We start from the raw sequence: 72,089 nt of genomic DNA on the forward strand, positions 1-72,089 counted from the left end.
GGGGCTATGCAGGTGCCATTGGGCCTACCAAATACTGAAACCCCTGCCAGATTCAACAAACCCCCTCGGAGAAGAAGTACGGGCTATGCAGGTGCCATTGGGCTAACCAAATACTGAAACCCCTGCCAGATTCAACAACCCCCCTCGGAGAAGATGTAGCTTGAAACCGGCTACCCCATAAAAACATGTTTTTTGGGCGAGGCTCCGCCCATAATGGGCGTAGCATGCCCATTCTCCGGAAAACACAACTCGATCATGATGCAAACCTCACACCCTAATTTTATCAAGATCGGATCAAAACCCACGGAGCTATGCTTGGGACAGACAGACAGACAGACAGACAGCCACATACCCATAACGAATATAGTGGTCACTTACTGACTCGTGAACCAATACACTCACAACAACCCTCGGGTCGGACTTGGTTGGTGCACCAAATTTGGTGGTTGTCGGCCCAGCGGTCTTTGCAAAAAAAAAAGTTAACACAGACAGACAGACAGACATCTGATGAATATTATTTATTCGACAGCAAGTTGAGGCTATGCCGATTTTGCTTTATTTAAGGGTCTTTCGTGTATTGCGGATCTTCAAAAGTCTTCAGGTTCTTTGGGGTCTTAAGGGTCGCGGGATCTGAATGGTCTTTGAGGTGTTCTGGCTCTAAAGTATCTTTGGGGTATGCAAATGACTTCAGGGTCTTAAAGTATCTTTGGGATCTTGATGAACTAAACGGTCTTTGGGGTAATCGGGCTTTAAAGGGTCTTAATGGTGTTTGGGGAATTCAATGGTCTTGAGGGTCTTATGGGTCTTTGGGGCCTTCAGGATCTTCAGCAGTCTTAACGCCCAAACATGTAAAAATTCTTTTCTCAAGCATGAAATCGAATCACTGAAGCATGTAAAAAGCATTTTTGGGGCAATCTTATGGGTCTTTGAAGGCTGAGGTTGTGGATAAAAAATAGCCTTTCGACAATCACTCGGTCGGACTTGGTCGGGATGCGAAAATTGGTGGTTGTCGGTAGAGCGGTTCTTGCAAAAAATGCGAACTTACAGACAGACAAACATCGGACCAGGCGTAGTGGCGTGCGCCTGTAATCCGGCTACTCGGAAGCTTGGGTTGGAGGATCGCTTGAGGATGTGAGCTCTGCGCTGGGCCGCGATATGAGAGGGTATAGGGCAGCTCGGAATCATGGCGAAACCCAATCCTTATGTGTCGTAAGAGGCGACTCGGGTTGCATCAGGAAGGGCATCCGGCGTAAAACCTGTGCCAAATCAGTATGCGGATCATAACGGATGATCCGCTGTGGCGACCCCGAATGGGAGCAGCCGAAAGAAGAGCAACACAGACAGACAAACATCGGCTGAATCTTATTTATTATATTACTGATGTTTAAAGTGTTACTACATTTCAATAACTTTTAATAATACACCACTTTATATGGTAATATATGAAACGATAAGCACTTTACCTGATACACATGTCCATTACATCACACCTCAATCTCACCATATTCAAACTGTCATTCAAATTTTCAAACTGTCATCAATAACCAATTTTAACATGCTGCACTGCATCTTCTCGCAACGACCAACAATTTATTTTAATGCTTATTTATAACTAGCAAATACCAACCATTGCTTCACTTATGGGAATACAAAGAGAGGGGACAGAAAGATGGGGGCCGGGGAGGGGGAGAGAGGGACGGAGGGAGAGGTGGGTGGCACAGAGAGAGTGGGGAGGTGGAGAGGTGGTGGGTGGGAGGAAAGAGAAAGAGAGAGATGGGGAGAGTTGGGGTGGGTGGGAGAGAAGTGGGCAGGAGGAAAGAGAAAGAGAGAGACAGGTGGGAGACAGCAAATAAAACCAAGGCTTACCTTGCCGTGTTTAACCCCCCAGGGATCTTTGACTGGTCGAGGGTTAAACATGACCATCACCGCCGCGCCTCAACACAAAGCGCCATTTCCTGTGTGTTTTGTATTTTACGGCGATGGCCCCACTTCACACAGGGGCGACAAAGGTATCACAGGCTTGAACTGTGTCCTCCTCAGCCAGATAGTATGGACAACCGAATGAAGGACAATACAATTACTGTGAGATCGCAGGAACGATGGGGGCAGAATGCAGTCATTTTTGCTGTGTTTGCTTCTCGTCTTGCTTTTTGCTGCTGAGAAGTTTCATTTGCTCTGGAAGTATTCATTACTGCTGTGTTGCTTCTTGTACATTTCCTTCTTTTGGAAGGAGCCATCTTTCTGCAAAATAAAGCAGGGAGACAGGGGGAGGGGAAAGCGAGGAAGGGGGGAGGAGGGCAACGCCATACCACACCTTACCTTACCTTATCACACGGGCTTTCCTGCTTCTGGATTACTTTTTTTCTGGCTGCTGATGTAGATCCATAGAATCTAGCTCATCGCTGAACATTCCATGTTGTACCATCCTCAGTTGCATAAGTATTCAAACCTAGTTGAGCACTCACTTGAGAATGGCCGAAGAATTGGCTTTCACCTTACGGAACGTATCCTGGTTGTTTTTTTACAATTACAACCTCACCTTGCTTGAATGCAGTGCATTTCACACCTACACGCTTATCTTCAAAAGCTTTGCTGGAATTTCTTTCTTGTGGATTCTATTTCACACAATTTTCTCTCCAGAAAAAGGAGTTTTCGTTGTTCTCGTAATATCTAACTTGGTCTTCACATGACACCAGTGAAGCACTACAGAGGGTACAATGCCAGTTATACGATGTGGAGTGCATTTGTGCACAGAAAAGGAATTGCATTCAGAATGAGTCAATGGATGGTGTGTATTTTAGCAGTTTGCAGAGACTCATTCAATACTTAGTTAAATCCTTTGATTTCACCATTCCCTTCAGGCTGGTCGGTGTCAGAATGTGAATGTTTAATATCTCTTTCAGCAAGAAAGGTAGAAATCTCATAAGATTCAAATTGTGGTCCGTGATCAGAAATGATCTTGCCTGGAAAAACAGAGGTGAGTAACTCTCTGACACTTTCCGTCATGGTAGGATGAATAAATGTAACTTCCAACCATTTTCCACAATTGTCAAGAAGAGTGATAGCAAATCTGTTGTCATGGGAAACAAAAGGTCTGACAACATCTACTCCGAACTAACTCCACGCAATGGAAGGAAGTAGAATTGTTTGCATCGGACAATAACAACAAGCAGCAGTCTTCTCTTTTGTCTGACAAAGAAAATTTTGAATAGCACAGTGAACCTGGGTGTCTATTTTTGGCCACCAATACAACAGTCTCAATCTTACTTCGTGTGACCAATGCCTTGATGTTCAGCAAGTCCAATGTCAATCAGTCGATTGTGCTATCAATCTGGTAGCCAGGTGCTGAATCTTCTCGATGGCAGCTACGTCCTTCCGAAGTTATGGTGACTAAAATTGCACACAATATTCAATATTTATCCTGGTGTTGGTTGAGCAGTTTGGGTGGCTTGGGTCCAAAGTTCTAGCCCCATTGGCCGCTGAATTACCACCAGGGGGTTGGCTCAGCCTGTCTTCCTTCCGAGGTCGGCGAAATAAGTGCCAGTGTAGTCGCCAAAAGGCTGCACACGAAGAGAAGGGGTATCAACGGATTGATTAAATCTGGTATTGGTGGAGCCCAGTCATGATGGGCCGAATGGGCTCCTCCTGTGCCTTAATTCCTTGAAAATTCCTTGAAAGATGTGGCCTCAATAAATTCCTGTGCAATGTCAAAACCACCTCTTTTGATTTGGAATTGATGCCCATACAAATATAACTGAAAACCCCATTTGCTTTTCCTATAGCTGCCTGTCACGGTGTTGTCTGCTTTCCTCCCACTTCTACAAAGACAAGGTAGTGCCACCATTTTCATGAATGTCAGTCTCTGTGAGATCAGCCAGATTTCAAAAGGATTTCGGTCTGACAACTCTGTTGGGATGTTGAAAAGATCTAAGTTGTTGACTTAAGCCTGAGCAGGCATTTCCCCTTGTTATAGAGCACAATCACAGGCATTGCAGATCCAGATTTTCCTCTTCACACTGACATGCATAAGCCTGGGAAGAAAGACTTCATAAGATTCTTTGCAATACTTTCTGATGTAAAATTGCTGTACCGTTCCTCGATACATTTGACGATGACAGCAAGGACGTATGCCGTCAGGACCTTGTTTGGTCGCAGCAATAAAAACCTCAGACACACATGTTATACTTTATGGGCCAGAGTGTCTCCTCAACTATGATTTGTGGGACACCGACAGCTACTTGTCTGTGTGGTCCTGGACATCTCGCTGTATCTACGCCTGTTTTTCCTGGTGAGACTTCGTAAATTGGTCTTCATTATATAGTTTCATCAAAATTCCCTGGAATGAATACCATCCCAACTACATGAATGATCATCATCAACAAACATTTTTTCTTCAAACGCATATCACACAAACAATATCACCTCGAATCATTGATGGCAAATCAGATCCCTTCAACCTTTTTCTTCTCACGCTTGTTCCCAAGATTGACTGGAATACTTGATGGAATTTCCATTTTTCTTGTTAAAGTCAGCATCTGGGTCCTGAATGCCATGAAAACAGAATCACAAGATTGCATCAACACGCACAGAAACACACACACACACACACACACACACACACACACACACACACACACACACACACACACACACACACACACACACACACACTCCATATTTATCTATGTCACCAAAGGTGGACAGAGGTTGTGCTTTCACCCCTGTCTGTTTGTATGTTTATCTGTGAGCAAGACATCTCAAAAAGATGGACAGATTTGAACAGTAGTTCAGAAATTGGGGATAACAACTTGTTCACCACAGAACATAACGTCATTGTGAGTTCACAACTGGTCAATAATGGGGATGTACGGTTTCACAGAGTCGTTGACATTTTAGACTGGGACGGCCAACCATTTTCAATATACTGTTACGGTTGTGGAAATTCGCATTACACCATAAAGAGTCCTCAGGTGAGATATATCGGTCGGTCAATGTGTCGTTAGCCCAAACCCGTTGTATAGAGGGAATATGTGTGATTCATCCAGGCTGCGACGCTTTAAGTTAGCCATTTTTCTTTCTCTATTGTTATTTTTGACCATTAAGCCACCATCAACAATGCCCCCGAACAACTCCACCAAACCCCCACGACCTTCACCTCCACAACCCAACCCCGTAAGCATCGCCTCAACCGCCATTCTCAAACGACGCCCGCCAACCACCAAACAACCATTTCCAACCTTCACCACAACGACCACCACCATCTTCGCCACTACCCGCACTTATGAACGCCGTCCACCGCGACCACGCGGCGATGATTTCCGCGGTGGAAACCGTCCAGGAACGCACGCAGGATTGCCAGAACAACAGCCTTCTTCTCTTCCTCGTGAATCTCACTCCCTATTCTCTCGTCCTGGTCCTGGCTTCACGTTCCTTCTTCCTCGCTGGCTCTTCCTCTTCCTCTGCACTCGTCTACTCTGGCAGCTGTGGAGGCTGGGTCTTGGCTCGTTCTGGTCCTGTGCTCGCGGTTTGGCGGGTGGCCTGTCCACGGAAGCACGGACGGGAGGCGCAGCACGAGCTCGCAAACCGCGAGAGGAGTCGGGGCCAGGCACGACCACGCCGACGGTCGTGGGAGGAGGGGACGACGCGCCCAGGGAAGTCGCGACTTCCTTTTCTTTTGGGGTTTTGTGTAAATGTCTTTGAGTGGCGCCAGTCAGTGAAGTAGAAACTGTGTAAGTGTTGTCGTGTGTAAATAATTCCCTTTTATTCGGTTTTAACTCTTTCCTTGCTTTTGTTGCATTTTGACTGTATGGCTGTATATACGTGCTCGTGTGTGTGTGTGTGTGTGTGTGTGTGTGTGTGTGTGTGTGTGTGTGTGTGTGTGTGTGTGTGTGTGTGTGTGTGTGTGTGTGTGTGTGTGTGTGTGTGTGTGTGTGTGTGTGTGTGTGTGTGTGTGTGTGTGTGTGTGTGTGTGTGTGTAAATAAAGTGCATTATGTGAACTGTTTTCCCGCTTTGCTTCGTCTCCTTCCTTTTATTGAATCTCCATCTTGCATCACGGAAGGGATTGATAGTGGGTTCAATACGCCCGGTAATTAATCGGAACCATCAAGGCCGACGATAACTCCCTCGGTTATCCTTGTAATACGGAATGGTTCGTGTCCGGAGTCGGCCTGTGGCGTGGTACGATCGCCCGGTCGTCCACTCGCACAGGTACTTCGGTAGGTCGAATTTGGCGAGCAGCCCGATCCTGTGCGGGTGGGCAATTGGCACGATCGTGGTGAGGTTAAACCCCCACCCTTGACTGGCTCCGTGACTGGCGGTAGTTCCCGGAGGGTCGTGACTTAATTGTACGTCCGGTGGGCGACGTGTCGCGATTCGAGTTACGTGGCCGTTCGCATGCCGGCGGGCGCGAATTCGCAACAATACCATTTTACTTTTACTTGAGCATCATCAGTGCTAATTGCTTCAACTAACATGTCATGAGAAATACAAGCATCTTGTAGCAAGATTTCAGACACCGTCAACATCATTATCCACGTCAGCACTGTCGTCAACAATATTGTCAGGTAAATTAAATAAGGCGGCAACTTTATTTTGAAAGCACAGCTTATGCTGCACTTGGTGGTCATATTACAGTAATCGTGCATTGCGGAGTGCTATACGCATAGGTCTGTAACTTGAACCCAAAGTCTAAAGTCAGGCAACTCATTCCTGATGGAAAGTGCATAGTGTAAGTTTTGTGCCAAAGAGATAGGCATGCCAGTGTCCCACAGTGCAAATGCATGCGACAGCTTCGCGTTCTCCAACAGAGTAACATTTCTCAATATCAGTCAATTTCCTTGACACACAAGCAGTGGTACACTCAATACCATCCATCCATCGGGACCATACTCTGTACAGAGTGTTGGTGCTGCCTAAGCAGTCTCCATTGCTGTTGAGCACAATCCTGGATGGGTCACCACTCTGACACAGGATACCAGCAAGCTTGCACTCCTTTTGCCAAACTCGGAACGATGACAGGCAGTCAACATCACCTGATATAAATTCAACAGCCGCGTGGCATTTGAACACAGGATCATCATATCCCAAGCCCCCCACCCAAACTATGAAGCCAACACTTCCTCTTAAACGTAAAACCTTCCTCCCAACACTGTTCTTAAGCCACTGGTTGACATCTATCATTCTGTTCATCATTTCTATTCCATTTCCGAATCTTGGAAGAATCCCAAAGGTGATTTCATTCAATACCGGAGAAGATGAACAATTTTTATTCTCATCCAAATAATAAAATAAACAAGCAGTCATGGACTGGTACTTACGAAATTGTCAACTTGACCTCTGACCTTGTCTAATAAAAGCTGTCTCGAGAGAAGGTAGCGACGCAAACCAGAAGTTTCTACGATGATTCTTGACCAAACCATCAAAAAACGTAACGTCGACCGAAGGAAAAAATCTCCATTTCTCCACGCAATTATTTAATATTACTTTATCAAAGTCAGAAAACCGCAATATTCGGCCATCCACCAACAATCTTTACATAATCCGACGGCTTCAAGAGTCAGGCATGCGACGATAACCTTTATTGTGATAAAAATGACTTCTAAACACCATCTTTATCGAAAACACCGTCAGCGCTCACACGGAAAACCTTTACGTGATCAACGATCCCTCTGCTCAAGCGCGCTGCACCACGTGACGAGCTGTGACGCGGCGAGTGAAATATTTTTTATACAATCTTAAACCGTCTCCAAAACATCCGATTTTTACCAGAATTTTGACAGCTGAGATTTAAGCGTCCTAAGCAATCGCAAAAACCGAAGACAAAATTAAAATCTAAGTAAAAACGAACTCGTAACATCGACCGAAGCAAAAATACTCCATTTCTCCACATGAATTTACGGAATTATGTTTGATCTCACTGCGACCTTGACCTTTGACCGATTTTGACCAAAATCTAATCAGCGCTCGCCATCACCCTCCTGAATCACGTGGTGTAATTTGACATTGGTAGCTTCTTCCGTTCTCGAGTTATCCTGCCTATAAACAAACACACAAACAAACACACAAACAAACACACAAACAAACACACAAACAAACAAACAAACAGAGGATGGAAGTCTTCAATATACTTAGGAAATCTTTAGACTTCGTAAGTAATAAAAATCAATGTTAAGATGTGAAACTGTTGAAAAGCTTGACATTAGCCATTGAACAAAGTTGCGAAGTAACACAAAGGTCACTCTTTACCCATCTGAATAAAAGGATACACTCTCACACCACGAACAAAACCATAATTTTTGTGGATTTGCGTTCATTTCAATATTTACCTTTTTACAGCAAAATAAGTGGAAATCCACCAATTGACAAAAGAGTAGCTATTTTAAGTGGAGGTGCTTCAGGCAAAATGGGAAGATGAATTGGAGACCAAAGGTGTAACATTGCAGCTGATTATATTTGGTTGCAAAAATGTAAGTTTAATATTTATGACGACGTAATCAGGGTTGTTTGAAGCGAGAGGTGAAGCGTAAATTCCATGCATTAACTACTCTGAGTGAAAGACCCTCTCCTTAATACTGTCCTCACTCTGTCCTTTCAGCTCGACACCATGGAAACCAAGATCTGTCTTCTACCACCCTCCTTTCTGGTCTCTTATGCCCTCCTGCAGGATGCATGTGGTCCACCAAAACCCTCTTCTGTTTAAACTCTCAAAATCCAGAATCACTGCTCACCTCTGATTTTTTTTCCCTCCTCTTTTTGGCACCTGTGGAAGCACTTCTGCATTTTTTCAGTCTCATTATTCGCTCCAAGTCTTCAAAACTGCTGTTCACCACCATCTCGGACCATCCCCAATTCTTTTCCTTGGTGAGCGTACCATACATTCACAAGGACACAAATTCAACAAAATGCCACAAGAAGATCAGGTTAAACACAGAAAAAATTGTCCAAAAACACAAATAACACAAGGAAAAAAAGATAAGAGAGAGACGCAACGGATATGGTCCGAAAACTTCGCTTTGATAAACTGGAAAGAGGCACCGCAATATCCAAGTCGAATGCACTTAGACCCAGAACCAGAAATTCATGTTTATTTTGTCCAATGGCTACCCAGCTGCCCTATTATCAGTTCATGTTCTCTATCACCTTGCTCTTCCATGAGGCTCCATATTATTCAGATACTATGAAAGAATGGAAGAAAGAAAAAAAAAAGAATGACGACAAAAGGAGGGCTGCTTACCTTCAAAATTACATCTGGTGATGTACTTCGAAAAATGGGTGGTTCACAATCTCCTGCAAAACAATGGATGTGTTGGAATCAAATATAAACAGGATCAGGAAACACCTCCACGCGTGAGCAATTGCATTTTCATCCACAATAACAGGAGGTCTGCAACCTCAACATTTTTGTTCATGGAAATAAAATAGTTGTAGACATGATCAAATCCTCACCTGCATGGTGAGTCGCTCCAGAGGATCCTTCCGAAGCATCCCAGTCAGAAGGGAAACCAATGTCTTACTCGCAAAAGGTGGTGGGCTGAATACCACATTGTAATCAGTCTTGTCAAGTGACATCTGCAAAGAATCCAAACAAATGTATTTGTGTCAGAATCCGAAACCATCTTCACAATCGAAAACTGACATTTACGTGACGAGAAGGGCACTCGGTGGAGCACATACCTCTGCCAAATAATGCCTGATCAAGTGGAACACATAAGGCCCAATAAGTTTTTGAAATATCATGCTGTATATTGTTTTATCCCCATCGCTCAATGAGGAAGAATCACTTTTAAAATGAAAATAAAAAATTCGTATCTTCAACCAAATCGAATCCTTGTCGCATACCCAACCTGTCCACCAAGTGTCGCCTGAATCCATCTCTAACTTTTTGAAATGCAATAAATGATATCGGTTTTTGCCCCCTCTCTCAATGGTTAAGAATCACTTGAAAATTTCTCGTAGCCATGTCACAGACAGGGTTGAAAACATAACCTCCTTCCACCTTTGGTGGTGAAGGTAAGAAGCATATTCAAAACAAGCACTCACTGATGAAATAACCATGACCTGACTCGAAACCAATAAAATACATTTCATTCCTCAAATAAGTGATAGTGTACAACACAAAAGTTTGTCAGAAGCTGAAAAACAAACCTTCTCAACTCAATGAATGGATGTTAAGTCTTTGTCGGTTTGTTGACCGAAGGTCGAGGAAAGGGAGGTCGAGGCCATTTATTCCTGACACATGAAACACCCTGTCGCCCATGCCATCAGGAAACGGACTTTTTGGAATGCCGGTCGAATTTTCCATCCAATTATCATGTCACTTTGTATGAAGTTAGCTTTTACCATTGCACCCACAATATCCGATTTCGTTAACTTGGTTATGGGATAACTTTGAAGGCCATAAAATACAACCCGATGAGTCTTTCCTTCGTGTTGGGAAAGGAGGTGCACAGAGCACATTGCACAAGTGCGAGCACACCACACTTACCACCTAGAGATGGTTTGAAGCCACAGATTGAGCCTGGAATGAAGAAAACCAGGAAAAGGCCAGAATCCCAAATTAATTCCCCTCAATTTCCATGAATTCATGTGAAATGATTTACCAGGAAGAAACACAAGCTTGGGTTGTATTTGTTTGAGAGTTTTTCTCAGCCCAAGCTCGAGAAAATGAGGCTTGCACCATTTCTAATCTCTGTCACATGCGACGTTTAAGCAGTGTGGTATGATTGCTGCCAGTGTGGCCATGGGCGTCCGCAGAAAAAAATGCAGGGGAGGGGCAATGTTATCCTGAGATCGCCGTGTGAAGTGTGAAGACATCTTGTTGCTCAGATTACTGTAAATAACAGAACAAAATGTTCACAACTCTTCAGGTAGAAGACACACGATTGATTGAATGTCATGATATTTGGTGTGGAAGATAGTGTTTTTTCGTTCATTCCTTCTGTGTTGCGGCTATTTATTTTATTTCAGAAACAAAACTCATGCTAATTTTCTTCGTTGGATTTTATACAAAATAATCCAACGAAATTCTCTTGATTTGATTGTTATAGTCTGGGGAAGACCATTGTATTAAATTTGTGTTGTTATGTTAACCTCATTTTTCTTATTTTTCAGGAATGTGAAATGGATATCAGGAGGTTCTTTAAAAAACGTAAGTCTGATGACTCTGACAACAATCAAGACACCCCGGGTGCATCGGAGACGCATGTTGAACCAGCAGAGCAGCGCAGAGGGGGACATCACGAGCAGTTACTCACAGCAACCAATCAGATGCCACCCCAAACACCACTTGCGAAAGTGGCCAATGACTTGCCTCATCATCTGGACATTGGATCATACGTCAAAACCACAGAACATTTGACCAATAATCGAAGATATGACCTCCTGATGAACACATAAGTCACACCAACTGATTACAGCTATCAGAACGATTCACAGGGCTCCTGCTGTTTCCGCCACACGTGGATAAACCAATATTCTCCATGGCTGGCCTACTCAAGTCACTTGAAAGGTGCTCTGTGCAAATACTGTGTGCTGTTCCCTCAACCAGTGCACCGAGGTCAAATGGGTGCGTTCATCGTGACTCCTTTTGTAAAATAAAAAGACTTCAATGAGTGCGAGAGGAAGCACATGCTTTCCTCCTGGCATAAAGGCGCACTGCAAGATACCAACAATTTCCTCAGCACCGTTTGGCCATTTCCTCAGCAAAGGCCAGAGTTGACCATCGTGAGCCAGATGGACTGAGCAGTCAACAAAGCAGTCACTCAAAACCGAGAGAAACTGTTCCCCATACTATCCAGCATTCTGTTCTGCTGCAGCCATGACATTGCATTGAGGGGGAAGGAGAGTACATCGGGGAACCTCTGTGACCTACTGCGATTCAGGATAGAAGCAGGGCACACGGTCCTGAAGGATCACATGGAGGGTGCAAGCAAAAATGCGAGATACACATCAGTTTGTGTACAGAACGAGCTGATAGTTCTCTCCGAAGACGTCGTAAGAGACAATATTGTGAAAGCTGCAAATGAATCAAATGGATTCTCTATCATTGCAGATGAAACTGCTGACATATCAGGCACCGAGCAACTGTCCATTGGAGTACGATTTGTTGTGCTGCAGGAACAACGGAATGACTCAGCCACCATACGTGAGGAATTCCTTGGATTCATTCCACTGGAGAGGGTGGACGCTGCAACAATTGCAGATACTATCAGCGACCAAGCAAAAAAAATTGGTCTTAACGTTGACAAGCTCCACGGCCAAGGCTTCGATGGATGCTCAACCATGGCAGGAAAAGACAATGGTGTACAGGCCCGTATCAGGAACACCTATCCCAAAGCTGTTTTCGTGCACTGCTCTTCACATCGACTGAATTTGGTGGTTCATGATCTGAATTCTGTCGCAGATGTGAGGAATACGACTGGAACTGTGAAATCTATCATTAAATTCTTCCGTGACAGTCCCAAGCGCAGGAGACTGGTTCCAAATATACCTTTGTTGTGTGAAACCAGATGGAGCGCAAAGTACAAAAGCATCCGCATCTTTTCAGACAACTTTTGTGATATCTATGCACAACTGGAGCAACTGGAGGCAAACCAGCATGAGTCACAGAGTACGCGTCAGACGGCGTATCAGCTGAGGTGTGCTGCAGGAACCACAGTGTTCCTCATCTCTCTGAAGATCATTGTGAAGTACTCAGCGATGTTGGAGCCAGTGACCCAACAGCTGCAGGCAGTCGACATGGACATGATGGGAGTCCGAGATCACATTGACCTGTTGATGAAGGCTTTCCGAGCTCACCGGGATGGTGCAGACCGTGTGTTCTCAGAAGATGTCATCCCTGAGGTGAAAACCTTGGCAGAAGCACTTGGCATAGACTTGACTATGCCTCGGCGATGCGCACGCCAGGTCCACCGGCCAAATGTAGGAAGATCCATTGAGGAGTACTATCGCTGCACCATCTATGTCCCGTACATGGATTCCTTGATCCAGTCTCTGGAAAGTCGCTTTGATGAAAGTAACACACCATATTTTCACATTTTCGCACTACATCCGAGAGAAATGCAGCAAACAGAAAGAGATGAATTCAAGCACATCGTTTCATCTGTCAAGGAAATGTATGGCATTGACAACCTTGCAGAAGAAGCTCTAGCGTGGTATGACGTGCAGAAGCATAAGCCACTGGATGACAACTCTCTGGGTATGATCGAGCTGGTGAAGAGACCACTCTGTTCCATCCTGTGTGCAAGGCTATCCTCATCGCACTGACTCTGCCTGCAACATCATGTACAGTGGAAAGGTCCTTCAGCACACTGCGCAGGGTGAAGACCAGGTTAAGATCAACGATGAGTGAAAACGTCTGTCCGGCCTCTGCATGCTAAGTGTCCACCGCGACAAAGTGAACAGCCAAAAGACCGAGCTAATGAACAGGGTCATTGACAATTTCGGAAGAGATCTCCGATGGCTCCAATTCCTGTTCCAAGAGTATTAACCTGCTCTAACTGAATGAAGTGTTGAGAAATGTTTATGTTATTTTATTCATTTTGTATTTTCCATGTAATTTTTTCAAATTTTTGATTTTCCAGGGGAAAGGCAAATGCCCCCCCCCCTTGTGCCTCCTTGCCGACGCCCATGGGTGTGGCACAATCGACAAAATTGAAGAAAATGAGAATGAAAATATTATCCTGAACTTTGTGTTGACTGAAACTATCAGTAAATTCTGTTTTCATGTCATCCGCACAAGGGCCTCGGCTGACGTTCCACAGCATGGTCAAGAATAGTGGTGGACACCTACTACTAGTTAAATGGATTTATGAAAGCTCAAATAATTGGCAGACAAAATGAAACATAGCCAAAATATTGTCCAAATTTCCAGTGCGTTATGGTGAAATTAAACATTAAAAAAAGAAAATTAGTTCAAACAATAATTACAAAAGAGAATATAACTGAAGGATGAACCAATCATTTGTTTCATTCCACAGTGTGGAAGAAAACATATCATGCCTCCAAGCAGGAATATCCAGCAGAACCTCGACTCATCAAACTAACAGATCTTAACATCAAAAGCATCTCCATGACCGACGCATCCATAATGGCATGTGCTGAACAAGCCAACCAACAACAACCCAACATCAAACCATCAGATATTTTACAACAAAACATATCCTTCAACTAAATACACACTCAACACAACTATCACTCAATAAACCCTCAACACTCCCTTCATTCAATACTTAACACACCTCAGCATCAGCATCACATTCACACCACATTCATGATCATGACACCATTATAAGCAAAACTCACTTTCACGATATTCCGTCCATCAAATTTATGTCCAACGAATAATGTCATAAACAGGACACCAAGAGCCCACACATCGATCGGGGGACCTTCGAAGCCATTCTCTGAGATCTCTGGCGCCATATAGCGAGATGTGCCAGAGCGGCCATAAATCTTTTCACCGTGAATGAAACATTGAGAAATGCCAAAGTCGATGACCTTCACAAGCCCACTGCTGTAAAGCACGTTTGAAAGCTGGAGAATAAACAGAAATCAACATGTTAAAAAAACATCAAACCTTTCATGATAAAATGTGTTCAAATAAAGATGCAAATTTGAATGTAAAAGACAGGCAGGAAAAAAACAAATTCCATTCAAAGAAAAGTTTAAAATAAATAAATAAAAAGTTCTTCAACAATGTCCAGAGTTTATTTAATGTGAAGGAGGGAATTAATGTAGAGGGTTATGTGTGGATAGAGATTTGGGATGGAAGAGTAGCTACCCCACACACACAAAGTGAAGAGCAGGGTTGAGCAATTGGTTCATGTCTGTCTGTCCATCCATCCATCTTATCCACTTATCTTCGAGGGACAGCTGATGTAAATCAAGTGATATATTTTAGACATGAATTGGAACATGAATCGAGAGACAAGTCTGCTGTTTTACCATATTTTTGCTCAGAATTCATTCCAAATCGCACATGCGCAGAGAGGAGTGAGATAATATTTTTACTCTGTCGAACTGCCTCCGAATGTCACTGTGCCCCACTGTTTTTTCCTTCCCACTCCTGCCCCTCTTGTCTCATGCCCCCTTTGCTGTATGTTGTGTGTTCGCTCTCATACGAGCCTCGACAAGGTATACAAAAAACCCCCCAAAAACAAGGTGTGTGCAAGTGTATTCTGTAAGAGGAGATTGATATTGTAGAATGAGACGTCAGGAGGCAAATTTTGAGAGTACGAGGAGAGAAGTTCCATAGATTGGGATAAACCAACAGAGCCATGAGTATCGGAGAAACGGGCAGCCTTCAAGGAGAAAATGTGCAACAACATCTTCACAATGTCGACATGAATAGAGATATAAAAAATTGAACACATACCAACAATGGGTGGTTCAGTTTTCCACAGACTGCAACCGAGCTGGAATGGATATTTAATTTTATCTTCCTTTCGAGTTATGGTGTGGGTTTCATTAATTGTGCAACAAACACAAAAAGGATCGGTGCGTAATCGGCACCTCCCCCCACACCCCCATCCACCGCCACCTTTGTGAATCATTACCCAACAATATGAATTTTGTACTTTCTTGGCCACCACCCCCCTCCCCCCCTTCCACCCCCCATTCCTTCCTTGCTGTGCTGCATAAAAATGGTTTTCACTGCAGTGTTATTAACAGAAGGATTCATGTTCTGTGCAAGTGTAGTTGGTTACCTTTATGTCCCTGTGCACAATGTTCTTGCTATGCATATACGCAAAAGCAGAAGCCAGCTGGAAGGAAGAGATAAAACATTAAAACATGGAGACAGATTGTAATTGTTTAGATTTTACAATTTTGAGTTCAATTATATTTGTTCAAGTCATTTCAAAACACGTCATAAACATGAGACTGATGCTGAGAGCTCTTTCAGCTCACCTGCTCCATGATCTGCCACGCCTGTCTTTCTGTGAACGTTTTCCACAAAGCAACTTGATTTTCGAGTGTAGCTGGACACATCAAACAGTAACACACAAGAGCAAGGCAATGAGATTTTTTAACTTATCAGAAAACACAACCAGAGGAAAAGTTATTTTGTTTTTGAAGATTTGGATGTTTTATTGTTCAATAAGCACAAAAGGGTAAAGATAAAATTTGTTTGCAAAATTGAAGGTCATAGAAGAGCAAGGGGAAAGAAAAATTCTGGAGGAAGTTATCGAGGATGATGTGAGATGGTGGCACACCGCATGCTTGAAGTTTTTGGGTGGTGGGGGGGGGGGAGAGAATGTGATTGATGGTACAGTAGATTAAGTCAACATTTCACCAGAATCGTTCAAAATGTGAAAAAGTGTGAAAACTGGTACACATGACTACTTTTATATGCTCTGTCATATAAGAGCAGGACACACATGTTCAGATGAGAATTACAGCCGCCATTTTGAATTTCAAAATGGTCGCCACCGAAAACTATTTTTACAATATCTTGGTCTCCAAGAGGCCTCAACACTTGAATAAAGACTCTAATCCAATGTTTCCACACAAAAGGAATCCAATAAACACACTTATAATGCTCCATTTTCAGTCTTTCTGCTTTAAAATCGAAATGAGACCCTTTCATAAACAACTAAATACTTAAAAGTGTTTGCTCGACGTTTGATATCCAAATGCTATGAGCGTGTAGAAATGGCTTTATCCAATTTAATTTTCAATATAAAGTTTTGAAAGGTGTTATAATTCTAAGAGTCTGTCTGTCATTCGCTCTGAAACTATGGTCCATGGTCGTTCCAGCTGTCAGTCGATCCATGCATTCCAGAGAACGTCCCTGTGTGTGGGTCAATCACTATCACTCTTTGCATGCTTGAATATGATCTGTATTGCAATTGATGTCCTAAAAATCAGTTGCTGTCTGAAAATAATGAGATGTATGCATGTATAGATGTGTATAAGCAGAAATATATGTTGTAAATTGTAATGGTGGTGGACTAATATTTTTTCCCCCTTTTTTCAGGACATTTGATACAGTGATACCATTGCACTGACATGAGAATGTGTGTCAACTGGAAAGGTTCGTCATACATCTTTGTGATAGAACCAGTGAATGCACCGAGGTGAATCAGGCAAGGAAGCTTCTGTTCGCGAAAGGAAGACAAATAGATCGCATACCCCCCACAAAGGCAGCCCTCACGGAACATATCAAGAGGTTGACATACCAGGCAGGACACATCTGGGGCCAAGCGCTGATATATAAGCAGCAGTTACCAAGCCCATGCGACTGGGGATGGACGAAGAATGTCATCGAACAGTAGATACCTTTCTGGACAGCACTTGCCAATAAAGGCGGCAAAATCCTGCACAGAGCTGATCAAATGCTGCCGCAAAAAGGCATGCACACCACCATGCAAATGTTTCTGTGCATCACTCCTGTGCACTGAACTTTGCCATTGTGCAGGAACATGTTATCAGACAGATTGAAGTCAGAACTGTTTCTCGACCAGATGAACTATACTTGGGACAGTGTATATGTCATTTTAAAGCAGAAAGACTGACAATAGAGCATTTTAAGTGTGTTTATTGGATTCGGTGTGTGTGTGTGAAAACATTGGATTAGACTCTTTATTCATTTTGCTCGGTCTCTTGGTGACCGAGATATTGTAAAATATTATTTTTGGTGGTGGCCATTTTGAAATTCAAGATGGCGGCCGTAAATGTATTCTGAAAAGGTGTGCCCTGCTCTTGCATGAAAGAACAGATAAAAATGGACATGTATGCCAATTTTCACACTTTTTTCACAATCTGAATGATTTTTCTTGAAGCTACTTTGAACAGTTTCTGGAGGGAAGTTTGACAAATGGAAGAAAAGAGGAACAAAGGAGTGCAAGTGTGTGGAAAGAGCAGACTTTGAGTTTAACCAGGAGGGTGTCACTTGAACTGTCTGTAATGAGGAAAGGGAGATGGGCAGAGCAGTGCTGGATTAACCATTAGGCAGACAAGGCATGTGCCTCAGGGCCATCCAAAAATTCGGGCCAAAAATTCTTTTCACATGAAATATTTGTCTTCTTTTGTATTAAATATTTTGTTCTTGAATCGGTTAATCTTTTGTCTGGGGTCCATTTCCATGAGCCTGAGATCTAATTAAAATTTTTCAGGCCATTCTCTAAAATTTCAAAATGTGCCTGAGGGCCAGCCGAGGATTAATCCGGCACTGGGGCAGAGGGGTGAGGGGACAGGAGGAGCTCAACTGCAAGGCAGCAAATATGGAACGTTTGACATGTTGCTCCATGTGTGCAGAACAACATCCCGTCCTCTGCTGTTTTTTCTCTTCCTGTTCAGTCATTTTCTTGTTTATGTCCACCTATGGTCCCACTGTAAATACGGTGTTATCCTCACTCTTCCAAGACTCTGCGTTCCCTTGACAGGCCACATAAATTGAAGGAATCAACTCATATCCGATGTGAGAGGAGCTGGCCTTTGTTTCAGCCAGATCACGTGATATGCTGATAATGTTGAGCTTTATATTCCACAGAATCCAGATCAGTTTGTGGTGCTGCCATCTCATCACCTCGGAGAGAGGTTGCAGAATCAAAAACGGATCTCCTGGATTCTGTGGAACATAAAGCTCTCAATACGTTTGCATTGAACGATACAGAAACACCTTATAGACGATGAGTTTAAGGAATTATTTCGAATGATGAAGTCTGCAGCTCAGTTTGGAAGACAGCTTTGATATACGATCCACATTATGGCTGTCAGTGAGGCCTATAAAGACAAGAGACTGAACCACTTCCTGTTTCTGACCATGGAAATCGTTCAGTGGGTTGTTGTTAACAATCCTGCCAGAGTGACAGGATGAGACTGAGATTTGTCAGAACTGAAAGATGTTACATTTATCAGAGCAACAAGCCTCGACTTCAAAACATACATTATTTACTTTCTGATTTGGATCAACATTCATGGTTGAGCTCAATACAGCGTACTGCTGACAGGGACATCAGACGGTGAACATGACAATGTAAAACCAAAGCTGTTAATGCCATCTTTTCTGCTCTTTTAATTCTTGAAAGAAATATACACAGTCAAGCATGAGCCTGACACTGAGTATAAAAGGTCCCCACAATTAGGACACCATAATTCATGTTAACTAATGACTACATTATTTAGCTGCTCAAGTAAAAGTCGACTTGATGGATAAAAACAACAGATTTTCAGCAAACTGATGTCAGAAAACTCACCTCCATCCACATACTCCAGAATGAGGACCACTCGGCGAACTTCCGGATTTATATGGACGCGAATCAACTTCACTGTAGGGAAACAAGATAGTGGAGCACAAGTTAAGATGATGTTCGAAACTCACCCAAAGTGATACACCTTTAAAAAACATTGATGAATATGCAAATTTTGTATGATCCTTCAAATGACAAGTCAACAGGTGAGGGTCAATATACCACAACAGGTGAGGGTCAATGTGGTCCTTTCACCATTCTTGATCATGTCTGTAAATATTTGGGCAACACCCACCAATCATAAGTAAATCGATAAAATCAGCATGGGTGTTAGTTACATGGGCAGTGTATGTATGAATCCCAGTTGTATGGAGTAGACTTAGGTTCAGGCAAACTGATGAGAATTATTGCGATAAGACGACTACATTCTGTGAACACACTGCTCCGATGGAGTTGGCTGAGTACATTTGATTGACAGTGTGTAGTGGTCTCATTATTGATTATTGTACACAAAAGCAATTGAAAGTGAAACACAAAGAGCCGATAATCAACAACGGAACTCCTGGATTCTGTGGAATATTATGAGTGGTGGGTGTTACCGAAATATTTGCAGACATGATAATGAATGGTGAAAGGAACACATTGACCATCACCTGTTGTGTTATATTGACCCTCACCTGTCGACTACTTGTCATTTGAAGGGTCACACAAAATTTGCATGTTCATCATGTTGATAAGAGGATCCGGTTTCGGGCAGCAGCTTTTCTTCTCCATTTCAAGTGGTTCGCTTCCAAAGCTACGTGAACTGTTCCACATTTGTTTGTTGCTATCGCTTGTTGAACACTTTTGTTGTGTTCATTACCACGCGTTCATATCATGGGTTCACTATCCTGCGTTTTGTGTTCCAGTTTGGTGATTTTAATACCCTGCACTCAGGGTCAGCTGATTCGGCCTCCCCATTTAACCTCTTCCTCTCACACCAGCTTCTCGTCCCTTTATCAGAAGGTCAATCATCATCCCTATTCCCATGGAGCCTGGTGTTGGTTTAACGGTGAAGATGTCTGGCTTAAGTTCTTCGGTTCTTGACTTTGAAATCGCACCAGGTGGGTTGACTCAGCCTGTCATCCTTCCGAGGGTGGCAAGATGAGTACCACCAGCTTACTGGTAACAGGAACACTGCATCAGTGGCACAGCCACGCTTCGAGAAAATGATGCAGCCAGCAGCCACATGCTGGATACAAAACAACAACGACTCTTTCCATCCTCACTAAAACCTTTCTTCTCAGCTTATTCAACCTCTGTGTCCTCTTCCCCCTTCCCTCCACTCAATCTTCCTTCAAGTGTCCTCCTCTTGCATCCATTAACCTCCTATCATTGAAGAACCAGTCTGACAATAGGAACTGCACCTGGACTCAACAGCTCAAATGGGCTTCCTCTGCAACATCCGACTGAACCCCAAAGACCAACAATGAGGTAAATATAATTACATTTCAATCTCAAAATGTACTGTTACGGCTGTGGAAATTCGCAGAGCACCATAAAGGATATCCCCAAGATCAGTTCTATTGCTTAGTGTGTGTTCAAATAGATTTCCCCACCGTGGTCTGAATGGAATTTTTTGTGTGGACAGGGCTGTGATCTGTGAGTTTGCCGTTATTCTTTGCTATCGTTATTTTGGACCAACCACACCACCAACCACCTTTTTTTACAAGCGCCCAACCACACCACCCTCACGACCACCACACAACGCCAACCACACCACCATTACAACAACCACGACCACCTCAACCACCAACCATACCACCAATCACCTTCTCCACAACAACGCTACAACCCTCCCTGCATCAAAAACCATCTCTGCCATGGGGAAAGAAGAAGGGGTTCCAGCACGCATGGGGTTTTCCCTCCTGCTTTCCCACGCTTCGCGATGGGGGAAGGGCGGATTGAACCAGGGGTCAAAGGTGATGTAGGGTGGGGGCCTGTTTTTTGGCGATAAATGTCCCTGGGCCACATTCCCATTGAAGGCCACCGCAACGATTTCTTCTGCCCTTTGCGCCCCGTGAAGGGAGGAGCCAGGGTGTTGGAGGTAAAACGCGCCCTCCTTCTGGAGGCTTCCCATGGGAGCTGGAAGAAGGGCGGGGCGAGAAGGCAGGGGGAATAAAAAGGGTGCACGGAGCATTCACAGTCTCTCTCTGGAGTTGGTTGTTGGTCGGTCGGTGGAGGTCTCGGTCTGGGTGGAGCAGTCAGTCGGTGGAGGTCTCGGAGCGTGGAGTTGTGGACAGCCGCGTTCGAGCCTGGAGTCCCTGTAGTCGGTGAGGAGCTTGAGAGGGTCCATCGAGGGTCGCCCAACCAAGTCACCACGAACGTGGAGGTAACCTGCGGTGGCCTCTGGGAGTCCCTTCGGTCAACTCCCTTGGACAACTTCGTCTCCTTGGACATAAAGGACTACGGGTCCAGTCTGACTCCCTTGCCTTTGAGGGGGTCTTTCTTTGCTTTTATTTGTGTGAATGTTGTGACGCCATGTCCAGCAAGTAGAACTGTGTAAGTGCTTGTGAATAATAACCATAGACGGTTGTCGTGCTTTTACCTTGCTTGTGTCTTGTCCCCTTCCCCCATTCATTGCATGACTGCTTATCCCTGTTTACGTGTGCATTGTAAATAAATGTCCTTGTGTGAATGTTAACTCGTTCGTCGTGTCTTTTCCCCAATTGAACTGCTATCTTGCTCTCAGAATAATAGTGGGCTTTTTAATAGCCGATAAAAGAATTGGATCCAGCGAGGTCTCGCGATAATAAACCGCTCGGTTATCCCAGAACGGAACGAACCGCTTAAGCGGTTCGTGTCCGAGCAGGCCTCGCTGAGGTAAGGTCTCTCGGTAGGCTGCCCGCGCGAATACTTAGGTATATCGATTAATTCGGCGATTGACCCTGTCGCGCGCGGGTAGCACATTGACATGGCCGTGGTGTGCGCATTGGAGCACACCCGTGACTGGTTTTCGGCGTTGTTCCGGAAAGTCGCGACTGAATTGTCCATCCGGTGGGCGAGACGGCCGTCATTGGCTAAAGCAGCTGTTCGCACGCTGAGCGGGTGGTATAATTCATAGCAGTACATTTATTCTCTAAAACCCATTATTCAAGTATCTCTGAGAGAGGAATTGTGAGGATAGACACTTTATGACAAATACTTTTCAATTTTGTTCACAGATGGCATGATAAGGGAGAACCACTCCTTTTGCGTCTTCAGACGCATGGGGATGCTAAGGCTGGATCAGAGGTGGGTGGTGGTGGTGGTGGTGGTGGTGGGGACAGCACAATACTGGACAGGTCACCACTCCGATGCATGATGTGATAGAGTGCGAGCGATATTTCTTTTAAAAAAGATGGAACCCAAAAGGGGGCTCACAGGGTAGCCTAGAGCCCCAGATGTACACAGACTTGCTCAAAGCTGTCTCGCCTGGGTTGGAAACTCCGCCCCGTTTTAAACTGTCATCCTGGTGTTTCACAGGCAGGTTGATTCAATGTGTGTGCCGACCCTTGGAGGGATGTTAAACTGGCATTCCATCTGCCTGAATTAGTTGGTGGACATTAAAGACCCCACATTTTCCAAGCTATCACCAGCAGCCTGGCCAAATTACAAATTCCTGCTCCAACTACTGCTGGGAAGGCAAAGGCAAACCATCCAGTATAACCCTTGCTGAGGAAGCTGCTTAAGCGGTACCAGCATTTTGTGACAAAGGATGAATAGACGGATCCAAAAGGGTGTTTTTGCAAATTTGAACATTGGTTTTGTGAAAAGTGAAATGTTGACTGATAAGAGAGAAATTCATGCCACAGAAGCGATTTGTAACTTGTTTTGTTCATACTGCGAGAGATTTGAGTGAAAGCCAAACTTACGAATGTTCTTGTGATGAAGTGACTTCATCTTCTTTGCTTCATACAAGAGCTACAAAGAAAAGGAGGAAATTGAACAAATTCATGGAGATGTACGAAGGTTATCATACCCCTCATAGCTCAAACCAAAAGATTGTAACCCACACAAACAGACTCAGCCTCAAGGGCCAATCGGCATTAAATATGTCAGAGATAAAATATCTACCAGGACACTTCAGAGATAAATTAAACTGTATTGGTTCAGCAGTTAAAACACCATTATCTCCACATTCACACAAACTTACTCCAAGGAGACCGGCCACATATTTTGCTTTCTTCACAACAACCTGAAAGAGATGACAAGAGGCCACATTTTAAAATCTTGGTTTCAATGCGGAAAAGTGAGGAAAATATATGATATCGGTGAATCGTGATATACAATGATTGTGTCCATTTATACAGAAGTCTTTAGAGGAGCAAAATGACAGAAAGGAACTTTACATCCATGGAGGATCAAAAGGAGAAAAGATAGATTATTACATGTACAAACCACCGGTGAATGTGGTTGAGTGGCAGGAATTGAAAGTGGAAGAAAAATCTAGAACGGCACTCTTCCACTTAGCCAGATTTGCCTCTGCCCACATGATTCCATCATTATACATGATACTTGTTCCAAGTTTGATTTAAATCCCTGAACCCAGATGCAAAATATAAAAAAAGGTTTGCCTGCCAGACCATGCGTCCAATCAGGTTGAAACTGAAAACAAATATTCCCCATCATGATGAGATCAAAATTGTAAAGTTTCATGCCGATTGATGAAGTCGTTCAAGAGAAAGAATTTGTTAAAGATTTTCGTTCAATACAATATGGCTGCCAAACCATGTGACCTATTAATTTTTTGTGAACATTTTGCAATCCCAAAAGCTTGGGGAAGATGTGGGTGAAGTTTCTCCTCGTTCTGTCAAGCCAATCTGGAGAGGATTTTCAAAGGTGTATTCTTCAAAAAAAAGATCATAGCTGCCAAACCATGTGACCTATGACATCATAGGAAGATAACTTTTTATTCCTCATGGATCGTTGATGATGCCTGTAAAGTTTTGCCTTGATCTGTTCAGCCGTTCTGGAGAAGATTTTCAGACTGATCGTTTTGTTCGATGGATTTCAGACGGATGAAGCATTCGATGCATGCAGTTATGATGTCACAATAATGCCACCTATGACATCATCAAAATATCCCACATATTTCCCATGGGGAGTACTTGATATGCGCTACGTTTCATTTTTTTCCATGGAGCGGTTTCAGAGATACAGAGGTCTCAACTCTCCTTTTTTCCCAACATGACTGCCACACCACATGACCGATGACATCATAATTATCATTAAAACATTCTGGATGAGTAGTCGCACCTCTGGTGAACATTTTGTGTCAATCGGATAAGCAATCGCAGAGAAAACAGAGAAAACTAGAAGGGCACTCAATGGAGCGCCTGATCCATGAGAACATATCGGGCCCAATACATTTTTAAAATACCGTGCTCTATATTGTTTTTGGCCCGATCTTTGAACAGTGAAGAATCACTTTCAATTATTCAATAATTCTTGGATCCAGATCCGGATTCGTATCTTCACCAAAATTGCATCAATTCTTCCTTGTCACACACCCAATGTGTCCACAAAGTTTCATCCAAATCTGTCCACAACTTTTTGAGATATCATGCTGCATATCATTTTTGGCCTGATCTCTCATTGGTGAAGAATAACTTTAAAAATTCGCCGTCGGATCCAGATCCGGATCTTCATCAAAATCTAATCAGTTTGTCCTTGTCACACACCCAAACTGCCCTCCAAATTTCATCCGGATCCGTCCACAAATTATTGAGATATCCTGCACATAGACAAACAGAAAAACAGACAGAGAGGGGTGAGAACATAAGCTTCTTCACCTTCGGTGGCAGAGATAATTAGAATGTACGGATGTAAGGACCTACGGACAACACGAAAACATAATGCCTCCGGCAACTTCGTCAGTGGAGGCAGAACAATGATAGGAATGAAGAAGCCCCCTCACCTTTGCCTCAAGGGGTTTTCCCCATTATTTTTACTGAGATTTCTGACACATCGCCATCATCTGTCACAAATGAGACATTATTTCTCCAATGTAATCACATCAATGATGTAATCTTCCACAGGAATGATGTGGGGCTGACAAGTCAAAAGAAAAAGCATCTTTCATCGAAACAGAAACAAGGGAGACAAATTCAGATGAAGGAGAATCTCCCCATCGCTTTGCTCTCATTATTCTTCCATGTGTCCCTCTGTCATGCCCCTCAAAACTGCTGGCTGTGTTTTCTCCTGTGTTCTGTGTAGCTATCCCAAGAGCTGCTCAAGATCCGAGAAAGTGAAAGGAACACACAGGAAGTATGTTTTCCACAAGGTTGTACCTCTTTTCCAGAATTGATATTCTTTGCCTTGTAGACGACTCCACAGCCTCCTTCTCCAATTTTGGAGATAATCTCCCATTTCCCGATCTGAAAACAGGCACAAACATAGCTTGACAACAGTGCTCATGGAATGCAAGAGAAATAATGAAGCCATGTTTAAATGATTCCATCACATTAACTCAATAATCATCATCATATTCATGTCCCATACTCTTGGGCTTAGCAGAGAGTCGGTGCTGCCGAAACAGTTACAAGGCTACAATGCTGGTCAGGTCGCCACACCAGCTCAGGAAGTCAGGGCAGGAATTTGAAATTTCCTCATGGTGCCGGCGATAGATTGCCTACTCTTCGTGAAGGAGACCGTGGGATCTTTAACGTCCACCGACTCATGCCGGCAGATGGGACGACTAATCCAACATCCATCCGAGGGATGGCACACACATTGACGATTCACCCTCCCTGTCAAGCATCGGGATGACAGTTTATAGCTGGGTAGAGATTCATAGCTGGCGAGACAGCGAGAGATTCAAACTCAGGCAAGACAGCTCACAGGGGAGTGTTGTAACTACCGAGTCACGTTATCAGTCCCACTACCGAATTTGTGTCACCTCAACTCACACTTGCGTCACTTTCAAAAGCCATACCTTTTATTCTCTCACATTTTCAGAACAAACAAGGCTGATAAAAGATGCCAGAATACATCGCGAAAGAAACAAACAGGGAGATCACAAAATTACCGAAATAAGTACTACACTGTGTTTCAATATAACTGTCATCATCAAAAAATGGTAATATCATAGGTAACTAGGATACTCGGTAGAGCGCATACTTCCGCCACGCAATCCTGATCCACGAGTACATATCGGGCCCAATACATTTATGAAATATCATACTAGTAGGGTAAGAATACTGATTCTGGCTCACTTTTCCCCATGTAAATGAATGGGGGATTTTCAGCGATTCCCTTTTTTTTCCCTAAAAATAAACCCCCTTTTTATCCCAAGGTATATTTATTTGTCTCCCCTTTTAACTTGGAGGTTGAACCTCATTGAATTGAACACCTGGGGGTTGAACAGCTCACTCATTGAACCTATAAAGATTTGTTCATTCTCAAATTCCTTCAATAGTTTAATTTTCTTTGCACAATAATCCCCATCTAAAATATTGACAAACAAAACATTTGAATCTTTATATTTTTGAAGATACCCCTTTTGTGCCATTACGAAATGATAAACTTCTCTTCATGCTCTTGTTTGACCACCTCCTGAGCCACAGGTTATTTTTTTGTTAAGCCCCGCCCACTTTTGCTAAGCCCCGCCCACTTTTCATGAGGTATTTTTCTAAGCCACGCCCACTTTTCATAAGCCCCGCCCACTTTTGCTAAGCTCCACCCACTTTTCGTGAGGTATTTTTCTAAGCCACGCCCACTTTTTCTAAGCCCCGCCCACTTTGCTAAGCTCCGCCCACTTTTCATAAGGTATTTTTTTCTAAGCCACGCCCACTTTTCCTAAGCCCCGCCCACTTTTGCTAAGCTCCACTCACTTTTCGTGAGGTATTTTTCTAAGCCACGCCCACTTTTCCTAAGCCCCGCCTACTTTTGCTAAGCCCCGCCCACTCTTACATCATTTCCAGTTCATCTCTGACTTACAAAGAAATCACTAGAAAATTACAGGATGTTATGGTTTTGAAAAATTTCCCAATGAAGGCTTGCCTAGGCTTGCCCAGGGAATTTCCAAAGGAAACCACACCCACCAGTCTTTCTCTATAAAAGCTTCAAGCCCAGGCTCCATTTTAAACATTTGTTTTTGCTGGCAATGGTGTGCTGTGTGCTTGCCTGGAACTCTCTGTCTTGTATGGAACTAAACCTTCAAGTTGATGAACTGGATTCAAACCTCTTATCCATTGAGGTAAGATTTTTATTTTCCTATTTTCAAACTTTGATTGAAGCATACTCATTTAATAATTAAATAACTTAATTAATACATTATTATTTTCTCTCACAGGAAATTGTATCTGAAATACAAAATGAAAATACTGCTTTTGCTACAACTTGGAGCGAAATTGTTGACTTGGTTGAAGACCTTGTGAGCGACCAAGACCTACAGAACGAGCAAGACCTTGAGTGGGATGACTTTGGTGTTCCTTGGAACTCTCTGTCTTGTATGGAACTAAACCTTCAAGTTGATGAACTGGATTCAAACCTCTTATCTGTTGAGGTAAGATTTTTATTTTCCTATTTTCAAACTTTGATTGAAGCATACTCATTTAATAATTAAATAACTTAATTAATACATTATTATTTTCTCTCACAGGAAATTGTGTCTGAAATACGAAATGAAAATACTGCTTTTGCTACAACTTGGGGCGAAATTGTTGGCTTGGTTGAAGACCTTATGAGCGACCAAGACCCACAGAACGAGTTCGTCCTTGATGACCCAACCAAAGAGTTATACCTTGGAGACCAGCAAAATCCTGAAAAAGAGTTTTACAGCAATAGTACTCATTGTGAGTTATCAAGACAATACCCACTGAACAAGTTATACGTTGATGAGCCAGAATACAAGTTTTACCTTGGAGACTCACAAATTTTGAAAAAATCAGTAAATAAGTTCTGCCTTGATGGTTTAAATAACTACCTTGGAGACTCAGGAAAAGGGTTCTGCCAAGATGGTTCTAAATATGGGAACTACCTTGGAGACTCACAAATTTTGAAAAAATCAGTAAATGAGTTCTGCCTTGATGGTTTAAATAACTACCTTGGAGACTTGGAAAGTTGGGTTTATTTTGAAGACTTGAAATGCTACCACTCTTTGGGATTTAAACCTATCAAGAAAGTTCTTACTCCCTCTTTCTATGTTATCAAACCTGAAAGCCTTAAAAGACAGAATTGGAAGAAGAGAAAAAAAAAAAAACGTAAAATATATATATATATATATATATATATATATAGGTGGAAATCTCATTTTGAAAAAGACTGTGTTGGGTGAGGATTGAGTTGGGGTTGAGATTTTGAATGTGAGGGTTGGGGTTGAGATTTTGAATGTGAGGGTTGGGACACACACACACACACATACACATCAACAAACAAAAGTTAAGCCTTGACTATTCAGTTGAGGATTCTGTGTTTGGGGTTCACAGATCTAAGAACGTCCACCCCTTGACACACATTATATACTGTTATACACCTCGGACTTGGCCCTCGAGTGTCCACAACGGTGTATAGTAGGAGGGAGTGAAGCGCCAACCTATTGCTCCCATTGCACACACACACACACAAACAAAAGTTAAGCCTTGACTATTCAGTTGAGGATTCTGTGTTTGGGGTTCACAGATCTAAGAACGTCCACCCCTTGACACACATTATATACTGTTATACACCTCAGACTTGGCCCTCGAGTGTCCACAAAGGTGTATTATCTGCTTAGTTTTGTCTTTTGTAATTCCTGTGAATAAAATGAACCTAAAATCTCTTCCCCTTCCAAATCATATATTTTATAAGTCCAAGGAACTGTATCTATTACATCAACAATTTTAAAAAGTTCTTTCGTCCATCGTTCAGTAAAACCCTTTTCAAAATGAGATTTCCACCTATATATTCTTACGATATCACCAACTTTGAACTTAGGTTTTCTGACATTAATCTCTTTTTCATATTTTAATTTTGTAAATGTTTCTGATGGTTTCATATTTGTTGACGTGTGAATCGTGTCATTATACTTATCCACAATATCCTGAATAAAAGATGACCATTGTTGTGAACCGAGTTGTGTGAATTTTTTATATAGTCTCTCTTTTAAGGTACGATTAAAACGTTCAACAACAACTGCCTTCCCTTCATTAAAGGTACTGTATAATGTAATACTGTTATTTTTTAGAAAATTCATAAATGTCTTGTTATAAAACTCTCTACCCTCATCAGTCCACAATTTTTTAGGTTTTCTCTTACTTTTATTAAATATCTGTTGAAAAGCTAACATAAGAGTATTACCTGTTTTGTTTTTTAAAGGGACAACCCACGCATATCTACTCCTCAAATCAATAACGGTTAAAGCAGACTTGTACCCCTTATCATTATTGAGTTCAATCAAATCAGCAGACCAGATATAATCAACTTCCTTGGAATAAACTTTCCTTCTCTGAAACTTTGTGAATATTGGTTTATGTAATTCATCAGCTAATTGCTCTTCAGTCTTAATGGCATCATTAGAGCCTATAAGTTTTTTGAATTTCCAAGTCCAAGTTTCAATTTAGCACTAATCATCTTCTTCACGATGAACCTATCAACTTTTTCTCTCAAGGTTGGATTTTGTATCAGAGACAAATTATACAACATTTCTCTATCGGCTTCATGCTTTTCTTCCAACGTTGTGGTATTCCCATAATCAATATCGTGTCTCATGCACACTTCATCAACTCTATTGATTGGTTTACTCCAGGATTTAGGATTGTCTGCCTCATCTAATCTTTTATCCAAGTTTGTGCCTGGACCACAGAAAGAATACCCTGGAAGATGTAATTCCCCTGGTATTCCAGTAGTTGTAAATTTACTTCCTGATAAAAACTTTTGTATATCTCCTCCGAGTTTGTGTTTGGAGATAAATTGATTTTTTGAACCACACACCGAACATATACCTTTTTGTATAACCCTGTTATTTTTACTTTTAATATATGAAATATTTTTAGTATTAGTTTTCTTTTTACATTTGAGACAATAACTCATTTATTTATGAGAAAAATTCCTGCAGAGTGCAAAAACCTTTTTAGTTTCCAACATGCACATTTGAATCTTAATTTTTAAAACATAAAGAATCCTTAGAAATGCCTTCACTCTCTCCTCCATTTATTTAAGAAAAAAAAAATGAAAAACTTGAATTAAAATCCACATCTTGTCGATGCTAATAGTCTTGTCGAAAGTATTGCAAATAGACTTGTCAATTCTTTGTTTTCCTCCTCGGTGGGTTGAGTTATTTTCTGTAATACCACCAATCTTTTTTGAATCTCACTGGTTTCCATATTTTGATATTTATTCATTCTCTCTCTTTCCTCCCTCTCTCTCTTCTCTCTTTCCTCCCTCTCTCTCTTCTCTCTTTCCTCCTTCTCTCTCTTCTCCTTTTCCTCCTTCTCTTTCTTCTCCCTCTCTCTTCTCTCTTTCCTCCCTCTCTCTATTCTCTCTTTCCTCCTTCTCTCTCTTCTCCCTCTCTCTCTTCTCTCTATTCTCTCTTTCCTCCTTCTCTCTCTTCTCCTTTTCCTCCTTCTCTTTCTTCTCCCTCTCCTCCTTCTCCTTTTCCTCCTCTTCCCTCTCTTCTTCAACTCCTTCCTCATCCCTTACTATCCTTGAATCGTTTACACCCCATAGAATATTATACATATATTCATCAGGATTTCTTGTTATTCCTGTATCCAAAATAAATTTTTTTACAACAGGAAACCAATAAAATTTCTTTTGAATTTCTAAAAGAGCCTTACCTTTTCTTAACCTTATAATTTTTTCATTATTTAACATTCTAATTAAATCTAAAGTTGTCGGTTTATCAACATCAGCATAATGCCAATCTTTTATTGAAAATACCTCATTCTTATGTTGTAGAACATATTTATTAAAATAACGAATACCCTTTTCTTGAAGGTATGCTTGGACACAGAAATGATAATTTTCTTGAAGCCTTCTTGCTGTCATTTATGTATTAGAAATATATGTTAGAATAATATTATGGCACGAAACACCTCCCCATCTTCCCATAGTTAAATCATTTTGTATTTCCTTACTTATTATATATAATCCTGTTTTTTCTGTTTTCATGAGATAAACAAGGGCAAAACCATTATTATATTTACCCTTATTAAATTCTTTTATTTGTTGTTTACTAATCGTGGCTCCACAAAACTCATTCTCGATACCAAGTGCATAATATTCTTCCTTACGAGACTGATTTAATTGTTCCAGGTCTTCGAGGTTAATTTTAAATGACCAATTATACCCTAAATCATTCATATCATACCCCCATTGTTCTATTCTCATACAAACGATACGCCCTTCTTTATAAAAATTTATTTTAATTCGAACTGTGAATTCTGTATGACCTGGAGATAATATCAACACTTCTGTATCTTTGGAATACACAGCCGTTTTATTTAAGTATATATATATTGTGATAAATCGCTTAATCTCACCAAGTCATTCGCGTCAGTCGGGCTTGGATAATTTTTTAATTTATAAGCATTTTTCATGTTAATATTTTTGTTTATATTATATTTATGTCGTTCAGCCTGTGCCTTTGTATAATAATGTGATAAATCAATATCCAGTTCTTGAGATACACCAAAGATAGAACCATCTTTACCAACATAAGTCATTTATATTAGATTAAAAATAATATCATAAATTTTTTTATTTTTGTTGAGTTGAAATAACACATACAGACATAATTGACCACAACACTTGGAATTTAATTCTTGGACTTGAAATGTTTGATAAACACCATTCTGTAAGAATTTTATGACTTCAACAGGTGGTGGAAGACCAAAACTATCAAAATAATATTTGTCTTGACTATTAAAAATACAAACCCAATGAGAACCGTTCCCATTATTATCTTCTAAGTTCATAATAATATTCTTTGTATGTTTCGGCACATTTGTTAATTCATCTCTCATACAAATAACCACATTATGAATTTTTAATTTCTTACAATATTTGACAAGTTGTAAATTTGATGTTGTATTCTTTCCAAATTTTTCCAACCACTCATCAATGCTCATTTATTTATTAGAAAGATATAATCCATTACCTCTTTTCATTAATTTTACACCTGCTTGTGCAATAGAAGAAAGCATATCTCCAACTAACAATCTTGCTTTATCAGGCAGACCTTCAAGTTTTTCAGCAAAATCTACAATTACACCACTTCCACTAATTTGTTTCTCCAACTCTTTGTTATGTCTTTCCAATTCTTTTTGAGCCTGGAGTTGAGCCTTCCTTTCGTTGGCAGTTTTCACCGCTGTTGAAATACCACCCGTCAATGCTCCAACCGCACTTAAACCAGCAAATAAAGGAATTAGAAATGGGAGAAATCCTCCACTCGTCTCTCTTATTGAATATTTTTTCAACATTGGTTTTGTCATTTTAATTTTAAGTGAGCCAGTGTCATTCAAGATTTTAACCTGTTCTCTTGTGAGCAAAACATCAATTCTTACTGCTCCTTTTCTCTGAATTGTATTAACGTTAATCGTACAAGGCTTTTGATTTTGAACACAAGATGATAGTTTATGAAGATTGATTTGATTAACATATACCCCAGTTGGTACTTTGCCACTCATTTATTTAACAAAAAATTATGTGAGACTAATCATCACACCATTATCTGTATTAATCTGCAATTCTGTTTCTTCCAAAAGCAAACAATATGTATCAACTTCTTCACTCTCTCCTCTTTCAATGTATAGGGAAGTATCCACTCGATTAGACTTTATAGTTTCCTTTTGAGCGCTCAGGTCAAACGCATAGATTGTATACAAACTTTTAAATGCTGTCATATCCAAAATAGGTTCTTTATTTCCATTACTTTCACACACCTTTTGGTAAGACTTGTATGCTTCAGCAAAATCATTTTTTTCCCAATTAATTTCCAATCTATCTCGTGGATAAAATGTTCCATCTAGAGAAACGCGAAGTTGTTTCACCTTAGCATTATCACTCAATGCATTATTCTTATCAGTCGCAGTATCACCATCTGGCTTTTTAAAAATCATCCACAGATATCGTGGCTTTCCTTCCAGAACACCCAAATTCCACGTGTAAGTAGTTTGATTGAGTTTAACGTGTTGACATCTTCTTTTGAGGTATGATACACTGAGTGGTTTCTTTGAGTTAAGTCTTCGATTCAACATCTCTTCTGTTTTAAGATTAGGAGTATATTCACTGATATACCAACTCATCTCCTCAATTACAAATTTATTCTGTTCACCAAAAGCACTACCAACACCAAAAAGCAATCTATTTTCATTATCATTCCTTTGTAGTTGAAATCTAATTTTAAGACCATACAGAACTTTATCATAATCACAAAATCCAAATATACCTTTAAGAGGAACTGCCACAGTAAAACTATTTTCTGCTTTTGTATCATCATTATACATTCCTTTCCTTTGAATATATCCAGGGTCTGTGTTTGTTCCCGTTGACATATCAGGAATAAAACCTTCGACAGACCCCTTTCCCATTCTATCACTGAATGTATAGAGTGTAAATTTCATCATTTCAGATACAGCAGAAACATAATCAACCGCTTCAACTTCTTGTGTTCCAATATACAATCGCACACTATCAAACATTTTCCAGAAGAAATCATTTACAAGTGTAGCGTTTGTGTTATTCCCAGCCTTAGTGAATTTAAATTTACACAACAAGAAACTTTCGGAGAGATTCAAATAGGTTTGTTGATTATTTATTTCAAAACTTTTTGTACCATTTGTATTCCAGTCTGTTCCAGTTATTGCATTTACCTTGAAGTAATCTTCTTTTCTAGTGGAGTTTGAGATAATAATAGTATCATCCAAATCATAGATACTATCAATTGCTTCCATACTTGTATTTATTTAGGAAAAAAGATGTTAAAACTTTTGAAACCCTGATCCAAGTATTTGAATTATTTTCTGTCGTTCTTGGGGGGACAACTGAGTTTTACCTTTCTTAATTTCTTTTATTGCTTGTAATTTATGAGATTCCTTCTGAGCATCTTTAATACTCTTTACAGCACCTGCTACATTTCCCACAGCAGAAGCAGTTGAACCAATTAGGTCTTTATGTTTAAGAATAGTTGAACCAATACCCATGAGAGTATCAATTATCCCATCTCCTCTAAATTGATGTCCGACACCCCTTTGTCTCTTAGGTTTATAGTATCCTCTACCAAGATACATACCTTCACCCTTGTAGTACGGGGAAAGGAACATCCCATCCCCTGTAATTATTTTATATTTTCCCAACTCGTGTTTCCTCACAATAACCATCGTATTTATTTATTGGAAAACTTCACGTAGGTGAATTCTGATGGATATAACTTCTCCATTAAAAGAAATCACACGATTATCTTGGTCGGTTATCCTAAAATTTACTCTGTGTATGGTTTTTCCTGACACAGGTAGATAAACCAAATTTTTAGGTTCCATATTGAATTTATAACCAATTGGGGTTGAGTATGCGCTGAATGAAAATATTGTATTTGTTTTTTTCCATCATTATAAGCACCATCAATCAAATCACAGTGAATTAACACCGAATTTATTCCTGAGGATATTTGAATGACATTATCACTGTAAAACGTCCCATTAGTTTCAATCTTTTTGAGGAGAAACCCAATAACTCTCTAAATGAATTATCAATTGTGAAATCAACCTTGTAGTTATTTTTAACTTTAATCGTTGATTTTGAAGTATGTTTTTGAATGTTTATAACAATATTTTTTGGTTCATCACCCTGTTCTTTCATAAGACGAGCAATTTCGGAAGATATTTGAGAAATCTCGTATGTTCCGGGTGAGACTGTTATCGTTTTGTATCCACTTCCCGGATTATAACTAAACTTGTCATTTTTCTCGGTTATATTAAATAAGGTATTATAAGTTTCCAGGGACAATAAAGATGCCTCATATTCTTTTGTTGTGTCAAGTTGTAGTGGGTATGGGAATGAAGATGTGTGGTCGCTTGTTGTGAAATTAAAACTCAGGATTGTGCTTCTCATCTTATTTAATATGAGATAAAATGTCTTTATATTGAGATTTATTAATTATTTTCATGTTCATTAACTGGTCTAAAATGGCTGATGCTTCATTAAAACAATTGTTATTTCCAGCTTTCTTACTGCCTAACAACAATAACAGTCTATTAACTAATTGCGATGGGTCATTTGGAAGAAAACTAATACCTGAACCAAGGATACTTAAAGCCTGAATAATGTGTTTCTCCTTCTCATTCTTCCTACTTTTACCAGAAAGAATAACCTTATAATTTAGAGTGTTCAGCAAATCAATATATACTCTATCATCATTATTTTCCATATCCAATGGTTTATCAATATACTTTGATTCATCCCTCACAGTTGAACCTTGTCTTCCATCTTTTGTGAGAAGAAACATTAATCTCGGAGTTAGTTTAACAGGGGGTTGAGCAGAACTTAAGAACCTTAATTCATCATTAAATATCAATACCTTTTCTTGAACAAGATGAAATATTGCTGGTTGTTCTGTTGGAATGAGTCCTGCTTTGGTTTTTGAATCCGCTGAATATTCATTGTTTTGAATAGCATTCACAATATAATCAGGGGGTTGATTAATCTCTTCCAGTTATTGAAATAAACCTTCATCATCATATTCTAATTCTCCTAAATGCTCTAATTCTTCCTCCGTCATTTGACTGAAATCTTTTAACATTTGAAGCTTTCTGGGAGTATATTCTACTGTGGGAACTGTGGAAACATCTTTCATTTTTTCTTGGGAAGTTTTTAAAAGTGGTTTAAAAAATTTCTCTTGTTTTCTTTCAAATGCTTCTTCGCCCGTTAGTTTCTGTCTGCGTTTCTTCTTTATGTCTTCCTGTTGTTTTACAACTTTTGAAACCAACTCTTGATGTTCCTTAAATCTTCTTGCTCTTTCTTTTGTATCCATTTATTTATTGTAAAATATCATTTAATGAATTGTAAAGATTAACAGGGAAATTTTCCTTTTCTTCATCATTCAAGTAGATGTGTTCAAATAAATCCTTTTCTTTAAATATTTCATCAAATTCTTTATTAACATTAATGCGAGTTGTAATTTCTTCTTCACTAATACTTGCATCTCTGCTTTTCATACGTTTGCGTTGAGTTTCTTCATCAACATCAAAACCGAATGATAAAATCTTCACTCCGCTCAGATATTTAATAATTTGTCTCGTTCCTTCTGGTTTAGTTTCTAATATCCCAACACCACCAGATTTTAGTTTCCTTAACTCACTCTTACAATGTGAATATTTTGTTGTACCAAGAGAAACCTCCTCAAATATTTGTCCTTCATTCCTCAATCGCATATGTTCCTCCACTGAAATATAGTGATAATCTTCACCTTTTACTTCTCCAGGTCTTATTGCTCTAGTTGTTGTTGATACAATGCGTATCACGGGGTGTTTTTTAAGTAAATTTACAATATTCTCATTTGTACTACACAAGAACCTTGATTTATGAAAGTTTTTTCCAGAAGCAGATTTACCCACAAGATTTATAATAATAGTTGTCATTTATATATGTAATTGTTTATAAAACAAAAAATATATCCCTTAATATCTCATCTTGTTTCACAACAATATATTTATATTTTTCAGTCGTGTGATTCATGTAATCCTCAAATTTCTTTTTACTACATAATGTAGAACAATTATCTCTCCAAAAATTATTGATATCTATTGAATTTAACTTGAATAAAATAAAAGTATTAGCATTGTTTCTGATGGAACGACGAGGAAGTTGAAAGTACGATTGACTAAGATAAATACAATTACAAGAAGAATGTCTCCCTCTTGTGTAGTAGCTGTCCATTACCGTTTGGTTTCTCTCATTAACACAATCATCAAAGATAACGAGGTTCTTTTTTGATTTATCCAAATCTTGGGGAGACGGTATATCATCCGTATTATCACTAAGAATACGTTATAGGATTTGATTTCTTTTTACATCTCTGTGTATCACAAAATAGTTGAATTATATCTTCAATGTTATAATCATTTAGGTTTTTTTGACGTTTAAATAAACCGATTATATCTTCTTTTTGAAGACCAGCATTAAAACCTTGTGAGAGTAGTTGATACTCTGGTTGAAAACTAGACTTTGTGAAAATTATTAAATTATCATAATCTAAAAAGTTGGGAGTAAGGAGCATTTTTAAAAGTAAGCAGGTTTTTCCACATCCACTTGAACCAACTATGAGACATCTTAATGAATTTGGGAGATTTTTATGGTTGTTAAATTTTATCTTATTTTCCCAAATAGGTAAAAAATCATTCATTTATATATTTGAAAAACAGGTTATTTAATTTATTATTGGCTTTTTTAGAAACTCTATATTTTATCCTAAGTTCAGGTTTAATTTCAAGATAATCCATTATTTTATTTATACAATATCTTGTGTTGATATTTCCCTGAAAATTACATCCATGAATAATATACAACAACAATCCTTTGAACATTTCTCTTATACGTTCAGTTTCTTCCCTTGTAAGGAAAGGTGTGTTATCACCCTCATACTTTACATTCATTTCTCTAATCAATCTTGTAAAGTAATTCATTTTTGGTGTAAATCTAAAAGAATTATTTTCCTTTTTATATTTTTTATTATCATTAATTAGAAGATAATCACAGAATATACATTGTTTATAGGCTTTTGACTCTGTGTTTAATCCCCGTCTTTCACACGCAGGACAATTCTCAAATTTGTCATATGGAGAATCAGGAAAGTCTAGCATATTTATAAAGTAAAACTTTACTTAAACTGAAATTCATCTATACTTTCAGTTGTATATTACCATCGATATCGATATACTTTTTTCATTATCAGATTCAACGACAACATTTTTTATATTAAAGGTAATTTTAAAATTATCGTTAACTACTATTGAACGAAATGTCATTTCACCTGATATATTAACATCCTTTATTTCATCAGGATTTACATCTTTAGGGTTGTTGAAAAAAATACAAATTTCTCCTTGCATATTACAGATGGTCTTATCTTTTCTTTCTAAAGCTTCATCCATAAGGTTTTTGTTCTTTGATACTTTTTCTTGTTTCATTGCTTTTTCTAGTTTTGAATATATTACTAGAAGGAGAGGAGAAACTTTTGTTAGAGATACTTTAATTGATGTTCTACCAGGTATACTAAAAGCCCTTCCACTGAAGGAAATTGAAGAACTCATATTATTTACCATAATACTTTTTATCCAATAGTTGTTATACTTATCTTTGTTCAATTTTACATCCTTGACATATTTCTCAGTATCTTTAACAGATGAAGAGATTGATTGAAACTTGTCTTTTGTGTCTTGAAACATTGTATTTATTAAGTGAAAAAGTTGGAGGATAAAATGTTTTTAAGCACAGATTCACCTATAAATTAAACGAAATTTTCATCAAGAAAATTTTAGTTTAAGCAAAGTTTTATTCTATAAATATGGTGAATACAACGTACTGCGATGTTTGTAATCATGAATATAAACATTATAGAAAACACCTCCGAACCAACAAACACACATTTAATCTATTTCATCAAATATCTCCTCTTGAGTTGGAAAGAAAACATTGTGATATCTGTTCAAAGGATGTTTTGAAGAGTAGTTATAATAAACATCTTCAATCACAAAAACACAAGAAAAATGAGTTTAAAGTAAAGGGAGACTATTATATTGAAAACACTGATGGGGCATTTAAAGGGCATATAAAAATAAGGATTTTTCAATTTGGAGAACCCGGTCCATCATCAATAGCTGAATCAATTGAAATAGTGAAACCCGATGTTGAAAAATTTATTAAAAAGACATTAAAAGAAATGAAAACTTTAAAGTTTTATATGGGAGTGAAAATGAATATGAAAAGACAAGATGAAGAACATACTCCTTATATGAGAACAGGTCTTCATTTTATAACATCATTTCAAGATTTTTTGAATAGTGGGGTTTATGAAGAACTATCAAGACAAGAGGAAGATGTTGATAATACAGTGGTAGGAAGTGGATTCAATATTAAAAAAATCATCTTTTTAGATATACACATTCTAAAATCAAACCCTCTTAAAGCTTCTTCTTACATTGAATTACCAAAAGAAATAAAACTAAAGAAGGCAGTTGTTAATATTAAGAACAATGATAAAAAATGTTTTCTCTGGTCTGTTCTTGCTCACTTTCATCCACCAAAATGTAATTCAGAAAGAGTAAAACAATATATGAAATATGAGAATACCTTAGACATTAAAGATTTTAAATTCCCAATGCCACTAACAGATATTCCTAAATTTGAGAAAAAGAATAATCTTTCTATTAATGTATATGGATTAACGGATACAAACAAAGTTCAAATATTAAAAATTTCAAACAACTATAAAAATGAAGAAACACACATTGACCTTTTATATTTTAGTGTTGGAAAGAATTCACATTACACATACATCAATAATTTATCAAGATTAATCTCTTCTCAGGTATTCAGAACAGCAAACAAAATATATCCTTGTAAGCGATGTCTTAATTCATTTCATACAAAAGAACGATTAGAACAACATTCAAAATATTGTAGTAATCATAAATCAGCTGTAATTACAATGCCTAAACCTGGTGAAAAGATTTCTTTTGAAGATTATAATAAATCTATCATGCACCCATTTGTGATATACGCTGATTTTGAATGTATCCTTAAAAAGATAAATACTGCTTCTCCTAATCCAAAAGAACCATATACAAATAAATATCAAAAACATATTCCTTGTGGTTTCTGTTATTATATCAAATCATCTGTTGGAGAAAAGTATAACAAACTTGAACATTATCGTGGAAAAAATGCTTCACAAGAGTTTGTAAAACGATTAGAAAAGGATTGTATAAGACTCACTAAATTAATGAAAGAAACAAATGAACCGATGAAATTAACCAAAGAAGAAAAATTAGAATTTAGAATGAACAATATCTGTCATATTTGTGAGGGGGAAATTAAGGAGTCTAAAGTTAGAGACCATTGTCATCTTACTGGTAAATATAGAGGTCCCGCTCATTCCTGTTGTAATCTTAATTATAAATTACCTTCTTTTATTCCAGTCTTTCTTCACAACAGCGCCAACTATGATACACATCTATTTATAAATGAACTTTCAAAAACACCAGGGAATATTTCTGCCATAACAAACACAAGTCAAAAGTATATTTCATTTTCAAAAATGATATTCACAAAACCTTTAACTCGTATTAGGTTTCTAGATTCTTACAAGTTTATGGGAACACCACTAGCCTACCTCGCATCAAATCTAAGCTCCACGGACTCTTTTCCAAATCTTAATTCATTCTTTCCAAAAGAGGAAATTCTCACTAAAGAGGAAATTCAGATTAAAGAGAGAATTCAAAGTAAAGAGGAAACTCTAATTAATGAAGAAATTCTAACTGAAGACGAAATTCTAATTATAAAGAAAATTCGAACTAAAGAGGAAATTCAGATTAAAGATGAAATTCTGATTAAAGAAGGAATTCTTACGAGAGAGGAAATTCAAACAAGGAATGAAATTCAAAGTAAAGAGAAAATTCTTACAAGTAAGGGAATTTATACTTATGATTATATGGATTCATTTATGAGATTTAAAGAAACACAACTTCCTTCAAAAGAAAGTTTCTATAATAACCTTTATGAAGAAGAGATAAGTGATAAGGAATATAAACACGCACAAGAAATATGGAAAATATTTAAGATAAAGAACCTTGGAGAATATCATGATTTATATCTAAAAACAGATGTTTTATTGTTAGCTGATGTGTTTGAGGCTTTTAGAACACTCTGTCATAATAAAAATTGTTATGGATTAGACCCTGCCCACTATTTCACAGCTCCTGGTTTAGCTTGGAGTGCAATGTTGAAAATGACAAAACAAGATATAGATTTAATCAGTGATGTTGATATGCTTTTGATGATTGAGAAGTCCAAGAGAGGTGGAATATCACAAGTATGTTCAAAAAGATATGCGAAAGCAAATAATAAATATCTCCCAAATTATGATAGTGAAAAAGATAGTAATTATTTGATGTATTTTGATGCTAATAATTTGTATGGATGGGCAATGTCTCAATCTCTACCTGATGGTAAATTAGAGTGGGTGGAAGAAAAGGAATATGAAAAGGCTTTGATGAATATTGTTATTTCTTCTCAAGAGGAATTGAATGACGAAGAAGAAGGTTATTATTTTGAAGTTGATTTGAGGTACCCGAGTGTTCTTCATAATAAGCATAAAGACCTTCCTTTTGCATGTGAGAAAGAAACCCCAAAGAAAGAATGGTTCAGTGATTATCATAAAAGTTTTAATATTAAAGGCAAATCAACAGAAAAGTTATTAACAACATTCTATGATAAAGAGGGATATGTTTTACATCAGAGAAGCTTAAAACAGTTTTTGAGAGAAGGATTGAGAGTAGCTAAAATTCATAGAGTTTTAAAATTTAAACAAAGTCCTTGGGTGAAAAAGTATATTCAATTCAATACAGATATGAGAGCAAATACAAAAGTAAAATTTGAAGGGGACTTTTATAAATTAATGAATAATGCTGTATTTGGAAAGACTATGGAAAATGTTAGAAACAGGCAAAACATTAGATTCGCAACATCTTGGAAAGAAGCTTCGAGATTGATAAATAAACCAAGTTTTGAGAGAGAAGAGATTTTTTCAGAGAACTTTTCTGCAATTCATATGAAAAAGGAAAGTATTGTAATGGATAAACCAATTTATATTGGAACAGCAGTTCTTGATTTATCAAAGATATTGATGTATGATTATTTGTATAATGACTTAAAGAAAGAGTATGGTGAAAATGTTTCATTGTTGTATATGGACACTGATAGTTTTATCCTAGATATAAAAACTGATGATGTTTATGAAGATATGAAGAAAAATATTGGAGTATATGATACAAGTAATTTCAGCAAGAAGAGTGAGTTATTTTCCAAAAAGAATGAAAAGGTTATTGGTAAGTTTAAGGATGAGTTGGGTGGAAAAGTAATGAGTGAGTTTATTGGATTGAGAGCAAAGGCATATGCTTATAAGTATGGTGAACAGATTGATAAGAGGTTAAAGGGAATAAAGAAATATGTAATAAAGAAATCAACTTTTAGAAATTATTATAATTGTTTGATGAATAAGAAAGAAGAATATAGGAAAATGAATACAATAAGAAGTTATAAACATAACATATATAGTGAAGAAGTAAATAAAAAGGCATTAGGAGCCTTTGATGATAAGAGATTTATTTTAGATAATGGAATAGATTGTGTTCCATATGGATATTGTATGATAGAGTGTATAAAATAGATTATGTTTTAACGATGGGAAGATGGGTTAGGGTTTTTTAAGGGCTACCGCCGCGTTTTTTCACAATATATAAATGGTTAAACCAAGTATTAATCAAACTAAAGAGTGGAGAAAATCTCAGTCTTGGTATATAAATGGAAAACATAATGAATGTGAAAAATATCAAATAAGTCTTTTTGAAAAAATAACTAAAACAAAGGTAAATAAAACAAATAAGCGAATTAATTTAAAAACTAGTAAGTTAGAGGATGTAAAGAAAAAAATGAATATCCTTGAATGGACTGAAAACTTTGATGGTTATCAATTGAACAATGAAAAAACAATTTACTATAATCTCAAAATGATATGTGGCTCAGGAGGTGGCCAGATGAGAGCATTAAGAGAAGTTTATCATTTCATAATGGCACAATAGGGGTATCTTCAAAAATATAAAGATTCAAATGTTTTGTTTGTCAATATTTTAGATGGGGATTATTGTGCAAAGAAAATTAAACTATTGAAGGAATTTGAGAATGAACAAATCTTTATAGGTTCAATGAGTGAGCTGTTCAACCCCCAGGTGTTCAATTCAATGAGGTTCAACCTCCAAGTAAAAAGGGGAGACAAATAAATATACCTTGGGATAAAAAGGGGGTTTATTTTTAGAGAAAAAAAAAGGGAATCGCTGAAAATCCCCCATTCATTTACATGGGGAAAAGTGAGCCAGAATCAGTATTCTTACCCTACTCATACTGTATCTATTTTTTGGCCCGATCTCTCAATGGTGAAGAATCATTGAAAAAATTAAATATCTCGTATCCAGATTCGGAACTTCACCAAAATTGAATCAATTCTTCCATGTCACACACCCAAGGTGTCCACCAAGCTTCGTGTGAATCCGTCCACAACTTTTTGAGATATTTTGCTCTATATCGTTTTTAGCCTGATCTCTCATTGGTGAAGAATCACTTAAAAATATTATGGTTATCAGATCCAAATCCAAATCTTCACCAAAATATAATCAGTTCGTTTTTGTCACACACCCAAACTGTCCACAAAATTTCATCCGGATCCGTCCGCAACTTTTTGAGATATCCTGCACACAAACAAACAGACAGACAAACAGACAGAAAGTGGTGAAAACAAGTCTCCTTCACCTTCAGTGGGGGAGGTAAAAAGTGAAATATAACACTTGAAGTGAGGAACGCATCCCTCACTTAATCCATTAATTCTTATGAGAAAAATTGCAAGGGTTTACTTTGTTTAAATAAATGGTCGCGCTTTTCAGGAACCCCTCCCGACGCAAACCGGGGTATTACTGTTCAGTATAAAGGTAATCCTATGTCTTGCTTACCACAGCAGGCTCGTCCTCATTCAACTTGAACTCGTCACTATAATAAGTCTCATATTCACTCTCATTTTGAGAAGATTCTGTTGCGTTGAGGGAAACAGCACTCTCGTCACCTTCACTCTGACTGAGAGAAGACCATGGAAGTTTGAGGGGAATAGTATCCTCATCATCTCCACTATGATCGAGAGAAGATCCTGGAAAGAAGAGGCAAAATCACCATAAAATCGATATTGTGACACGAAAATATCAATGAAAAGAATACAACCATGATAGATTCTGTTTAGTTGAGGGAAACGCAGTCTCGTCACCTTCACTCTGACTGAGAGAAGACAATGGAAGTTTGAGGTGATCAGCATCCTCATCATCTCCACCATGATTGAGAGAAGATCCTGGAAAGAAGAGGCAAAATCACCATAAAATGGATATTGTGACACGAAAATATCAATGAAAAGAATACAACCATGATAGCTCGCCCACTCTCCACGAAGGACAGCGTGGGATCTTTAACGTCCTCCTCCGAATGCCGACAGATGGGACGCCTGTTTAATGTCCATCCGAGGGAGGGCACACACATTGATGAATGACCCCACCGACGAAACACAGAGATGACATGAAGAAAGATTTGAAAAAAACAAATGCTGTAACATTTGAGATGACATTAAATATCATGAAAATAAAATATTGTCTGATGAACAGACGTGATCATTGCCCACTATCTCCCAAACCTATTGACATCAGCTTCACAGTCTGCCTTTGGTACTCACCTTTCATGTCAGCAAGCCAGCTTTTCAATACCTCAATGGGCACTTTCTCATGCACGTACCCACAGAGCACACTATGGTGACATCGAAAGTACTCAAACAGCACATGTGTGTGAGTATCAAGATAAGCCTTCAATTTTGCATCTGAGAAGCACAAAAATGAGAAACGTGGGAACATTAACAAACATTCACGTGATAAAAAGTGAGAAATGTATTGGGCAGGACCATGGCCCACCAACTATAATAAGAGGTTGCAGCTGTGCCACTCCACCAATCTGGAATTGATCGATGCTGGTCTTATAAATCGAACATTTCCTTCAATCCTGGAAAATGTCTCACGCTGTCGCTCCGGAAGGATCAAGCTAACCCACTGATATCTATTACCATGGTCAGCCACCAGAAAGGGTTCAGCATCTGGAGCACATAACCCTCACCATCAACCATGACCTCTCCTGAGTCGACCATGTATCAAAGCTGGCCTCCAAACCAACCCGCAGACTGGACTTCCTCCATCCATCAAAGTGTTTCCTTGGAAATTCAGTGCGACTCAGTTTACAAGGCATTTTCTTTTTTTTACACTACAATGTACGGATAGACAGGTGTCTGTCCCTCCCCTTCATCTCTGTGGGATATATTATTGTTGTAGTAGCAATGGCTAGCCTGGTCATGTAATTGCTGTTAATATTTAACAAATGAAACAAAATTCCCTGAAACTCAAACTTGTTTTGTAACTTATCATAATAATGCCATGCACCAGGTTTCAGTTGAATATGTTGAGGGTATGGGGAAAAAACTGAAAAACCACAGGTGGGATGCACAGATGGACAGACGGAAAGCAAACCGATAGACCTCTCCAGTGAAACTAGTAGGGCACTAATGAAGAGACAACTTTACTAGAAGGGCACTCGGTAGAGCGGATACCTCCACCCTGCAATGCCTGATCCACCAAAACATATCGGGCCCAATACCTTTTTGAGATATCGTGCTATACATCGTTTTGAGCCGGAATATCTCAATGGTGATGAATCACTTAAAAAATTCTTAAAGTCGGATCCGGATCTGGATCTTCACCAAAATCGAATCAATTCTTCCTTATCACACACCCAAAGTGTCCACCAAGTTGTGTGCGAATCCATCCACAACTTTTTGAGATATCGTGTTATATATCGTTTTTGGCCCGATCTCTCAATGGTGAAGAATCACATAAGAAATTCTGGAAGTCATATCCGGATCCGGATCCGGATCTTCACCAAAATCTAACCAATTTGTCCATGTCACAAACCGAACCTGTCCACACAATTTCACCTGGATCCATTCAAAACTTTTTGAGATATTCTGTACACAGACAAACAGACAGAAAGGGGTGAAAAAATAACCTCCTTCACCTTCGGTGGTTGAGGTAAATAACAGGTTTGTGTCGATGTAAAAATAATGACGATGAATATTCTGAACAATGTGCAAGTGGGCTATGTTAACTACCATGGAAAGCAAGGGGAAGCGGCGTATCGGACATTAGTCCTTCTTCAAGCAAAAGGACCCACTCCCAAAACAACGCTTCACCTTATTTCCCAACGTTGGTTCACATGTTCAAAATCCAAAATGATAAATGACTCAAGGATCCTCGATGAATGACCCAGGCTGGCAAGACATGCTTGTTGTTGTGTTCTATACGTGTGTAGGACAGATGTATTAGTTTGTGTGTGCTGTGAGTGTTTGTGATGATCAGGTTTGTGTTGTAATACAAGCAGAAGGTATTCTGAAGATCTCTCCACAGATTGTTGCAGAAACAAATTGCCCCACGAACCAAAACCCAAAGAGGAATTGTGTTCAGAAAAGGTTAATTTGCATCATCTATGGCAACAGCTCAAGATGGAATGATTCTCATTCATTACTGGTGGGACGTTAAAGAACCATGACATCTTTAGAATAAGAGAAGGTTGGTTATTGCCGGCATCCCCGAACGATATTAGTTTTTCGTTTTCAAAATTCTTCCCAAACCCCACCACACCACCACCTTCAGGTCGCTCCTCCGACATGTAAAATGCTTGTAACTGAGATGATTTATCTTTCTTGGAACCAAAATTCTCAAAACTCACCAGTTAGCGACTTTTCCTTCAAAGATCCGATGGTCTTAATTGGTTCAACAATTTTTTCCTCAAATGATCCACTGGTCACTTGAGGCTCAACATTTTCCTCCTCAAACAATCCTTCTGGCATTTGAGGAACAACATTCTCTTCCTCAAAAGCATTGGACGCTTGATGAGCAACTTCCCTGCAGAAAAAAGAAGATTTTGTGAAGCTGTGCTTTCAACAATGTCACAAGCAAAACAATGTAAAACTAAAAATGCAGTCGGGTCCATGAGAATCACCAAGACTGCCTTGGTTCGTTATGTGTTTTCTACATTCAGACAGAAAACAACACTTCTGGACTGCAACTGCACGAAGTATCCTCAAACACAGTTGACAATGAAGCCAATAAATATCACGTGGTGAAGAGGGTGTGACCATCACCAAAAAGTTTTGTTTTTAACCACACTTTTCTATTTCCGCTTGGTGTCACAAGCTCCCACACGCACCTCGAAACCATCTAGCTTGGGTTTCAATGTTAGCCCATCCACAAACTGTCATTCTGGTGTTTCACAGACAAAGCAATTCATCAATATGTGTGTGCGTCCTTCAGCTGGACATTAAACCGGCGTACTATCTGCCGGCCAGGGCCGGATTTAGGACAGGCAGACTGGACAGTTGCCCAGGGTCTTCCAGAAAACTTTTCAAAAAAGGGTCGTGTTTGCATTTACGATGATTACGGATTTTATTCAAAGAAAGTTTGATGCCTTGCATTGTCCGTCTCTTCACTGCACAAACTTATGTAACCTATATTTCAGGAACTTTTTCTCTCTTTTCTTGCAGAAGAGTGCAGTGTGAGCAGCGATACAGATCAGCATAAGGCTTCTCTTGTCTTCAGGAACGGTGCTGAAAAATGGAGGTTTGCAAAAGAACAGTCCGAAAAAGACATTTTCTATGGCTTGGTGGAATTGTTAAACATGCACGAGATTGATTTCAAAAATTGTTGTGGCAAGTCAGATGATAATGCTTCAGCTATGAGCCAAAGGTACAATGGCCTCCAAGCCAAGGTGGTCGTGGAGAACAACCTGGCTAAATATACAGAGTACCTTGTGTAGGGCACTCACTCAACCTGGGTGGAAAGGCAGCTGCTGAATGCTGTCCAGCTACTGTGGGTTTCTTTGACTTTCTTGGGGAGAAATTGTTGTTTTCACTGCATCCACACATTGTGATGAAATACTCATGGATTTGCTCAAATAAGCTGATAGTCATGTCTGTGTCGCGAAATGACTCACTTCAACGTGCCGTTCATGCAGAGCTATTGCCTCGAAAGCACTCATACAGGGCTATCCTTAAATCAGATTCGTGCTGACCAAAATTGCTGACAACCCGGATGAAATGTCCAACATCCGTTGTGAGACAAATGGCGTATATGAGCACACGTGTAAGCTGGAAACGTGTTTACATTCAGTCTTTTGGAAGGAGATTCCAGACAGGATCAATGGTATGAGTCAAAAGCTCCAGGATTTCAAACGAGATCTGAACACTGCAGTGGCAAATGTGAAGTCGCTGAAAACCTTTTTGGAGTTAAAACATGAGTGATTTAATGAGTACGAGTGGCAGCGAGTAGAGAAATCTGGCACAACAGAATATGTGCATGCTTGCCAGTGTCAACACAATGTGTGGCTGAATCCATGAGATGATCGTCTCACGCCTGAAGTAGAACTCTCTCCTTCACAGAGGTTTTGTGCTGAGAATTACATACCGGTTATTGATACATTTCTCAGCTCTCTTGCACAACCGCTTTCTGCTTCTGAGCGAACCTGTTCTCAATTTAATTTCCTTGGACAACTGGAAATGCTCAGTCTTGAAGAGATCCAAGGTGCAGCTCAGATAGATATATATATATATATATATATATATATATATATATATATATATATATATATATATATATATATATATATACATATACATACACTCTTCAAAAAGGAAAAAAATAAAATACCACCCAATGGTATCCGATATGACAAATAATAATCTTCTTATTAAAAGAAAGTTGACACCATTTCATAATGTGCATTACGGTGATGTTGAAATCTCAGAGTGAATTATTCAAAATGTTTAATTTCATTCCTTTTAAGCACAGATTAAAACCAAAGCATCCAACACAGCGTCACGGAAGAGAATTTTGCTCACAACACAAACAAGCAGCAAGATTGGCTGACGAACGTGATGTAAGCCGACTTCAAAGCAGATGGAAAATGACCTGAGATACTGGTAGGGTTGGCTTCGATAAGGTTACCATTTGTATTACCACAACGTTTCATACAACAACATTCTGAAGGGATATGTTCTCTTACTTACACGTTTTGTTCAACCTTGCAGCAAACCTCCCCCTTCTTCTTATGACTGCCGCACTTATTCCTTGTTGAAAAAGAATGAAAGGTCAATTTCTTGAACATTTGTTGAAGTCGATATGTCCAAAAACACGAGTTAAAAAACGTGAAGAAGAGGAAAAGAAAATTATTTACTTTAGATGTTTCCAAAAGGAGGGTTTCTTGGGCAAAGTTGCTGGTGATGACTGGTCCATGTGGGGAGGTTGGTTCAGAATGACATCTTCTGAACCAGGAGCCTCATCCATCTTTGTTTCCCTGAAAAAGAGGTTCTGATCTTAAGTACTTTATCCATGTGATCCGAAGTCCCCACACCCTGGAACATGAATTGGGAGTCAAATAATAAAAAACAAATCATTGCATCTTTCATGTGTCCCCCAACGTTGATTGTAAATATAAAGATTCATTTTAAAATGTGGTGTCATTGCATTTTTCGGCATTTGACCTTTTGACCCCACCCCAGGGGCCATGTCCAAATATGGACTAATTCTTGGACTACTCGAGCAACCCATACCTACTTATAAGGATGGCCTGTGGAAATGGTTGTGGTCCAAGTCTTTCACGAACTGGTTGACCAATCCTTTCGGTGACTTGCAGGAATTTGTAATTTGTTCATCGTGCCGGCGATAACTCGCCGACTCTTTTCAAGAGACACGATGGGATCTTTCATGTCCAACGACACCCCCAGTGTTGGGAGATGGTCCTGCAGCTTCATGCCCTTCGGTGTGGAATGGCACACACAACTCTGCCTCGTCCTTCAGGTAAAACTCCAGGATGACCATTTAAAATACACGGATCAGGATTCCAGCCCAGGTTAAACAACTCGGTACAAGTACCTCAGAGAAATCCCCCATTCCTTAAACCGATAACCTGTGATGGCGATGAGGAGCAAAATGTGATCTTCCATTTCCCTTTCACAAGGAATAACAATTCCATTATTAGTCCGTTTCACATGACCACATTCCCAAAGGATGTTTCCTCCTACTTACACGTCTCGAGGAACATCACCACAACCCTTCCCTTTCTTGCCACGTCTGCTGCACTTGTTCCTTGGTTGAAAAAGATTTTAAAAATCAATTACTTGTACATTTGCTGAGGTAAATTACATCGAAAAAAAGATTTAAAAAATCAATTACTTGTCCATTTGCTGAGGTAAATTACATCGAAAAACAAGTTTTTAAAAATCAATTACTTGTCCATTTGCTGAGTAAATTACATCGAAAAACAAGTTTTTAAAAATCAATTACTTGTCCATTTGCTGAGGTAAATTACATCGAAAAACAAGTTTTTAAAAATGTGAAGAAGAGGAAAAGAGAATTATTTACTTCAGACGTTTCCAGAAGGGAGGAGGATTCTTTGTCCTCGTTTGTGGTGTGGACTGGTCCACTCGGAGAGACTCGTTCAGGAGGACATCCTCCAAAGTCTCATTCATCTTTACTTCCCTGAAAAAGAAACATTCCTCTCAAATCAACAACTCACACTTTCTTCAGGGAGGATTTACACATCTCGACGTTTGTTACAAATGGATCGATCGACGAACAAGGAAAAACACGAAGAGAGAGGAAGAAGAGTAACATGTATAATTCGGGCTTCACTCGACGTGAAGAGATAAAATTACACTTAATGTCGTTAAAACTCGAGTGACGAACCTTCGTTGGGGTTTCTTTCGAAAGAGCCGCATCTTGAGAAGATAAAAAATAAAATCCACACGGAAATCTTCAACGAAAATCTTTTAGCCGACGAAAATACGTCCAGCGCGGCCGGATGTCCACTCAGAGACTGTTCGTTCACAGAACCCCATTATGACGTGCCGTTCCCTCTATTATGACGTAGACATTGTCGTGACGTCGGCCTCCCTCGTCCTTCAACAACGAGGGGTTTCAGCGCCATCAGAATCGGAAATTCGAAGTCTTCATCATCTTTATTTATTTGTCTCATTTAATAAACAAATCGTTATTTCTTACCTCAGTCATCGAATGTGGACAGAGGGGGTTTTTTATTGTTGTTGTTTTTCTGTCTGTGAGCGGAACACCTCAAAAGGTCGACAGGTTGGGTGTGTGGTGAGGAAGAATTGATTAGATTTTGGTGAACATCCGTTTCCGGATCAGGATACGAGAATTTTTTAAGTTGTTGTTTCGTCTCCAGCTTGTGTCTGCTGGTTGCATCATTTTCTGGAAACGCGTCTGTGCCGTTGATGCAGTGCCCCAGCCCCAAGCTGTTTCTCATTTCGCCGACCTCAGAAGGATGACAGGCTGAACTAACCCACCTGGTGTTCGTTAACGGCAGGACAGTGGCTCGAACTCAGACCCCAAGATATGAAGCCAGCCACCTTTACCGTTAATGAGGGAACAGCAATGTTTTTTTTTAATGATTTTTCACAATTGAGAGATAAAGCCAAAACCGATACATGGCATGATATTTAAATTGTGGACGAGTTGTGAGAAAACTTGGGGGATGAGTTGAGTATGTGCAGACATCAATCAAGCTGATTCGATTTTGGTTCAGGTCCGAATCCAGATTCAGCCAATCAGCGGACCCGAGTGTGTTGCGTGTGAATGACGTCATGACGTATCGGGGAGGTTGTGCATGCGCATTATATACGGGTCCTGCTGTGGTGTCCTTGCACGGTGTGTCTGTCCTTCACTCGGGCTGGCTCCATGATTGAAATACGGATGTGAAGCCGTTTGTTCAGTATATCAGGTACAAAGGTTGAACAGTTCATTCTGGGTGGGTATGCCCTCTACCGTGTTACATTCTGGTTATCGAAGCACGAACATCACACTGAGCCAATCCACCCCCTAACAATCACTCCTGAAGAATTTGTGGCATTATTGTGATGAAATTCCACACCATAGTAAAGTAAAATGAAACACTTTAACAAAAGTAAGCAAGTCTTGCATTCATACATGTTTATTGTTTTTTTTGTTTCCAGTGATTTGAAGCTCATGAAGGATCTTTACGTGTGTAACTCATATTGTTGTGGTGCCGGGTTCGGTGGCGAGGACGACCGCGAGACGGAGCAGTTGGACCGTCTCCCACCGAACACAGGAATTGGAAGTTCATCACCCCGGATAACTCCGGAGTCGACGGGTCACTTAAAGGACCGTGGTCGCCAATATTTCGACGGCGTGAGGTAGGGTCCACTTGTCTATTTCAATTTACCTAAGTACTCACGCCATTTAGCTACCGGGGAAGCCACACCCTCGGCCAACTCAGTCCGAACCGAGTCGCTGTTTCCGACTCGGATCCGGTGTAACCGAGCGGGAATTACCAAAGCCGCGCCGGTCCAAATAACAACTTACGGCACAAACGGCCTCACTATTTCGCAAGCCCGCACCATGCTGCGTCAATGATATAAACGATATGCAACGAGCTGGTACATTTAACAGGGGTTTCTTTATAATAGGGAGGGAGACACAGAGCAGACTTAATCACGAATATGCAGAAAAATGTACAATGGGCAATCAAAACTTATACAATTTCTACTTATAGGACGGCACCACCACAGACACACACACACCAAAAGAAAATGGACCCGGATTGTCTTTATTTCGACCCTCGCAGCCAAGGGGATAGACAGGCTGGAGGTCAGAGTTCTGCTGGTACCTGGCCGCGTTCGCACGGCTTGCTGACCTGCCCTTGTGGAGCTCGGGATTCTTGAGGAAGGGCTTGGGAAGATCGGACGCTCCAACCACCACGGTGGGATTCGAACCCACACGGACAACCTCACACCAAGCGCCAAGGAACCAAAACGAAGCGGCAGACGCCAGCCAGCACCAAGACAGAAGATGGCCAGCAGACCAGACGAGGGCCTGCCCCCCCCGAAGAGGCTCTGTTGTTGTTTCTGGCCTTCTGGCCTCCCATTGGCTGGAGCGCCTCGGCTTTGCTAGCTCTTCATCCATTGGCTGGAGGAAATACTCCCTGCCCTTCTTCGGAGCGGAGCCCCGAACTGAGGTGATGGAGGCTCCGCCCACGCCTTCAGCCAAAAACACATGGATAATAGAGTTGGTGCGCGTAGGTTTGGTTGGGTGGTGGAACGAAGCAGGATGTTGTTGTTGGGGAATATCTCCAACTCCAATAATAACTAACTCCAAAATAACTCGCAGCGCACACGTGAAATTCCTGTTTGACACAGGGGATGGATTATAACCATACACATATACTTAACGAAATAACTAAACTTTGGGACTGCTGACTGCTGTGTGCAAGAGGCTTCCAGGTTCATAACAATATCATGTTCAGACACCATTGTACGTTTACATATATGAGAAGGACACTGTAATAAGATGACTCCAGATCTCAAGGAAGGAGATCAACAGGTTTAATGAACAGCACAGCACGCAACGTCACTCGGCACGGTATCCCGCCCAAGCTCCACACGGCTTCACCGCCGTGATCCGCTCCCGCTCCCGCACGTCCCACCTGCCACCTGGCTGCGGTTTCCAGTTCACGTGACATCCCCCTATCTTCAAAAATCGAAAAAACAAAGACAAAACACAGTTCATCCAAAGCATCGAATGGAAAGGAAACATCAGGATTAAAAAAAAATAAAAAACTCACGGTATTACAGAGAAAAATGCAACACAGTTCAGGATGGGCATCCTCCCACATATGAGCCATCCCGCTACGGATCAAACGTCCAGTCTGACGGTGCATCTGACCGAGCGACCGGACAGAGTTTGGGATGGTCGTGGCCTGGTAGGTGTTTGGGTAGGTGGAGATTATGGTAGTTCCTTGTCAGCACACTGTTGTCCCTTGGCAGTGACATGGTCCACATCGATAACACAAGGGGCATTCTGGAACATCTCGGGCTCTGGCTGCCTTGACTGGGTCTGTGGAGCTGGTCAGATGTGGCGGCGATTCCACCTCGGGGTGTTTCCCGTTTCCGTGACGACTTCATGCAATCAGGGCTCTGAGGCGGGTGGTGCACACAATTACCTGTTCCCAAGTGCGGGACCGTCCAGCCAACTCGAGAGCCTGGACTCGTTGGCCAGGTTGAAGTGGCCCGAGATCGGGCCCAGCCTGACAATCAAAGTAGCCTTTTTGACGTCCTAGTGCCTCAAGAGCTGCGAAACAATTCGGTGCCAAGTCTGGCACCTTGGTAGGCAGGTTGGATTTCATTTTCCTCTGATTCAGTAGCTCACCAGGTGACCCAAAGGCTCACAGCACTCTCAGTACCAGAGTAGAGTTCAGACATCAGATTGATCAGTTTTGGTAACACCCCACGAAGACCAAGAATCCCCCACAGGGCATCCCGATTCACTGAATCGAACGCTTTACAGGGATCAACATAAGCTGCGAGCAGCCTTGCCGAAATTCTAATCTGCGTTCGGTGAGGACCCAAAGAGCAAGGATACGGTCAATCGTTGACCTCTATGGTGTAAAGCCTGACTGCTCTGGATGCTGGTGCTCAAGGAGATGGTGGCGAACCCTTTCAAGAATTATCCGAGCAAAGACCTTGCCCGGTACTGAGAGCAGGGTCACCCCTCGGTAGTTGGTGCAGTCTTGGCGATCACCCTTCACTTTCTGCAGGCCATGCCCTCCAGTCGTCTCTAAATCGCCACCATGTGTGGTTGATGTTGTGTGTTTTTAACCAAGCCCATCCCCCCTTCCCTGAGGGGAAGAAAAGGGGGAAAAATACAAAAAACAAACAAAATAAACAAAACCAAACAAAAAAAATTCTTTCATAAATTAAAAACTTTTTTTTGCATTTTCTTCCTTGGATCTTGTGTGGATGCGTTGGTGTGGTGTTCACGCAGGCATGATGGGGTGAATGGCCTCCACCTGTGTTAGATTTCCTTGTTATCTTTTTCTCCATGGAGCTCAGATCGTTTTAAAGGCCTCATGTACATTTGAAGAGTGAACAATGCATCTTGTTGACATATACGACATGCATGTGCTCTGAATAATTAATGAAACCAGCCAATATGAAGCGCTGCGATTGTCATGTGACCAGTATACGTATGTATATATATATATATATATATATATATATATATATATATATATATATATGTATGTATATATATATATATATATATATATATATATATATATATATATATATATATATATGTATATATGTATATATGTATATATATATATATATATATATATATATATATATATATATATATATATATATATATATATATATATATATATGTATATGTATATGTATATATAAATATATATATATATATATATATATGTATATGTATATATATATGTATATATATATATATATATATATATATATATATATATATATATATATATATATATATATATATATATATATATATATATATATATATATATATATATATATATATATATATATATATATATATATATATATATATATATATATATATATATATATATATATATATATATATATATATATATATATATATATATATATATATATATATATATATATATATATATATATATATATATATATATATATATATATATATATATATATATATATATATATATATATATATATATATATATATATATATATATATATATTGTTACGGCTGTGGAAATTCGCAGAACACCATAAAGGTCCTTAGTTCAGTTGGATCGATAAGTCTGTGTTCAGTTAGATTTCCCACCGTTGTTTTATGGAGATAATTCGTTTAACAGGGCTGTGATCCTTTGAGATAGCCATTTCTCTTTACTATCTTTATTTTGGACCAACCACTTCACCACAACCATGATCAACACCAACCACCACAACCACCTTCACAACGCCACCATCACAACAACCACAATTATGCCAATCACCTAACCACCTTCTCCGCTACGCCAACTGCCGATCCCCTTCTCCACAAGCCAAACAACAACCCTCTCCGTTCATAAAAACGGTCTCGACAAAGCGAAAGGAACAAGGGATTTCGAGAACGTCAAGGAAAAAGAACAAGGAATATCGGTGGCGCGCGGATTTTCCCGCCTGTTTTTCCCGCGTGCCAATCGGGGCGATCGTTCGTCATTTGTCGGTTCGTGGAAGTGAGGCGCTGGAAATAAGGAACGCCCCCTTTCTCGAAGCTTCCCGCAGGAGCTGGAAAGGGGGGGGGGCGGAGCGATAAACGGGGAGGAGCGAGGCGTTGGAACTGAGGAATATAAGGGCATGCAGGAAGCCAGGTCTGGGTCTTCGTGGTGGTTTTCGTCTGTGTGCGTTGGTGGTTTCATCTTGGTCTTCGGAGAGTCTTGGGTTCGGTGGTTCGGGTCGAGTCGTCGGAGCTCGCAGTCGGTGGGGAGTCCGGGCATGGCACGGGGGATGCGGACGGGAGGCGCCGCTTTGCCAGTTCTGTCGCGCACGCCTGCACATCCGTGTGGAGAGTGCTGGAGAGAGATTGCCGGCCCCGTGGAAGGCCGAGCTCAGCTGCGGCTGTCCTAGCTGCCGTGGGGGACAAACGTCGCGACTCACCCACCATCGCACCAGGAGGGTGCAGTTAACCTGCAACGGTCTCGTGGGCCAGTTCGGTCATCCAGGCCCCACGCCATAAAGGTCTACGGACCCTGTCTGGCACCCTTGCCTTTGGGGGTAGCCTTTTCTTTTCTTTTGAATGAATGTTGGTGGCACCGTGTCCTGTAAGTAAAACTGGTTAAGTGCTTGTACATTAATAAATAATAGTCGGTCGTGGTGTTTTTGCCTTGCTCGTGTCTTTGTCCCCGTCCCGTGCATGATTGCTTTGGCTGTACATACATGCATACGTGTTCATTGAAATAAATGTGCTTGGTTAAATGTACCCTGTTCGTTGCATCCTCCTTTCTCCCCATTGAAATCCCATCTTGCATTGCGGAATAATAGTTGGGTTGTTAAATACCCGTTAAATAGAATCGGATCCGGCGAGGTCGGGCGATAATACCCACTCGGTTATCACTGCAGAACGGAACGGACCGCTTGAGCGGTTCGTGTCCAAGCCGACCTGCGCCGAGGTATGCTCTCCCGGTAGGCTACCCACGCAGGTACTTAGGTATATCGATATTCGGCGATTGACCCTATTTTGCGTGGGTAGAAAATTGGCTAGGCCGTGGTGGGGTTGAAGACCCACCTGTGACAGGGTTCCGGCGTTGTTCCGGAAGGTCACGACTGAATTGTCCGTCCGGTGGGCGACGCGGCTGCTATTAGGGAAACGCGGTCGATCGCACGCCGGTGGGCGCGAATTCGTAACACTGGTGTTCAGGAGTGTGGGATTCAAATCCATCCCGCCTCCAACTAAATTAACGGGAATCGGACCAAGGGTGTGTGGAGCGACCCTCGATTCCCACCAAAAACGAGCTTTAAATTTATTCCGAGAAGCAAAATGGCATATCAAGGCGAACGGGTGCAGGGTGGTTTAGCAATGTGTATTGATGTAGGACCCAAAAAGAACCGGACGGTTCTTTTTATCACCCCACCACTCATGGTAATCAGTGGGACCGCTCACCCCCATACACTGAGCATGAACTTTGCCGGCAAACGAACCCAAACTTGCAAAATAGCGGCGCTGCCGCACCTCAGCGCAACACGGAGCGAGCTGCTATTATTAGCACTACTAATGGCACGATACGAGGCGGGGCTCCCAACCACAATTGAAACCACGTGATCATGGCAGGCGAGGCTGGCGGACATTGGTGGGCTTCGGGCACAAAACAGAGAAATATCTGGGAAAACTAAGAGAAAACGGTGAGAGAACGAATGAAAGGAGAGAGCAAGCATGCAAAAGAAGTGCGGAGAGCGAACTGAAGAAAAGAAAAGAGGAGCAAATTAGTAACTCTGGGGATAGAAAGAACTTAGAAGAAGAATGGAAAACGAAGCTGGAAAAGGAAAAACGGAAACACGATGTGGAATTGGAACTACTGAAGGAAGAGGTAAGAATAGGCAATCGGAAAAGAGAAAGCCTGGAACAGAAGGTAAAAAGAGGAAAGTATTGGGTCAAAATTAGCAAGGAATTCGGTGAGGGAATGGATGAAATGAGGAAGAAAGAATGTGAAAGAGGTTTGGAGATGAGGACGGAATTACAAAAGAAAGCTTGAGTTACTGAAACACCAAAACAAAGAAACGGGATTACAAAACGAACTGAGGATGTTAAGAGAGAAGAGAAAGAGAACGGAGAATGAAACGTTAAGGAACCACACTGAACAGATCAAATAGCGGGAAGCCAAGGCCAGATTAAAGAACGAGGAACAAGAAAGACAGTGGAATAGAAAACACAAAGAACAAGGAATGAGACAGGAGAAAGAAATCAGCCAATTGAAGGAAATAACGAGACTGCAGAATGAGGAACAAGAGAGACAGTGGAATAAAAAGCAAAAAGAGTATGAATTTGAAAATGAACAACAAAAGGAAAAAACAAGGTTGGAGTACGAGGAGAGAGTGACAGAACAAGGAATGAAACAGGAAAGAGAGATCAACCAATTGAGGGAGACTATGAGATTGGAGAAGGAAGAACAAGAGAGACGGTGGGATAGAAAACACAAAGAAAACGAGTTTGAAGTGAACCAACTCAAGGAGAGAGCAAAATTTGAGTCCTCAGAGATGGAAAAACTCCGGAAAGAGAACGAACAGCTAATAATAAGGGGGCTCAGAGACGAAGAACGACTCAACAGGAGCCAGGAAGTAGAACGGCACAATAAGGTGGGATGTGTGACAGCACCACAAGGAGTAATGATCTTGGTGCAGAACTTGATTGACACCACTCGTCTGATGAAAGAACAATTAGGGCAAACCCTGATAAAGGAGACGCAAATAAAAATGGAGACGATGGAAATAACAGAGACAACTAAGGAAATAGAAGTGCTGCCAGAGACACGGGAGATAGACCGAGTCGAGACTGAATTAAACAGAACGAAGGAGGAAACAGAGACGGAGATCCAGGAAGAAACTAATTGACACGAAGAGACAACAGAAATAAAATGTATAGAGACTCGGGAGATAGAAAAAGTAGAGGAGAGACTACATAATAAAGACGGGGCGAAAGACGAGCAGACACACAGAGTTAGTGGAGGACGATGAGGGGGAGCTCGGGGAATGTGTCGTGACCCGGTGCAAGCAGCCGGATAGCCTCCTTCAGGAATGGAGGGAGACGCTATGCTCCCTTGAAGCGGATCACGACCAGGTGGGTCGGGTCGTGCCAACGAGTTAGAGGGGGCGAGTGCTGTGGATGGGTGCACACGGAGCTTGGGGGGTTTGGAGACCCCGGAACCCCTTGTGGTGGCGCAAATCCCCAGCGTGGTCGTCCCAGTGTGTGTGTGTCCGAGTGTGGTGAAATGTGTGCTGACGAGCGCGCATAGCGTGGGTGGAAGGTTATGTGTGGAAGAGACAGCGTGTGTGAGTGAGACCCCCTGTGCAAGTGGAAGGCCGTGTGTGAGTTGAACCACGTGTGCAAGTGAAAGGACATGCGTGAGTGAACGGCCGTGTGTGAGAGGGACTGTGTGTGTGAGGTCACTGCATGTGAGGGAGATGGCGGTCGGCATGCGGGAACACACAACCGCATGTCCGAGTGTCATGGCGAGGTGTGTGAGCGTCATGGCACGGGGAAGTTTGTGCGCGAGAGTGCGACGACGACGGTGGACAAAGGCCGAGTAGCGGCCGTAGCTATTTTGGGAACCATGCCGGGTTTGCACGGCAGCGCACGCGGGGTCCATGCTGTGGTACGCACGAGGCCGCCACATGCGCGCCTGCGGGAGTGAAGCCCGGTCCGTAAACGCACGCGGTGGATTAGCCGATCCCGTGGACGGACAGAAGGTAGGCTGGATAATGGATTTGGACCGGACGGGTTCTCCAGGCGAGCATGTGTGAAGCTCCGACGAGTAGAGCACATGTGTTCGTGTGGGGAACCCTTCGAAACGCGAGGCTTGTTTTTGATGCACAGGGTGATGTCATGGCTGCACGTAGGGTTGGAATCCGGCAGACGGGAAGTCCCTGCCGGATGGTACCGTCCAAGAGGGACGAGGTGCGTGAACAGCTGCCATGACGTCACGGGGAGAGAGCGCAGGTTGCCACTTGCCGCGCTGGTTCGCGCATTTAAAAAAAAAATAACAAGCCTCGCTTTGGGTGAACAGGATTCCCTGGGCAAGGGGTGGAAGACCCCCCCCCCCTGTCCAGGGCACAGGACACCACTAGTTAGGGGGATGGGTTAGCTTAGCTGGACCGGCTTCATGGGGCAGGATAAGTCCTCATGGAGCCCGTGGAATGGATTAGTTCGAGGGATTTCAGTTCAGATTTAGGATGAGACATGGGAGATGGGATATTTGGAGACAGTGACGGACTTTGAGTGTGTCGTGGGGACGAAGCTAAGCTACATAGTGGTAAAAGGATGTGCTGTATTGTAAGGGATGACGAGGGAGCACGAGGTAGTTCGGGGATGCAGCAAGTAGAATGGCAGTGATCAGCGATGTGTGAGAAGAGAGTGGAAAATGTACTTGATGAATGAGTGAGGCCAGCGAGCCTGTGGGTATGGAGTGATTGTGGAATGCATGGTGCGATGAGTGATTGGGGGGAGGAGTGACTCCCACCCAAGGGACCCGGGTCAGTGTAAAGTGAGTTAGTGGGTTAGTCAAATTGACAAAATGGAGGTCGTTTTGCTGTTGGTGGGAGTGTCGGCTCGAAACCCGTTTGGAGGGGTGCAGGAGCTCTGTTGACGGGCTGGGAGCGTCGCTACGAACGGTGAGTATCGCTTAGTGGGTACCCCGGGCTAGTCAGCCGCGGTAGGCCAAGGGTCCATGGGGGAGGGATAGTGTAATGTGCACGGGTGGGCCGCATTATGCGGGATCCGTAGTGCCAGAATGCCACGGGGGCAGTGTACTGGTCACGGGCGACCTTCGGAAAGGGAGCCGGGGTGCCAACACGCCACGTGGGCATCGAGGGGGAGTCGCCAGGGAGGGCACTCCCCGGTGTTTAGGGAGCTGGTAGGCTCGGAGGCAGTTGTAGTGCCCAGTGATGCCATTGTTTGAGAATCGGCAGAGGGTAGTTCCTGCCAAGGGAGCCACGCATCCCAGCCACGAAACCGTGCAAGGGCACGAGGGAAAATTGGAGGGCGAGGCCCGAAATTGTAAGGACACCAACACAAGCGACGGGAATCTTGGTTTTTAGAACTGATAGTTTAAGCAAGAGGCGCTTTTGGAAAGCTCCAGGGTAGTTAACAGTTTAATGGTTAGGGTAGATAGGAAGTGTTCCCCTCCGCACCATCCATCCCTTCGCTTGTTGTAGGCCGCTGGACTCACCTTGGGTTAGTATATCGCTGAAATCTGAGGAGGCCATTCTGAGGCTTCATTGGGCCTCGACACAGGACGCTAGCTCTCCCTTATTCCCCTCCAGGAAGGGAACGTAGGGGTTGGGAGTTGGCTAGGCGACAGGATAGGTTAGCCGGACAGAGACAATAAAGGGGGTTAGGGAGACGAATTTATAGAGGGAAATAAAAATAAAATAAAACAAAAAAATAAGATGGGGCTAAATTGGATTTTTGACAAATTAAGGGAATGGGTATGGACAGAGACAGGTAAAGGCGATAGGTTGGGAGGGAGACAGTCGGGTAGGTCCGAGCCCGCCTTCCGAGTGGCCAGCACAACTGCACTCCCTTCACCAACCTCCTTGAACAAGACAAGAGGCTTGTGCCAGTCGGATCATCTTCCGGCTGTTTTACTGCAAGGCCTGTGCCAGTCGGATCATCTGCCGGCTGTTTTACTGCAAGGCCTGTGCCGGTCGGATCATCTGCCGGCTGTTTTACTACAAGGCCCATGCCGATCCTTCATCGGCCGGCAGTGTTTTAATGCAAGGCCTGTGCCGGTCGTTCATTTGCCGGCTGTTTTACTGCAAGGCCTGTGCCGGTCAGCTTCACCACCGGCCCGTTTTGCTACAACGGCCTTGCTTTGCCTTGCCATGCCTTGTCTGCCTGCTTTTGCCTTGGCCCCATGCCTGCTGCCCTGTTGCCCCCATTCATTGGCATGTGTGCCAGGATCATCGCGCGTGCTGCAGGGACTGCCCTGTCGGCAGCCGCATCACGAGACTGCACTGGCAGACCGTGCACTGTTTGTTTGCTGCGTCAGATCGTCGCGAGTGCTGCAGGTACTGCCCTGTAGGCAGCCGCATCACGGAACTGCATTGGCGGCCCGTGCACCATGTTCATCCATCCATCCACCGCTCAGTTGCATGTGCGGCTTGTGTTCAAACCTGCGGTTGACTCACGAGCCAGAGACTGCGTGTAAGCAGCCTGGCTCCCTGCTTGTTTTTCCCACAGAGTCCATTGGTCCTGGGCCATGGTTTAGTGTATAATGTATAAGGTTAAGGATAAGTTGTAAAATGTAAATGAGTTGCGTCCCCTGTATGTTTGTCGTAGCGCCGGCAATTTATTTAAGTCGTCTGTATGAGTGGGTTTGTTTAGTTAGTTACTCAGCCCGTAGGTTATTTAGTTTTTGGGACACGAATACACTAAATGTCGCACTCAGGGATCCGAAGGTAAAACGTACGAGGGGAAACTTACACATGATGGCACATGAAAATTCGACGACTCGGGACGAGTCTGTAAAAAGGGGAGGGCTAGTGTTATGGCTGTGGAAATTCGCAGAACACCATAAAGGTCCTTAGTTCAGTTAGATCGATAAGTCTGTGTTCAGTTAGATTTCCCCACCATTGTTTAATGGGGTAATTCGTGTTAACAGGGCTGTGATGCTTTGAGATAGCCGTTTTTCTTTACTATCGTTATTTTGGACCAACCACTTCACCACGACCACGATCAACACTAACCACGATTGCCTCAACCACCAACCACATTTCAACCACCACAACCACCTTCACAATGCCACCATCACAACAACCACAATTACGCCAATCACCTAACCACCTTCCCCGCTACGCCAACTGCCGATCCCCTTCTCCACAAGCCAAACCAAAACCCTCTCTGCTCATAAAAACCGTCTCCACAAAGCGAAAGGAAAAAGCGATTCCGAGAACACCAAGGAAAAAAGAACAAGGTATGTCGGTGGGGCGCGGATTTTCCCGCCTGTTTTTCCCACGCGCCGATCGGGGAGATCGTTCGTCATTGGTTGGTTCGTGGAAGTGAGGCGCTGGAAATAAGGAACGCCCCCTTTCTCGAAGCTTCCCGCAGGAGCTGGAAGGGGGGGGGGGCGGAGTGATAAACGGGGAGGAGCAAGGCGTTGAAACTGAGGAATATAAGGGCACGCAGGACGCCAGGTCTGGGTCTTCGTGGTGGTTTTCGTCTGTGTGTGTCGTGTGCGTTGGTGGTTTCGTCTTGGTCTTCGGAGAGTCTTGGGTTCGGTGGTTCGGGTCGAGTCGTCGGAGCTCACAGTCGGTGGGGAGTCCGGGCCTGGCACGGGGGGCGCAGACGGGAGGCGCCGCTTTGCCAGCTCTGTCGCGCACTCCTGCGCATCCATGTGAAAAGCGCCGGAGAGAGCTCGCCAGCCCCATGGAAGGCCGAGCTCAGCCGCGGCTGTCCTAGCTGCCGTGGGGGACAGACGTCGCGACTCACCCACTATCGTACCACGAGGGTGCAGTTAACCTGCAACGGTCTCGTGGGGCCCGTTCAGTCATCCAGCCAGACTCCACGCCATAAAAGGTCTACGGACCCTGTCTGGCGCCCTTGTCTTTGGGGGTAGCCTTTTCTTTTCTTTTGAATGAATGTTGGTGGCGCCGTGTCCTGTAAGTAAAACTGGTTAAGTGCTTATACATTAATAAATAATAGTCGGTTGTAGTGTTTTTGCCTTGCTCGTGTCTTTGTCCCCATCCCGTGCATGATTGCTTTGGCTGTACATACGTGCATACGTGTTAATTGAAATAAATGTGCTTGGTTAAATGTACCCCGTTCGTTGCGTCCTCCTTTCTCCCCATTGAAATGCCATCTTGCATTGCGGAATAATCGTTGGGTTGTTAAATACCCGTTAAATAGAATCGGATCCGGCGAGGTCGGGCGATAATACCCACTCGGTTATCACTGCAGAACGGAACGGACCGCTTGAGCGGTTCGTGTCCAAGCCGACCTGCGCCGAGGTATGGTCTCCCGGTAGGCTCCCCATGCAGGTACTTAGGTATATCAATATTCGGCGATTGACCCTATTTTGCATGGGTAGAAAATTGGCTTGGCCGTGGTGGGGTTGAAGACCCACCCGTGACAGGGTTCCGGCGTTGTTCCGGAAGGTCACGACTGAATTGTCCGTCCGGTCGGCGACGCGGCTGCTTTAGGGAAACGCGGTCGATCGCACGCCGGTGGGTGGGAATTCGTAACAATATATATCTTCTTCTTCTTCTTCTTCTTCTTTCGGCTGCTCCCGTTAGGGGTCGCCACAGCGGATCATCCGTATGATCCGCATAGTGATTTGACACAGGTTTTACGCCGGATGCCCTTCCTGACGCAACCCTGGTCGCCTCTTACGACACAGGGATATGGTACACCTATTTTAACCAGGGTATACACCGGCCCAGTACACTGGTACTCACTTCGCCGACCTCGGAAGGATGACAGGCTGAGTCAACCCCCTGGTGTATTAATTCAGTGGCCCAACGGGGCTTGAACTCAGGACCTTTTGGATCACTAGCCACTGCCCGAACCACTGCGCCAACACCAGGCATATATATATATATATATACACACACACACACACACACCACTGTGCATGTGCAATAAACTTCTTCCTCTGCTTCCTCCTTTGAAACCTGCATGACTGCGTGTTTGTTCCTCCGTGAGGTAATGTCATGGTTTTAAGGCGAGCACTGGATACAACGCCAGAATCGCTGTACAATGTATCTCTATCGACAGGTTATGAGCCCAGAGTTACCCAGAGATAGTTTGCCACTGAGAGAAATTTCGCAACGTACCACGTGTCTCCGGTGAGAGGAGCATGCTCGCACCATGAGTTGGAGGACGGAAAGTTCGAGTGGCCGTTGGTCTCGCCTCGTCTTTGACGGAGACTAAAATAACTATGTACTATGGGAGACAAAATTCTTGGGACATCTTCGGTTGCAAAAGTTAAAGGACACTACTTTAAATGAGCCTACCGACGAAGATGCGGTGGAAGCAGATGAGGAGAAAAATGCCGAGGCATATGCGGAACTAATACAGTTTCTTGATGATAAAAGTTTGTCGCTGGTAATGCGAGAAGTAACCGACAATGGGCGGGAAGCTCCAAAGATTCTGAGGGATTACTATGCAGGTAAAGGGAAGCCACGTATAATTAGCCTGTATGCAGAACTGACTTCACTGTAAAAGTCGAGCAGTGATAGTGTGACTGATTACATTTGCGTTATCTTTCATTGATGATTATTCCAGTGCAGTGTTTGTGTACTTTCTAAAACATAAGGGTGACACAGCCCCATACGGGAAGATTAAATGTATCAGGTCTGATAATGGTACAGAATTCACAGGAAAAGATTACCAAGCACTACTCAGCAGTAATGGTATTAGACATGAGACGTCAGCACCATACTCACCACACCAGAATGGTACTGCTGAGCGAAATTGGCGAACCCTGTTCGACATGGCTAGGTGTATGCTAATAGAGAGTGAGTTGCCAAAGGTGTTATGGACCTATGCAGTGCAAACAGCAGCTGTAGTGAGGAACAGATGTTTCAGCAATCGCACAAAACAGACGCCTTACCAAATGTTGACAGGAAGACGGCCTAACATGTCTGGGATGCAGAAGTTTGGGTCAGTGTGTTATGCCTATAAGCAGCATGAAAGAAAGGTATCTTTTCCGGGTATGACAAGAATAGCCCAGCCTACATGGTCTACTATCCTGACAATAGGAAGGTCAAAAAGCACAGACTGGTGAAGTTTGTGTCCAAAACAGTGGTAGAGCAGCAGACACAGGCTGACAATATGCCTGTTGTTGATGATGACGATGACTTTGGAGTGCAGAATAGGGCGAGCAAGAACAGGCAAGATACTGATGCGAGTCTAGGATGTACTTAGGGCCAGGTTCCAGTGACTACTGGGCCCGAGATTAGCAGCCAAGCACAGACTGGTGAGACCAAACAGGAGTCTACACGGTACCTTTCTCGAGTGAGGAAGAGACCAGAGTATTTAAGAGATTACGTATGTGATGTAGATAGTGATGATCAGGCACCGACTAACATAAACTATTGTTACAGATTGATGTGTAATATTCCTCTAACCTTCAGAGAAGCTGTCACTTCAACTAACTCGAAGAATGGGTCAGTGCGATGGATGAGGAAATGCAATTGCTGAAACAAAATGACACATTTACTCTGACCAGCTTACCTGAGGGTAAGTGTGCAGTTGGCAGTGGATGGGTATATGCGATTAAAAGCAATGTTGATGGATCCGACAAGTATCAGGCACGGAATGCAGCTAAAGGATACAGTCAAAAGATGGGTGTGGACTTTGAGGAGACATTTTCTCCTACTGCTAACTTGACTCGTGTTGGAGTGTTAAAGCAAAAAGCAGCACAGGGAAACCTGATTTTACATCAGATGGATGTCAAAACTGCCTACCGACATGCACCAATCGATTGTGAGATTTTCATGGAACAACCAGGGGGTTATGAGGTGAAATCTAGTACAAACGAAAAGTTTGTGGATAAGCAAGAAAAGTCACTATATGGATGAAAACAGTCAGACAGAAACTGGAACAAAATGTCGCACGAGTATCTGAGTGAAAATGAGTTTGTGCAAAACCAAGCAGATCATTGTGTTTACACAAGGAAAACAGAGAATGAGAAAGTGATTGTCAGAATATGGGTTGATGACTTGGTTATTGCTGCCAGTGATGAAGAAGCACTGAAGGTTGTGAAAGAGATGCTCACAGCAAAATCTCAGATGAAAGACTTAGGAAGACAAACATTTTCTTGGTATTGATTTTGACCAGTGTGATGAATGTGTGAAAATGTCACAGAAGAGGAATGTGGAGAAAATCCTCGAGAGGTTTGACGTGCAAGATTGTAAACCTAGAGCGACACCTTGTGAACTAAAGTTGAATCACACTGATGGTGCAGAAATAATGAGTGATGCAAGAAAATACAGAGAGGTAGTTGGTAGCCTAATCTATCTCACTACATGTACGAGACCCAATCTAAGTTTTATAGTGAGTAAATTGTCACAGTATTTTAGTGAGCCAACAGAAGAGCAGTGGAGTACTGTGAAACATGTACCAAACTATCTAAAAGGCACAATTGACAAAGTGTTGTGTTACAAGAAATGTGACAATGAGGGATTGGGGCTACGGGCATACAGTGATGCAGATTGGGCAGCTGATGTAACTGACAAACGAAGTACAACCGGTTATTGTGTTCGCCTAAATGAGAATGGTCCTTGGGTTTCATGGAAAACCAAAAAGCAGCCAAACTGTTGCACTATCCACGTGTGAGGCAGAATATATGGCGTTAGCCGCAACTACACAAGAGTGTCTGTACCTAGTTCAACTTCTAGAAAGTATCGATGGGTGTCAGTGTGCACCACCAAAGATCTATGAGGATAACCAAGGTGCCATAGCGTTAGGAAAATAATCCTGTAAGCAGACAGAGATGTAAGCATGTTGACATAAAGTATCACTTTGTAAGATCAACTGTAAATAATGGTAAAATAAGTCTTGAGTATTGCCCAACAGACCAGATGGTAGCAGATGTAATGACAAAACCTGCAACAAAATTTAAGTTAAGTAAATTTGCAAAGTTTATGTTTGGAGACTAACCATGTATGTTGAAGTTGAGACTACATGATGTCATTTATGATATTTGTTTTTTTTGTTTGTTTGTTTATGATGATTTTGAGTTGAAGGAGATAATGTGAGAGCAAGTGGGGGTGTTGACATATACGATATGTGTGTGCTCTCAATAATTAATGAAACCAGCCAATATGAAGCGCTGTGATTGTCATGTGACCAGCATACCTGTGTATATATACTACTGCGCATGTGCAAGAAACAAGGCTAGCACTGGATACAACGCCAGAATCGCTGGCGATGAAGTGGGGGTGGAGAGAGCTATGCCTCACCAAGCGTTGCTATAAATGACAAGATATCATACTTAGGTACAAAAAAGAGAAGAAGGCATTGCTGATTGAGCTGTGTCTCATCAAACTATGCTATATACTGCAGAAGAGTGGGGAGAGAGAAACACACAGAGAGAGAGAGAGTGTGAGTGAGTGAGTGAGTGAGTGAGTGAGTGAGTGAGTGAGTGAGTGAGTGAGTGAGTGAGTGAGAGAATAAGAGAAAGAGAGAGAAAGAGAGAGAGAGATAGAGAGAGAGAGAGAGAGAGAGAGAGAGAGAGAGAGAGAGAGAGAGAATGAAAAAAAGAGAGAAAGGTGAGGGGTGGAGGTGGGGTTATCAAAGAAAAAAAGAGAGAAAGGTGAGGGGTATGTTGTGATATGTTATGCTTAACGACTGAACACACACACACACACACACACACACACACACACACACACACACACACACACACACACACACACACACACACACACACACACACACACACACACACACACGTCAGAAGAGCTGTACACACAAAGACACAACAGAGTTTGTAAAGTAATCTGCTGGCACATCTGCAAAAACTTTGATATCCCAGTTCCAGAAAATTTGTGGGAACATGAACCAAAAGTAATCACTGAAAACATGGAAGTACCTCCCGCTCACGTACGACGTCGTGATCCCATCGCGCGTGAACATCGAAAACAAAGTATTACGAGCAAGTATATCACACTTGGATACAAAAAAAAAAGAGAAGAAAGCATTGCTGATTGAGGTGTTAATAAGCAGTGATTTTGGACAAAATGATGCAGAAATCAGGAAAATGACCAAACACCAAGACTTCATGAATGAAGTGAAAATATCCTGGAAGCTGAAGAATGCCAAAGTTGTACTCGTGTTCGCTGGAGCTACAGGAATAATGAAAAAGAACCTCACAGAGATATTAATCATAGGGGCAATACCACTGGGAATTCACCTGGTAGTGGCTGGATTAGATAACCAGGCAACCACTGGTTGGCATGGATAACCCACAAAATATACAACAGAGAAGAAAGTAAATACCTTTTGGATTTTTTGTTTTTTTAATACTGTGAACAGGTAAATCACAGGTGATAAAGGTTGTGGTGAAGTTTCATCGAAATTGTGTGTGTGGTTTCAGAAAAGAAAGCAAATACTTATTTGGGGGGAAACCAACCACCCCCTCCCCTGCAGAACCTCTTCGGGCTTCGACCCCAATTATTTTTAATATCGTGAACAAACTTTAGTACATCATGTGTCGTGAAGATGGTGGTCATGTTTCATTGGAATTGCATCTGTAATGTCTGAGTAAAAAGCAAATGTATATTTTGGGGGGAAACCCCCCTTTTTTCTTCGAGCCCAATTTTTCTAATGTCATGAACAAACTTTGGTACATCATGGGTGATGAAGGTTGCAGTGAAGTTTCATTGGAATTGTGTGTATCGTTTCTGAGAAGTAAATACCTCTTTGAGGGGGCAAACTCCCTCTGTAGACCCCTTCAAACCCTGTTTTTTTTTTTTAATGCCATCACGGGTGATGAAGGTCTTGGTCAAATTTCATTCAAATCTTATGTGTAGTTTCTGAGAAGTTGCAAGTATTTGTGGACGGACGGATGGACAGATGATGCGCCATCCCAGAAGCTCGCCGGAACTACTTTACAGGTGAGCTCAAAACCATACATGGGAATATTATTACAAACGAACTACAGTTGGAAACTGTCCGGGGCTCAGCGACGATCCTGAAGAGAGCCCTCGGCATAAAACTTTGAGAACAGAAAACTTGAGCCTGCCCTGGGAGGACTCCCATTCCACATTCTGAAACCCGCATATGTAGAAACCAATCAACGACACACGCACACGCACACGCCCACATTCACTGCCATTTATTAGTACAGACAAGCAAGTACAACCAGTCGGTTCACTGACAGGAATATTAAGGGGGAGGGGGGGGAGAAAGAGTGAGGGGAAGGATAGAGGAGGATGGTGGGGAGAGGAAGAGGGTGTTCTGGACATGTGTGTGATAGGGGGACTTGAGGGAAAGCTGGGGGGTGGGGTAAAAAAAAAAACTGCAAATTTTTTTTTTTTTAAGCATTCATTTGTTCAATCCACACATCCTTTGATACCTTTTCTTCTCCTTGACCTCCGGAGAGTTGTATGGTGTGGAACGGGATTTGGGGGGGAGGATAGTATGAAGTGAGGGAAGGGAGGGGAAGGCAGCACAATGAGGGGGGAGGCGGCGTGACGGGGTGGAGGCAGCATGACTGAGGGGGGCAGCGTGACCTGGGGGGCAGCGTGGTGGGGGGCAACGTGATGGGGGCAGCGTGGCGGGGGGAAACGTGATGGGGGGCAGCATGGCGGGGGGGCAACGTGATGGGGGGGACGCAGCATGACGGGGGAAGCAGCATGACGGGGGGAGCAGCGTGATGGGGAGGAGAGGCAGCATGACGGGGAGGGGGGAGGCTGCATAAAGGTGAGGGAAGGCAGCATAAGGGGAATGAAGGCCGCATAAGAGCAAGAGAAGGAAGCATAAGGGGAGGGAAGGCAGCGTAAGGGAAAGATAAGGAAGTGTGAGGGAGGGTAGGCAGCATACCATTTACCAGGTCATTACCGGGGCAATAAAACGTGCCCAAACAACAACGTTTTATGTTTAACTGCCGTATTTCATATAGAATTGGGCGAGAGCATTTAAAAAATTAAAACCCATGCTATTTACCTGGCAAAGGCCTGCCGACATGCAAGCCCCAACCCATACACATTCCTCCAACCTGCTCGCATACAGGCACGCACAAACCCCACCATGTCCGACCTCTGTGTGTGCTCTCCCCGTACCTCTTTGTTTTGAGCCACTGCCGACTAGTCTATTAATATATTGCAGAAACTCTTGGTATATTTCCATTAATATTTTGTCGTGAAAGCAGATCACACAAAATGGGAAAAAGCAAACTGCGTTTGTAATTGCCGAAAAAAAAGGACCCCTGTCGCCCTTATCGTCATGGATTGTAAAAGCAGGTTAGAGAGCACGGTGTTGCGCCAAATGAAGTTCCACTTTCTGCACAGCCCTCAATCATTTCTTTACTAAATATAATTGTCCGAACAGTATAAAAAAAAAATTAAGCCTAATGTTAATTTTTATTCACTTTATCTTATTTTTTTGCAATTATGCAAATAAATTATTTCCGTCAGCGAAATGAGGGGTCTCACTTTGTCGTGGTTTTGAAACGAACATCCAAGTTGCTTGGTGAGCGCTCGCTAAATGGCTTAAGCACTCGAGTAAGCACTCCATTGGAACGCTTGGCTTGGCAAGCGATTATCCATCACCGAGGTATATGCAGTGCCGGCTGCAGGCTATAATCAGCAGGGGGGCATTCGTTTTTCCAAAGGGGGCACTTTTTTTTCAACACCCCTATATACCGCAAGCAAATGCTCACCTATACAATAAACAACACAGTGAAAGTGCTTTGAAAAAGGCTACAAGTATAGGCTACTACAATTATGCACAAACAACAAATAAAATTATAGCATTATAATGTCTTTAATGTAATGTCACCATCTCCACGGCAGGAGAGAGGAAAAAAAAAAGGTACTGCGCACATAACAGGCCTTCACTTATAATGACATCACATAATAGATAGACCTACAGTACTGTAGTGTGCACATAACACTATAACTAGCTAGGTTAACATTAGTCTAGTACCGTAGTTCAGTTGACACCTTAATAAAACAATAATTACACAGAAAAAAGCAACATACTGTGGAAACACGATCGCACCAAAAACAACAACAAATAAAATAAATTATGTTGAGCATTATAATCATATAATGTCACCATCTCCACGGCGGGAGGAAAAGGGGGGAAAAGGCTATGCACCAACAACAACAAATACAAATATGTTGAGCATTAATTTATAGGCCTAGTGTCTTAATGTCGCCATGTCCACTGCAGGAGGAAAAGGAAAAAAAGAAATAAGTCTACTTCACTGCCAGGAGCGGCATTCGGTGCAGTGCCAGT

The 72,089-nt window shown here is 41.6% G+C and overlaps 1 protein-coding gene across 1 annotated transcript; it reads left to right on the top strand.

Annotated features, from left to right (window-relative positions):
* The first annotated feature begins 27,061 nt into the window (after nucleotides 1–27,061).
* LOC147021431 (uncharacterized) lies at nucleotides 27,062–29,243 on the top strand. Its single transcript, XM_085891355.1, has 3 exons — nucleotides 27,062–27,409; nucleotides 27,506–27,718; nucleotides 27,815–29,243. The coding sequence occupies exons 1-3, from the start codon at nucleotides 27,317–27,319 to the stop codon at nucleotides 28,487–28,489; spliced, it is 981 nt and encodes a 326-aa protein (XP_085747481.1). The 5' UTR covers nucleotides 27,062–27,316; the 3' UTR covers nucleotides 28,490–29,243.
* Nucleotides 29,244–72,089: the final 42,846 nt, after the last annotated feature.

The sequence above is a fragment of the Eptatretus burgeri genome, chromosome 8, assembly GCF_056783735.1.
Source record: "Eptatretus burgeri isolate ZD-2024b chromosome 8, Ebu_testis_v1, whole genome shotgun sequence".
NCBI classification, from domain to species: domain Eukaryota; kingdom Metazoa; phylum Chordata; class Myxini; order Myxiniformes; family Myxinidae; genus Eptatretus; species Eptatretus burgeri.

Excerpts from the sequence above, each read along its gene's own strand:
- LOC147021431 (XM_085891355.1), top strand. The coding sequence starts at position 27,317 with ATGGTGTGCTGTGTGCTTGCCTGGAACTCTCTGTCTTGTATGGAACTA. Across the intron at positions 27,410-27,505 it reads CAAACCTCTTATCCATTGAG|GAAATTGTATCTGAAATACA; the intron begins GTAAGATTTTTA and ends TTTCTCTCACAG. Across the intron at positions 27,719-27,814 it reads CAAACCTCTTATCTGTTGAG|GAAATTGTGTCTGAAATACG; the intron begins GTAAGATTTTTA and ends TTTCTCTCACAG.